The 57033-nt window shown below is 42.0% G+C and overlaps 2 protein-coding genes across 2 annotated transcripts; both read left to right on the top strand.

Annotated features, from left to right (window-relative positions):
* The first annotated feature begins 2641 nt into the window (after window positions 1-2641).
* On the top strand, window positions 2642-3867 carry arl4d (ADP-ribosylation factor-like 4D). The gene has a single exon (XM_079577719.1). It carries the CDS (start codon window positions 2695-2697, stop codon window positions 3301-3303), a length of 609 nt encoding a protein of 202 aa, XP_079433845.1. The 5' UTR covers window positions 2642-2694; the 3' UTR covers window positions 3304-3867.
* Window positions 3868-29617: 25750 nt separating this feature from the next.
* dusp3a (dual specificity phosphatase 3a) lies at window positions 29618-41670 on the top strand. Its single transcript, XM_079577698.1, has 3 exons — window positions 29618-29829; window positions 36406-36638; window positions 40508-41670. The coding sequence occupies exons 1-3, from the start codon at window positions 29642-29644 to the stop codon at window positions 40735-40737; spliced, it is 651 nt and encodes a 216-aa protein (XP_079433824.1). The 5' UTR covers window positions 29618-29641; the 3' UTR covers window positions 40738-41670.
* The last annotated feature ends 15363 nt before the right edge of the window (window positions 41671-57033 follow it).

Below are 57033 nucleotides of genomic sequence, written 5' to 3'. Positions count from 1 at the left end.
GCAAACATCTTGGAAATTATAATTTTTTTCTTCTTTAGTCAATGAATTAGTCTGAATTATTACAAGAGATTTTAGTCCATGTATGTGTACCCCATGTGTATTATATAGGGGTTCGTCCCTAGATTTGAGGGCTCTCCGTTGTAATTCTCAACAATTTCTTCTTCCTTTTATTCAACCAACTTTGCACCAATTCTGTAGGCGCCGAGCAGGTTTCCAAACACCCATCCTTTGATCTCACCACGTACAACAGCGCAGTCCTGTTTGTGCGCCTTTGCTTTGAAGCGTTGCAGTCGCGCGCTCCGCCAGCAGGGGGCGCTTCAAAGGGTCCCAGCTGATCCTTACGTCACTTCGCCTTCAGATGCTTTTCCTCAGCGGCGGCGGCTCCTCGTTACACTCAGCAAAGACCCATCCGCCCGTGCTGATGCTCCTGCCCGTGTAGATCGGAAAAGCAGGAGACCGAGGAATACCGTGAATCTGACGAAAAACAAAATCAAGCAATGGACGCGCTCATGTCGTGCGGATAATCTTTTTACGAGGCGCACACGAAGGTGAGACTTTTGGAAACCCAAGAGCTTTTCAATTGTGTTTACTTTGCTTCTTTACGGACGATTTGTGCAACTAAATGTTGTTTTGCGCTCAAGAAAAGCTGACTCGATTAAATTTGGTTGCTTTTGTGGTAGTTTACGCGTGGTGGCTAAACAAATAATCCAATCGGGAGGAAGCATTTGTGAGAACTCAGTATTCCCCCACAACAACAAGAAGAAGCATCTCATTGGAACCATTGCATTAGTTGAAACTCATAGAAAACAACAGGATTTTATTTTCTGGAGATAAACAATGTCCGCGTAATGCACCCAAAGGGACAGCTGTGCACCCCCTTAGTTAGATGGGTATCACGATGTCAACAACAGCGGGATTATAATACTGCAGTAGAGTGTTGTTGAAGTACTCGCCACTGCACTGCACAGGCTGTCAGGTTTAGAGGATAAGAGGATTACCCCCGGATCAAATACGAATAGATAACCCGAGCAGGACACCCAATTAACAGCAGTAAACCTCCATAATGTTCATATCTGAAGTTAGTCTAATGCAAATTATGTGAAAGACTGTGTATAAATATAAAGGGTATTTTGGTTCACGCAAGTTTAGCAGCTTATTATATCCCCATTAATGTGCAACTGAAAAGTAAGCCCATTTGTACTGTGCAATGTCTGGATATTTTACACACACAAATAGGGTGAGGTGATGAGTTTTACCATTTTGTCTTTAAAGGGTGTAGTGAAATTGTTTATAAACTTTATGGCTGCACATCATGAGAAGAAAATGCGATATCTAGTTCGGTCTGTCACGACAATTACTATATCGACACATCGTTCAATACATAATCCGTTTCTGGGCTCAACATTTATCGTCTGCACATGTATTACAATTAATTTTTTCTTTGTAACACTTGAAGCGAATTGGGTTACATTATATTTCATTTTCACGCTTGATATGATTCATGCACAACAAAGGTTTACTGTCATTTTTATGCTTTAGAGTCGACAGTATCGAATCAATTAGGGCTGAACGATATGGACAGTATTTCATATCTCGATATTTATGCCAGAAGTCTCGATATCGATGCGACTATATAACTACGGGTTCGGTGAAAACCAAGCATTTTTCAGAAATATAAAAACATCACAACACAAAAGAGAGCAGTTTTATTCATCAAAATCTATACTGTGTAGATCAGGGGTGGGCAATTCATTTTCATAAGGGGCCACATGGGAAGCCTGAATTGAATCGGAGGGCCGCACCAACAATAACTCAAACTTATCCTGCTCAACTTTGTGTGTTTTGTATAGCTGACATACTTATAAATGTATGTCCTACAAGTCGTGGGCCGGACTGAATCATTTTGCGGGCCGGAAATGGCCCGCGGGCCGTATTTTGCCCAGGTCTGGTTTAGCTCTTGCTTTTTCGATATTAATATCTTGAATGATCATATCTTGATATCGATATAAAACTGATATATCTTTCAGCCCTAGAGTGAATAATATCGTTTATCGTGATATTTTCCTGCATATATCTATATCTGGTCATTCTGATTATTGCGATAACAAACCATTTTAACTGTGTCTTCCATATACTTTTCCCATATTTCCACACTGTAATAAAAACATTGGGGCTACACATTTTTGTTTTGTTTTTTTGCTTTGTGTAGGATTTGAATATTGTGGCTTTCTTGCACCATGGATATTATGCAGCCTAATAGTGCGATAAAAAAATATTCTGGTGATATATACTGTGCAGCCCTTAGAGAAACAGTGTTTATTAATATGTCAAATAAAATCAAAGTAACATGGTTGTGTATAATAAACCACCTAAACAAATCGCCTACTAAACCCTAAATTGCTAGCTGAGACAATGCTGTGAATCCCCTTATATTCAAACGCTTTCCGTTATCTAAAAGTAAACATCAATTCTCTGGGAGGTGTTTGGATAATCACAGCTCTTGTCAGTATTTTCCTAAAGCTATCTATCATTTCTTAATACCGTCTTTGTGCTCTTCCTGTCACACCAAATTGCCGATGTGTGAAGCTATTGTTTGGTAATTATATGCTAACTTGTGCTATGTGTGTTGTTTATTAAGGGCTCCAGACCATCTGATCCACATCTGACAGGGTCAAGCCAGGATTGAGGTGAAAAATGGGGAATCAGCTCACCGACATCGCTCCGGGAACGCCGTCGTTTTTGCCAAATTTCCAATCGCTCCATATAGTTGTTCTAGGATTAGACTCGGCGGGGAAAACGTCACTGCTTTATAGACTCAAGCTTAAGGAGTTTGTAAAGACTATCCCGACTAAAGGCTTTAACACGGAGAAGATCAAAGTCGCCGTCGGGACATCTCGGGCCATCAACTTCCAAGTTTGGGACGTGGGCGGTCAGGAGAAGCTGCGCCCCTTGTGGAAGTCCTACACGAGGCGCACTGACGGGATAGTGTTTGTGGTGGACTCTACGGAACTGGAGCGAATGGAAGAGGCCAAAGTGGAGTTGCACAAAATCACCCGCACGTCCGAAAACCAAGGCGTCCCAGTGCTTATCCTGGCCAACAAGCAAGACCAGGACTCGGCGCTGTCCGTGACCGAGGTGGAGAAAATGTTGGCCATTCACGAACTCACCATGTACACTTTGCACCACATCCAGGGCTGCAGCGCCGTGGACGGGCAAGGGCTCCAGAGTGGACTCGAAAAACTGTACGAAATGATCCTGAAGAAAAAGAAAATGGTGAAGCACAACAAAACCAGGAAGAGATGAGCAACAAAGCGGCTTATTTGCACGGTTTGCGTTGTACCTTGGGACATTCATCCACTGCTTCCAATCTTAATGGTCTGTGTAATGAGAGAACAATTTGTGCCAACTAAACCGCGCTCAACCTTCAGGGCAGAGAAAATGGATTTGGCCATAAGAGCTGAGGCGGTATCGAACACTAATACAAAACCTTGGCATTGCTCTTAAAGTAATAGCTACCGACTGAAGGGAACTCTTTCAAAGCAATTAGTCGTCACTAAGTGCTGGACGATTTTTTTTCACTGACATTTTACAAGTTGATGTTTAAAGGATATTTATGCTACAATGTCTTTATATTCACATCACCTTTTCTATAACAATTGCCATAAGAAATCACCATTTATAATATACAAACAGTATATATCCAAGCTTGGAACTGGAAACAAATGTTACACGGACATGACCTAAAACCTTATATTTCAATGCTAAGGCTGCTCAACATGGGGAACAATTATATGTCAAAACAATACTTAAATCAGGCTAAAGTAGATTTAAAGAAGAACTAAGTAATTTTTTTGCCATAATAAATCCTTTCCGTTGTCCCTCTGGGAGTAATACAAGTGTTGATGGGATGATTTGGGGGTCTTTCATCTCCCCCTGGTGTCTGGCCTGGCCTGGCGACTTCCCTGCCTCCGGGTCGGAGGTGCAATACACACTAATGGAATCACACAGAAGAAGCAGGCTAACGGGCAAAGCTAACAGTGGGCTAGCGCCACTTTAGCTGTATTTATTTAGTTTGACTAAAATTAAACATGAGCACATTTTAAAGTTAGCGCATATATTGCTGTTTTAAGACTGAGTTGACACGAATATGTAAATCTCAGGCCTCAGGTGGAAGACCTTAGTGATATCGCGATACATTGTAGTTTCTTGTGATATGGCTATTGCAGCACCTAATATTGCAATATTGATCATTTGGCAGCCTTATTCTATACCTATCAATGTTTTTTCACAACAAATCATCTGCCTCCTGTGTATCTTGATATGGTGGTCTTTTTTCTAAACCTGATATCCATTTATCTGGGCTTTGGACTTGCTCAAAGAGTGCACAATTGTCGATCCCTTGTGTCTGGACTCCTGTATTCCTTTGCGGGGTTTCCCAAGCGAATGATTTGCCTCTAGTGTGCATAGTAAGTCGGCATGTGTAGGTGCTGACTTATGCCAAATACCCTTCCTGACGATGCATCTCTGTCCATTCATCCAGGCTTTGGACTAGCACAAAGTTTAAAGTGGCTTTCGGCCCCCGGGACTGGACTTTTCTTCACACGCTTGCACTATGTTTAACCCACTAATGGTTTGTACGGTGATATGGATGTGACAAAAGGTTTTCTCCAGAGTTTGCGTTGGGTTTGAAGATACTTTATTGTAAAGGGATATATCAATCATCAATGAAGCACCGACAAATAGTAGTTTTGAAATGATTCCTAAATACTATACTGTTACTGCCACAAAGCTTTAGTACGACAAATGTGTTTATGATGACTGTACATTTTTGTAACACTTGAAACCTATAATAAAAACAAAGCACTGTATTTAAAATCAATGTATTTGGAGTTTTCAGTTGTGAAAGTTGGCAATATATCCTCTGCAGCCAGAACTAGCCAAACACTGACTCATAACTGGGGCTTTTTGTTGTTGTAGATCTTATATTGTAATCCCACATTTTAGATGTTCTACTTGAGCGCACACCGACACAATTGTACAAATCTATGATGCTAATTATATAGACCTCCATGTTGTTGTAGATAGATCCAAGGCTGCATGATGATTTGGCAGGTTATCACGCCAGATGCTCATTCCAGCCACATTACTAACACATTACTAACACTACAATGAGTGTGGACAATAAAGCGTCTTATCCAGGGGCACAACTACGACGGGCTTGATCCGGCGACCTTTGGATTTAGGTGAATTTACCTAATAAGCCTGAACGTAATTAACTGTTTGTATCTTTGCCTCCCTCGGCCCTACCCGCACACAAAAACACTCCATTTGTTTTGATTGCCACCTCCCGCTCGGCCAGCTGCCAACAGCCTCATTACATCAATTAGTGGTGAAAAGGTTAAGAGGTGACGCAGGTTTATCTGAATTGAACCCAAAGACCTTTTTTAAAAACCCTGCAGGGTAGCTGTCATTTATTTCAGATAATTGTGCAGAATTGATTGTGAGAAGGAAAGAGTAAAGAAGTTAATGTGCAAGGACAATTTGAAGAAAGACAAACTCGTCGCCTCGGATGTGACTCGTAACTTTGCTGGGAGCGGGACATCGCCGGCTCGTCTCATTGGAGATGTAGTTGCTTTTGCGTATTGAGTGATGTGGCCAAAAAATAAGGATTCATATACATTAGGTCTGGGGCAGGGAAGTTTGTGTCGTGTCGAGGGCCGAAACCCACAATTGTAGCCAAAAGGTAAAGCCGACTCTTCTATAAATATTACTTTTGTGCATCATATTTATCCTAATGTGATGTTTTTCCGAGAAATATGACATTTTTTACAATTATTTCCACATTTTAGAGTACTTTATCTCATATTTAGTCTCTGATTACCTCTTAAACCCCACCTGAAGTGAGCACATTTTCTCCAGTTTGTCATTACCCAAATCTAAAGCTTCTGGAAAAAGTGGCAAAAATTTGACAAATGCAACAAACCGTGATAAAAAAAAAGGTGATGAAAACATGGCAAAAAAAACTGCTGGAAAAGTGGCAAAAAATATGACAAAAATGCAATAAAAAGCCACAGAAATAGCAATGAGAAAAGTGACAAAAGGCGACGACAACATGGAAACAATGTAAGGAAAAAGATCACTTTATATCACTTTTGTAGGTCTTAGCTTTCAAATGAGGCGTTACAAGAAGCTTTTAGCTTGTGCTCGGTTCAGGTGTGGGTTAAAGGAACAGACCACCGTTTTTCCATACTGAGATATGTTCTTACCTGAGCTTAGACGAGTTGATGCGTACCTGTCTGGTCTTTGTGCGTGAACTCAGTTACGCAAAACGACCAAAGATGTTGTTAGCATTTGGCCTCTCCCAGTATATTCCAATTGCTCGAAACGTGGGTGAAGTTAGAAGCTCTTCTATGGGCGCGCACTAAGACCAGACAGGTATGTTTCAACTTGTCTAAGCTAAGATAAGAACATATCACAGTATGGAAGAACTGTGTGCCCTCAGTCACGCAAAACAACCAAAGATGTTGTTAGCATTTGGCCTCTCCCAGTATATTCCTATGGCTCCAAACGGGGGTGAAGTTAGAAGTAACCAAGCTCTTCCGCGGGCACGCACAAAGACCAGACAGGTATGTATAAACTCCTCTAAGCTCAGGTAAGAACATACCTCAGTATAGAAAAACGGTGGCCTGTTCCTTTAAGGTTAAATAATATTTATTTATCTTATTTCAAAATCCTCATGGGGACCAAAGGTTTTATGCTGGAGGGCCGGATTTGGCCCCCAGGCCTTACGTTGCCTACCCCCGAATTATGTCCTCTTTAAAAAGCTTTATTTTGATTACCCCCCCTGCAAAATTTGTACCTGCCGTCGTTGCCGTGTTTGCTTATATTTTGCTCTCATGACGTAGCATGATTTAGCCTGGAATGTTCCACAGTGTGGCTTTAAAATGGGGATAAGAGAGCCACCTAAATGGCTCATTAATATCTCCCCAAAGCAAAACATGTTATAAGCCATGCATTTCAACAGCAACATTGCATAAGCCTCATGAATTCCCATCTATACATGCTCTCTATTGCAGTTTTTAATCCATCAGCTTAGGCACCAACGCCAGAGCTGCCACTCATAAATCATATTACGCAACAAACATCACGCTCCGATCATCTCTTCACACATATTTGACCTTATTTGTGCGAGATCCGGGCGTTGCTTAAGATGTCCTCCGCTTTGGCCAAGTTCGCCGCCGCAATCACAATGGCGCCACTTGACTCCTGTACGACCTACCTGTCCACGGTATTCATGAAGCACAGAGGGCTCATTAAAAAGTTGCGAGTTTCAAGGGTGTCTTTTGCAATATCATCTTGACACAGCAGCTGGGCTCTGAATAAATTTGCATGGTGATGTGCTGATTGCAAGAGACAACACGCACGGCAGGCCTGCGGTGCCAACAGCCGACCAGTAAATTAAGTATATTCTTTTGGTCTCTGTGAAAAAACACTTCTTTGACACTTTTTTGGGGGTCTTTTTTTTTTTACCGCCATTGTCCTTCCAAACATAACACTGGCGGAAATTGGCTTGTAACTCCTTGTGACTGAATTGTTAGATCTAAATAATTGTTTATAAATATCACATTTTATATCTGATTGAGAAATGTATATTTTTTCAATTGCTGAGCCACCAGTTATCTTTTCTTTTGATGCGAAGTTTTCAAATGATCTGGACTGAGTTGTAAAAGTTTTCCTCAACATTCTGCTTGGATGATGGTTGAAACATCATCAGCTCAAAAAAATAAATAAAACAAATATACATACAAATATAGCAAATGATCTCGCATTCTCCCTAAACCACTCTTTCACAATTTGAGCCATTTTCAGATATCGTCTTTTTGGTGCATAACACCATATAGATCACAGAAATGCCTTAAAGGAACAGGCCACTTTTTTACTTTTTACTTTTTTACTTTTTTACATACTATGAGATATGTTCTCACCTGAGCTTAGCTGAACATGTTGTTAGCATTTAGCCTCTCCTACTCTCCTCTATAGACCCAAATGGGGGTGAAGTTTGAAGCAATCAAGCCTATTTAAATATGGATACGTGAACGTTCACACGATTACACGGTATTATTACGCCTTACAATATAGTGCCCCTTTTTATTTGCTTAGAAAATCGACCTGTTTAATTTTGTGTGACTATACTTGGATCGTGTAAACGCTCAAGCAACTGTATTTGAATAGGGAAAATGTTTGGGTCCATAGAGGAGAGGAGGAAAGGCTAAATGCTAACAACATGTTCGGTGTTTTTGCGTGACCGAGTGCACGCGAAAGACCAGACAGTTACACATCAACTCCTTTAAGCTCAGGTAAGAACATATCACAGGATGGATAAAATGTGACCTATTCCTGTAAGCTTTAACAAATTTGTTAGCCCCAGATTTTAAGTCAACGTTCCATCCCACTACAAAGGAATAGGCGTCCATACTGACATATTGTGAGGTATGTTTTGCCCTTTTCATGGCATTGTATATCATTTCTGTGGTTTCTTCATCATCCCACATGAAGCATTTAGCTCAGAGGGCACTTTAGACCACATATTATGGGCAAAGTTTTCTGATGCAGGGGCCTCACATTGGGTTTTCTGACTTTCCTTGAAGGCCAGACCAGTAGCGAATTAGTTCTCCTGTTACTGGGCAGTGCACATCAGGCTTAGTCATGTTTCGAGGGCCGCTTTACAGGGCTCGGTGGGCCGCATCTGGCATGTTGATGTATCCAATGAGAGGCTCTTACCCATTTGCTAATTAAGAGGGAGCATTCTTTGGGGGTATATGCTCAGACCATTTCCTTCCCACTTCTCGAACCACTTAATGTGTTCACAGTCCACAAACAATGGTGCACTTCCAGAGTATTGCAGTACTATTTCAATCCCAGTCCAGCGTGAACTCAACTGCCCACCTGAGGGCTTGTAAACAATAACATTTCCCCCGCTTTCTCCTTTACCGCACCACCCGAACTTAATCGCTTTCACCGTCCTCCTATTGCCCCTCGGAGGAACAGGAACAGGGCCGGGACAGATCCAAGTGCTTCAAATTGCCGGCGAAGATGGTGTAATTTAGCGTCTCCATGGAAACGCAAAGGCAGCAGTGACTAACGGCGACGGGACGGGGCGGTTCTAGGGTCAGAGCAGAGGGCAGGGGGCTTTTGTCCCCTGCAGCTGAGACCACCGAGGGGGGGGGCAGGGAGATTAGGAAGGAAGCACGGGTCAATACTGTTCAATACAGGAGAGTACTGTCTGTTTCATTGCATTTCCTCCTTTTTTTTGCCGACACTTCATTTCCTCATTTGGAGATTCTTCCAAAATCTTAAAAATGAACTTAGTAAGAATATATTTGAATAAAAAAAAAACACACGCTTAAGTAAATTGCGCGAGTTAATGACCGAAAAGGATTTGACTCTTGACCGTCCCAAAGCCCCACACTGTGTTGTGTTTGTGCGAGGGGACATAGATTAGTCGCTCTGGCTTTTATTCCCCAAAAGGTCATAAAGCTGTCACTGGGTCTTCGTTTAGAGCCGGGGCCGCAGAATTAGATGGATGTGAGGCGGATTGAAAAGCTTTCGTTTGCCACGCTGTGTCCGCTCACACACCCGCGGGGGTTATCAACAGAGCGACCGACAACGCCATGACTCTGACACGTGAGCAGGGCGTTTTATACACCGGGTCGGAGCTGAATCGCTCTATTGTTCGGAAAATGGCCGCGCATCGTAGACCTTATTCATTCCTCTTATTACATTTTAAACTATAATCTTTTTTACGTAAATGCATTTTCCAGGCCTGAAGGAATGATTCATTGCTCAGGGGATCCATGAGGGAAAGATTGGATGCTGTGGTTTTAAATGTGCCAGACGCTGCACTTGTAAAAGCTGCACGGGCGGACAGCGACATGATAGAAAAACCATGACTTACACTACATTTGGCACCGTTTTAGCAGACATCTTAGAGTGAAATAAATGTGTGAGCGAGCTCTCAAAATCCCAATAGAATGACATATTGTGTGATGTATGATTTGGCCCTAGCAACCAAATGATGATGTATTTAGAAAAACACACAGCTGGGACAAATAAGGAGGATTGTGTTTGTTTACCATGGCTCTTGAATGAATGGACATAATTAATGTGGCTCAACTGCAATGCTAGTTTCTCTGTCTGCATTGAACTCAGCATAGCATAACAGAAATCCCGTAACAGAAAGGCCTAACCAACTATAAACCATTCCCAATCAACGTTTCGATTAAACCGTGAACTGTTTCTCACATAGCGGATATACCTAAAGGCATTTGAAACCTACAAATTTCTTCTTCTGAAATAGTGAAGAGGCACTGAGACCGCCCCACACCTGCAGCACAGTGGAGGCGTCACAAGAAGAGCTACAGGAAGGAATTAAAGGGACAAATGAGGATGTATCCGGGCAAGACTCGCAGACTCAGGCCTGCGAACTCCACTACTACTAATGTCCGTTCACTGGAGAATAAGACGTATTATATTTGTCTGTATACGCTCTTCCTAGAAGATGATGAAAGGCTATTGAGGAGTGGAGCAAGCGGAGGGAGCTACGGAGGAAGGAGGAGGAGCTGACCAGTGAGGGACACCACGCTCTGAAACAGGGACAAACCCAGGAGGCGGTGCTCCGTTTCAGAGGAGCACGAGCCTGGCCTTAGCCATCTGTAAACTACATAGACGTTTGGGCCTGAGTGGCTGTGTTGCATCGGTTGAAGGTGACGTCAAGCATTTGCTGGTTGTAGTTTGGCAATAGTAATAGAAAGTAATGGAAGCTCTTCAATCTGTTCTGGCTCAGCTCCCAAATATCCAGAAATTGAAATTGAAGCCTTGGAATACGCAAGGAATGCCCCCAAGAGTTATGTATGATAGCTTGCTTCACTCACTCGGGTGCATTACATACGTCACGATCAAACGCTATCGAAAATCAGATCCAATCATTTCAAAGGAGTTCACCCCTCCCACCTGATAACAGAGCTCAACTGTGAAGCTCCAGACCCTCTGTACAAAGCGAAATGAGTACAAGGGTATGGTAAAACCAGGCTAGAGGAGCTAGTCATGTACAACTATTGAATTGGCAGATCTATTTGCCAAATGTGACACATGTAATCCACTTCATCGCCGTCCAGTGCTGCAAGCAAAGTGTGAGGAGTTTGGAGTTGGAATCTTTCGCCTGTTCTGAATAATTAGGTTCAAAGGATTTCCTGGCCCATATAGGCTTCGGCACAGGGTGAAAGCGGGTGAAGAGCGGGGAGAGACATTCAGCAAACCCACTGAGCCAGGACTGGAACCAGAAACCCAGACGCCAAGGAAGAACTGCGCTCAGGCATACAGTACGTGCAGCAACCACTCAACAAAACAAGACACCACCTCAATATACCTGACTTTTTTTGACATCCTGCTCGGTTTAAAAGTTGCAAAAAAGAACCACACCAATGATTCTCATGTAATTTGGCCACTTCACATAATAACTGAGTCATAAAAGCCCCACATGTTTTCGTATTGGTCAGAGACAGGACGTGAAGCAGATGTTGAACTGTTTCTCCACTGATTACAGACCGGGATTACCCGCAGACCCAGCTGGCACGTGCAACCTCAAGAGTCGCCACTAACTCCTCGGCTCAGCTTAGAAACAAGAAGACACAAGTTGAGCAGAGCTTCGTTTTCTGAGTCAACACTATTGCTCGTTTATGGGAGGGCGCTAACTAAAACCGCTGAGCATTTGTAATGGATGGTTCGATGTCCTCTTGCTGTTCTGTTCTAGTTCACTCTCTGCACACGTGAAGTCATACTGTATCAAGTGTCTTCTTGGCCTTTGTTGACACAGCATCCTGCCTGCAACTTCAAGGCCATACTCCACGTTGAGTGTTTGCGAGTCCCCTTCGCCCTCCCTCTGTCTCTCGTTTTTCTCTCTCTGTCTCTGCTGGAGGGAGGGCCAGCTGTGGCGGATGGCTGGTGCTGGGATGTTTCACTTTGCACCTCGGAGAGAGAGCCGCCTCGTGCATGTGGGAGTGAGGAGCGAGGCCGCACGTGAGCGCCGGAGCTCGTGGGCTGCAGCAGGACTGACCGTTAATAGAGGCTCGAGGGAGACTAGATAGGACTTTACAAACACAGTGATTAAAACACACATTGCCCCCCCATCTCACAAACTCTGTACAATCTCACATGTTTCCACTCACAACCCATTCATCAAATTTATCCTTGGCTATTGGAATATCACTTATTCTGATACTCATTTCACTCTTATTTCAATGGATTGTCTTGAAAACCTTGGAAACCTCTGCTTGAGCGACAGGCCTTTTTGTAGTATAGTGAATGTTTTCTCATTATGTGTGATCATATAAAGTGGACCAATTTTGTGCAGAGGAGCCCATGCGGATCAGATCGGGTATTTGGGGCTTCGTCTCTCACAAATGAGGGGCGCACAGAGGAGGTTTTGTTCCCCCTGCCATGTCTCGGTCTCTCACAAGCCATCACAGATTTGAAGATTTTTTTAATTGTCGCTTTCCCAATCAAGAGAGTGTTACTGTTTCGGGGGGGAAACTAGGCCGGCTGAGGGCACTCGACTGTCGACATCCTCAGGCAAAATCGAGGTTTCAAGGCTATATAGGCAGCTAGAAATGTTAGCAATCCTTTCCTGACCTGTGTGACTTATTACTGTTATCCCTGTCTTGCAATAGTAACCCTATTTCTTTTTTTTTTTTTGCTAGGTTCCTGCTGGCTTTAATCCTGTTAGTCTTCACCCATGTAGGGTTAAAAACAGGATTGCGGCCAGGAATCACTCCACAACGAAGCTAATCACAAATAGCCTTAACTCTGGTCTAGACAGGAGATATGTAGCACCCCGCCACGCTGCCCTTATGTGTGGCTGCATACCATTAAGAAATTATCAGTGAGAAGGTCAAGCTGTCAGCCATTGTGGGCTCAATTTGTGGCTCAATACGTATAAAGTAAGTGCACACACATCGAAACAAGAAAAGTGTCTGGTTAGAGTCCAAGTTTGGGTGAAGGGTTTTTACCATTATGAGAAATGGTCATAGATATTGAAGGCACTGTACCTGTTATTCTTTAGTATATTGTAAAGTCAGACATTTGTGGGACATCTGTGTAAACTATAAAGCATTTGCATCAATTTCAGGAACTTGCAGGCTGGTTTTCTCACATTTCTGTAAAAGTGAGCCTGAAAAGGGACCCTGCAAGTTGTGAAACGTGCCTGCAAACTCATCCCTGGGAAGATTTGGGATGCTACGAACATGTTAGGAAAAAGTTTGGAATGCGTTTGGACCAAAAAAATCAGTTTGATGGCCTTTGACCTCTTATCCCTCGCGTGAACCGAGGACATTTTCCCCAATTTTGCTTTACGCATTATCTGAAAGTGTCTGAGGAAAAAAACCACATCAAAATAACAACAAAAATGTGGCAAAAACATAATTTAAAAAGAAAAAAAAAGTGACAAAAACATGGCAAAAACACATGACCGAAACACAACAAAGAGCGACAAAAAACATGCAGGAAAAGCAACAAAAAAGTGACAAAAATGTGGCAAAAACACGACAAAAAAAGCAACAAACATCTACAAAATCATGACAAAACATGACAAAAAAGCGACATGTGTGATGTAAAAAAAACATTTCAAAAATGTGACAAAAACGTGGTGAAAATGTGACAAAAAAAACACTTTTGTAGGTCTTTGCTTCTAAATGAGGCATTACACTGTTGCTCTCGGCACGGTGGTGCAGTGGTTAGTGCTCGTGCTTCACAGCTAGAAAGTCCAGGGTTCGATTCCCACCTGGACGGGGCCTTTCTATGTGGAAAGTTTGCATGCTCTCCCCGTGTCTGTGTAGGTTTCCTCTGGGTACTCCGGTTTCCCCTACCACTAAAAACATGTACAATAGGCCAGGATGAATGATGTGAGTGAATGAATGAATGTATGGTGGTGATGCTCACTAAAAGTAATTGCACACTGTGGTTGTGTTCTCAGGCAAGACACTTCACCACAATACCTCCTTGTGAGTGGTAGATGTAAAGCGTTTTGAGCGCCTAATGAAGGTAAAAAAAGACCATTCACAGCTTATAAACACATTCATACTTGTTGTGAGGCGTAACACTTTTTCTCTCATTACTGAAAAAGTGCAGTGGCTTAATCAGCTCATATTCCTCCAAAAGATAAGGTTAAGGTTAAGGCTCATTGGTTTCATGCTTATTGTTTTGAATTATCAGAAGCCACATTTCAACATGTTGCAACCCTTGCCTGCAATCAACTCACAAATGTTGCAACACCGAGACATCCTTGGAGTGTTTTGGTCCCACTCGATTAAGCCGGCAGTTTAATTTATTCATTATTTTTTTTAACGGCACTTGGAACTGTCTGGAGAAACACAACGGGGGAGGGCGCACCATTTCGTACCACTTTCACGATCACACAAGCGTGAAGAGTCGGGCAAGTAAACGGCCGTGTAGATGCATTTGGGGAGATATAGCCCCCCCCAAAAAGATGAAAACCCAGTGAACTGTGCCAATGCAAAAAAACAACAAAAAAAAACTGCTTCCTTCTCCTCTCTATTTCATTAGCAGATTATTAAACCTGAATGTGAAACTGTGGAAAGAGGCCGTGGGTGTCTAATGAATGAGTAAATACGCTGTCATCTCGTCAAGGGCAAACTGCTGGAAAGAATGACAGAGTTTGAACAAATCCACCGACTGAGCGGCATAATAAGGCTATGTGTGATGATTATGTGGCCAAGATGAGCATGACTGAGCAAGAAACAGACTCCAAGAAACATCATGACAATCCTGCATTCATTATTTACTGTTTTTTATGTGAACCTTATGTAAAGGCACACACGTAGCATTTTGAGTTATACTGCTGTACTTCTCAAATATAAAATAAAGGCTGGGTAGTCTACACTCTCTTATTCTTTGCTTTTATTCCCTGGTGATGCCATGTTTGGTTGTAAGCACAAAATCACGGTATAGATCTATGAATTTACTATTTTAAGGACCACCATTCCTTCTAACTTCTTAAATGTTTGGTTTAGAAAGAAACGCCATTACCACAAGTGAAATCATCATGGCGATGTGAAAAAAGGCAGCAACATCCTTCTCTCTTGGTACAGCTGCATTTTTTTGCCTTTTTCTGCGACGTGCATTTGTGGTTTCTGTGTTCCACATTGGTTTACTGCACACTTTTGTATGTCTTTGCCGTGTTTTTGTGGTGTTCAGTGTTTTATTTACAGCAAAGAGTCCATAATGGTCCTGAAGAAAGCAGCTTTGCAAAAGTAAACAGCTAGCCCACTTGAGACCTACAAATTTCTTCTTCTGAGACGCTGAAGAGGCACCAAGAGCCCCCACAGCTGCAGTACAGTAGAGGCGTCACAACGAGGAGGTATCCGGGCGAGACTCACAGCTAAGCTTCTGTTGTTCTGGCTGATGGATGTTCACTGGAGAATAAAACAGATTAACTGCTAAACTCTTCCCAGAAGATGGTGAAAGACTGCTGTGGTGCGGAGGGAGTGGAGGAAGCTGCGCAGGAGGAAGAGGAGCTGACCAGTGCAGGACACCATGCTCTGAAACAGGGACAAACACAGGAGGCAGTGCTTCAGAGGATCAGAGGAGACTGAAGGCAGGTTTCCTCCAGATGCTATGGTTTCAACTACTTCCCAAAAGACACAGCTGCTCAGGTCAAACTCCTGAACACTATTTCGTTGTACGCTTGTACAATGACAAATAAAGCACTTACTTAGTGTTAGAGAATCAACAATGCTGTTCCAGAGGATAGATGGAGAATAGGCAGCAGTCTGGATGTCTTATACAGGAGAAGTTTATTACCCGGTATATTTATCATACTGGGTCAAGCTGTACAGTCGTACTATCTCTGTCATAGCCTTGACTGTGGTGCTCAGGCGCCCACTCTCAGATACTGTTTTGCTTGAGTGTCAGTATGACGCTCGAGACGCTTCTCTAACACTTAGCATTCACTTATCAACAGTACAAAATCAACACTTTTTTCTTTATCATGGCAAGGTTTATACATTTAATACAGCGTCTGCCCTTGAACTACAGCTGAACCTTGTGACAGAACAGCAGCACAGTAAGCTACAGTGTTGTCCTCTGCATGCATCGCTTCCAGCTCCAGAGTGTGTCAAGGGAGCAGTTGTGAAAAGGTGAAGCTTGGAAAGGACGGAGGAAGCGAGCGTATCGTGTTCCCGGAGCGTGGCCTGGTGTTTTTTTGAGCTCGAGGCAGAGAGGATGACAGACGATGACACCGGCGCATATGCTTCAAATGGCGCAATGCAGAAAGGGAGAGTGTTTTGCCCAAGGGCGCAGCAACTTTATGTTCAGCTGGGAGCATGAAACATGAAATCCTCAGGGGTATTGTCTGACGTTTGAAGCTATACTGTGGAGTACATTTGACAACCGGGTCAGAGCTTCTTCATCTTGTAAAAACAGGAATGAACTTTGTAACTTTTAACCCTATTGATGAGAAAGAGCTGTGGGACAAAATGCCAAAACACAAATTAGAGCGAGCTAGTTTGTGTGTGAAATAAAAGGATTTACTTTGTCTGTAAACACCACCACAGTCTCATGGGAACTGACCCCGGCCCAGAAGACTTTAAGAGGCTTACAGGTGACATAACCTGATCCTAGTCTAAAGTCTGCACACTTCCTCTTTCCCACGCTGGAAATCAGAGCAACGTCTTCAATTCGGGTCAACGTTTAGGGTGGATGTGTATTGCCCGAGGACACAACAACACGAGACGACCCGCTATGGATACAGACGGCATCTCGTCATAGAAGGGGGCGTGGCTTCGCTCTTTAGAGAAACACATTTTTTCACTCTTTTTAGACATTTTCTGGTGGAATATGAACTTATTTACCACACGTAAACAAAGTCAAGTCTAAATCGGGTCCATATGGATATTTATTCACAGCAGATTGTTCAGTAGAAGTGAAAAAATGGCAGTTGTGGCTAGCGCTAGCTTACCGTTAGCATTAGCCCGATGCTAACATAAAGCATGAAGTTAGCATTCTCTGTTATTTATGTTTTTATGGGCCGTCTGTATCTATACCATGAGAGAACCACACTGTTGCAGATGGTTACAGTTTGAGAATAAACTCGACCGATTTTAGGTCGCTTTTTTTGGTAGTTTTTGTTTCTTTTTCATAGTTTTTTGTTGCTTTTTTGTTGTACTTTCATCATGTTTTTATCACTTTTTTGTCGCTCTTTAGTCACCTTTATGTTGTGTTATTGTTGCTTTTCTGGCATGTTTTTGTTGCTCCTTGGTTGCTTTATTGTTGCTACTTTTTTGCCGCTCTTTTGTGACTTTTGTTGCTTTTTTGTCACATTTTTTCAAATTTTTTGTCACATTTTTGTTGCGTTTCCATCCTCGTTTTCGTTGCTTTTTTGACGCTTTTTTGAAAGGAGCTGCGACTATCTACTCTTGTCACGATCCGATACGTATCACGATACTCTGGAGCCGATACGATACATATCATGATACAATAAGTAATTATGTCATATGTTTACCTCAAAATGTGTAAAAAGAAAACAGTCATGTGTCCAAAGTTTATAAACCCAATGCCATTTGACAGTTACGTTAAGTGCAGGATAAAAATGTTTTTCTGAATAGCTGCAACTTGTTTGCTATTCCCTGTCAAAAATCTGTGTCTTGTAAGTCGGATTTCAAATTAGTGAAAGAACAAAAACCCTTCAATATAGCTCATCCATAGATCTTGTGCTTCCAAGACATGAGCTGAATTATATACTCTATGTAAATGCAGTTTGTGTGGAGGGATTTCCATCTGTCATAAATGATTGAATACATGAATTATTAGGTGGGTTTTGGCAGCTGACAATAACTCAACAACATGTGTCAGAGCCTGCAAACATTAGCAAACACGGCACATTATAGTGGCATGCCTTATTGCGTATGCACGGTTTTTAATTACATCACAGAATGGGGTCATTAACACAACATCAACCATTTCTGAACATACAGTATACAGTAGATTATTGGGAACTTTCTCTCAATTCATTATGCTGTGTTTATGTGAAGCCATAGCCTCAACAACAACCAGCCTAATGAGCCGTGGAGAGCAGAGATGGTGGTCCGTCCATTAAGTGCAAATGGAAACTGCTGCAATTATATCTGCCGTCAAATGTTCTGATAATCAATTGTTTATAATCATTGCTCATGTCGACGGAATTGGTTACATCGAATGACTTGATTTGCTGTAATTTCATGCAATTGGATTCCAGCTGTTGAGGCTGAGAGTCCCATGGCTCCGTGCAGTTCCCCCCAGGCAGACTCAGAGCCTGCGCTGCTTTCTACTCTCAGATACAAACATGTGCTACATCCCAGAAGTAGGTTGCTCCGTCTAATCTGCCCGGTAACAGTTCTGTGCAGCGCGCATATGCACGTTACAAGTGTGCATGCGTGGAGTTGAGCTGACTAAAAAGCATGCATGAGTGTGCTGGCAGGGGCAGCCAAGAGTGAGTGAGCGGGAGTGGGCTGAGGAGAGCAGTGGTAAAAGCCTCAACACAGAGCTAAAGATAGCACGGAGCGGCTCGCAGGCACTGGAGCTGAGCCTTCACTGTCAAGGTTAGAGCACGAGAGGGACGGCAGTATGAGCCGGTTATGGGGCCCCAAAGGCTGAAGTTACTCATCAAATTTCGCATTTAACAAGTCTCACACGAGCCGCAGTGTCGGTGAATAATTTAGAACAGGTTTAAAAGTTGTGATAAGAGAGAGCAGAGGTGTAATATATTAGGCTGCAACAACAGAAGTAATCGGGAAAGGTTTTCGAAAAGTAGTCGTAGTGGACTGTTTTAGAAATGAAACAACCCAGTACAATGACTGCTTTTTGCAAGCCTTTTCACCGATGGAAAACTCCTGTACAACAGAGAGATTACACGAATAAGAAGTGGTAGGAGAGGTCTTGTATGAATGTAAAGCTCCACTGTGGTACGTTCCAGGTTATACTGAATGTTATGTCAAACCACCAGAGAACTATAAGCCCTGTTATGTACGTCACAACAAAATGTGTTACACTGCGATGTCAACATTCAAACTTTATGTAATAAACACAGTAAACCTGACCTATTTGACCACTCTGTTTGGTCAAAGCAGGTCATATTTGTAAGCACTTAATCAGGGGCTAGTGGTCGGAGCCAAAACAATGAAGTCGTTGTGATATAGCATGTGTTGTAGAAAATAGTATTGCTGTTATAGAATCACTAATACTGCTAAGAATTCACTCTATAGGCCTATTTGCAAAACTTGAAGTTGTATAACTTCCATGTTTGTGGAGCTAATGACAGATCGTATGACTAATAACAGCTTTGAGAGGATTTCCTAAACTCCAACACATACACATGGGCCATGGCGGTGTTCAGAATATAGGCTACCGACAGTCAAAAGAGATGGACAAGAAGATACTGGCACTTTCATGTTGTTTTACATTTGTATGGACTTTATTGTCTTCGATACAGACCAATCATTATGATAATGGTAAATGTTCTCACATGATGCTTAATTTGATCCCTCGTTTGGGGGAGCGCATTCCCGCAATTCAATTATTTTCAGGGTAAAGGATCCGGGAAATATTTAGGAGGATCCGGCAAAAAATGTATCTGATATAATGGTGTTTAATGAGAGTGTTCCGGCAAATGTTTTGGCCTGTTCCCCCAATCCATCACATCTGACCAAAAGGGTTCCTGAAAATACAAATTTACAAATTAAGCACTGGATATAGCGCTTTTCCACCTACATTAGGCACTGAAAGCACTTCAACATAATGTTTTATACGAGCGATTGAGATGTCGTCACATCCTGGGAGAGTAATTGGCATTTTAATGTTCTAAATAAACAGTAATAGTAGTATGATACTGAGAGGTAAAAACAATGTCCACAAACCGGGCAATACTTCCAGATCAGTCATTTTATAAAACAGTGTTAGAAGCCTGGAGGTATTAGCCGCTGCCTTCATCAAACATTTGGCGAAAATCTTAGAAGTAAAGAACAGCTATCGCTCGTATGTTGCCTACTTTGGATTTCTTATGGCACTTTAAGCCGCCTGTCTCTTTAAACTCATTCAGTTTCACAAATATGCATATTGGGAAATTCCTATCACTGACCTGATCTGATTCTGTCCACACGCTGATTCATTTGCGGTTATATCACTTCACACAACCAGTTTCCTTGTCCTCTTTCATTTTCCCCAGGGGGTCAATATTGAACTACTTACAAACAGTGATTACCTAAGACAACAAAATGCTTATCACTCCACAGAAGAAGAAACAACACTGGCGCTAATCAGGCTTTGACAAGGAGCTCATTGTAACTGCGGGTCAAACACAGCGGATGTAATCAGTGTCGCAGAAAATGGGGGAATCCTCCTGGCAGACAAAAGTGCTAATGCTAATAATGCTAATGAATGGGCTGAGTTGTGTTTTGTTGTGTAAAGAGGGCACAGATGCCGCACGCTGAAAAGAGCATATAATCAGCTGCTTCACATGTTGTCTTTGTCAGCATCGAAATATCGTTTACACCACACGTCTCAAAAACTAAAAACATGTATTTAAAATATGAGACGAAAGGCAAGAAAAATAAGCCGCTGATAATGGCAAATTGTCTTGTTTCTCCTACATGATGTCGTCATGCTGTTGGGATTATAGAAATTTATAGCTGTCACACGCACAGAACAATTTCTCACGGTAATACAGCACACATAATAAACTGTAATGTTGTTGTCCTGGTAGCCCATAGCAACAACAGTAATAAGGAAATGAAATATGGTACACCTTATCTTGTCCCAGTTATCTCATGATTTTGTATTATTTTGATTGGTTGTATCAATATTTTGATACAACCATCAGCCGGCTTTTACTCTATTAAAAGAATAAGAAAAAGTGTCATAACTATTTTCTTTGTTGCTAGCAAAAACATTAAACGGATATTTCAGATTTTTTTTTAAATATATATATGGCCTCATTTCCCAGCTATCCAGAGTGTTGTTGATTTCTGGAGATTTTTTTATTCATGCAGTCCTTATATTTGAAGAGTTTAGTGTCGCTAGGCTAGTCCTAGGCTAGTGCATGTCTCTGGTAACTAGTAGCCTGCATTAAAAACAGTCTGACCCAAGCACAGTGCACCTGAGGCAAATCACTTATAACATCAAACTACCGATATAAATGTCTGTGTTGACTGAATTTTTAAAAGAAAATATAACCATTTTGCATTTAAAATAACTTATATTTGAGCAGCATCAGCTTCCTACGCATGGAGCGGCGGAGTGATCTGCTAAGTTACCGGATCTACAGTAGTTTACCTGTTTACCTTCGGTATTATTACACGTGGAATTCACGAAGGAGCTTTCTACATTCAGATATAACTACGTTTGGAGAGGTTTTTAATGCAGGCTACTAGTTACCATAGACATGCACTAGCCTAACACTAGCCTAGCACTACAAATATAAGGATTGCATGAATAAAAAATAAAACAAATCACCAGAAATCAACAACACTCTGGAAAACAGGGAAATGAGACCCTATGTCAAAAATCCTGAAATATCCCTTTTAGTTGCACATTCATGAATATGACTAGCCAGTACTAGGCTAATCACAAAATCTCAGAAAAGAAATATCAACAAAAATAAATACCATAAAATAATTAGAAATGTAGAAAAGCTTGATTAGTGTCCCTGTGATATGCATTTAAAGACCTTGATTATACAAATTGTAATGATTAGCCTATTTCTTTTTTTTTTTGCCACATTATCATCAGATTTTTTCTTCTCAACATTATGCGATTTGAGCCTTATATTAGCAGACCTCTTGAATAATACATCCATATGCTCTTGATTTAAAATATTAATAATTCACAATAGTCGAGGGGGGAAAGGAGTCATGTGATCCCGCATAAGAGTCCACTGCATCTCAACCTTGCGCTTCTTTGCTGCAATTTCTTAGATTTCTGTGAAGGAATTTGAAGTGCATTTACTCTTGGACACATTTGAAAGGCACATTTCATAAACCTGCCCTTTGGATCACTTCACGTCTGTTCGGGGGCAGTGCAGCGAATGTAAGAAGAATTTATATGGCGTAGATGTGAAAGCAGGTTTGAATGGCTCTTTATAGTGTCTGAGCGGGAGCCATCAAACCGTGCATATTGTGCAAAGTTGAATAGCAGCTACTCTTCCTACCAAGCCTTTTACTGGAGATGTCTGAGAGGCAGATCTACAGGCTGTTTTCAGCAGCGGCCCTGAAATGCATGAAGGTTGTAGAGTCAGAAATGATGGTCTCACACGCTATGCTAATGTAGGCCAATATCATTTATCACTATTACTGACCAGTAAACATCTCAAGGAGGCCTGGGAAATTAACATTCTGGTGTAAATCTGTTTATTTTGGCTTAATTATTTCATGTTATTCCAGCATATAACTTTTTAGGGTTTTCACTGGGGCTGTGCCAAAATCAAGACATTAAATGTAATTATTTTTTGCTAATGTCATGGTGGCACGTAAACAAGCAGCAACTCCCTCTGCCTTGGTACAGCAGGGTTTATTACTTTTTTTTAATCGAATTTGTGGTTTCTGTGTTCCACTGTTTTGCTGGATGCTTTTGTATCTTTGCCATGTTTTTGTGAGGTTCAGCGTATTTTTTTTTACTGCAAGGAATCCATAATGGTCCTGTAAGAAAGCAGTAAACAAACAGCTAGCTTGTGGGCTAAAGACATTTGAGACTTTCTTCTTCTGAAATACTGAAGAGGTAGCAAGAGCCCCCCACCCCTGCAGGACAGTGGAGGTGTCACAACAGGAGCTACAGGAAACAAGGAGGAACAAATGAGGAGAAGATGGTGAAAGACTATTGTGGAGTGGACGGAGCTGCGGGAGGAGGAGGAGGAGGTGGAGGAGCTGACCAGTGCAGGACACCACGCTCTGAAACAGGGACAAACCCAGGAGGTGGCCCACACTGACTCGATAAGTCAATAGAATATACTGTATGGTCTAAATCATATTCAGCTGCAGTTTTGCCTGAAATTGACCACATTTTTTGGCCCAAAAAAGTTTGATGAAATGTTTGCAAATCTTAAACGGACTAGACAAGTTGTCATTTTTACTCACTCCTGCCACCTCAGGTCTAACGTGTAACTGCAGCTTCTATATTAAGCTTGTGCATGACGGCAATTTGGACCCGCATTAACACCTTTTTGAGTGACAGTGCAGGATTTTAGGGGCAGTTGTGGTGAATCGGTCTGGGCTCATTCTCACATTAGGACATTGTGCTGCTGGAGCATGAAATTAAATTAAGAAATTAAAAGTGTGCTGATTTTGTCTGGGTTTGTGGCATTAAATGTAGTATTTGGGTATTAAAAAATGGCATTAAAAAGCATTGAATGTAATAGATTTTTTTTTTATCCCCATAGAGAAATTTGTCCTCAGCAATTGATTGACGCCCGAGAACAGAATCATGATGTTTTGGGTTGAGAGGGAAATTGGAGCACCACAAAATGACTGTCATAAGTGAGATGTTTCTTTCTCATCCATTCTGACTTTTCTCTTCCTTTTTATGATGTGGAGTCCTTGTTTTTGCAAAGATTCTTTTTTGGGGGGGATTTAGGGAATGGAACAAGAATGGGCCGCATCACAAAGACAAGAGAAAAGCAGACACCAATAAAACGGCACTTCCTCTCCAATGGATGTAGCTACACTGTGCGGGTCATGGCCTCTTCTCTCCCGCTTTCCTGTGAATAAAGCCGGAGCTGGACGCAGCTCCGAGTGAAAATGGTGCGGTCAGCGAGTCCCCTCTGACACCGCACGAACACAGGCCGGACAGGCGCGCTCAACTGCCACAACCCATCACCGTCTCACATCGTCTCCCTGTGCACTGTGATTAGAGGTTTTCCCCCGGTCCCAAGCTCCAGTGTGGGCAGCAGAGGTGTGGGACAGCGCCCTTTCACAAAGTGTTTTAGTCAAATTCAAATGTTTTATATACAGGACTGGTTTGATAAGCCCTTCCAAAACATTCTACACTCTTATTTGCTAGTAGCTAAAAATGATGGTTTGTATTATTATTTTTTTGCCTTGCTGCCAATGGAGAAAGAGATGTCACCCCTTGCAGCAATGTGACGTGAATTAACCGTTTTTAGCTAACCCGCGGTCCAGATGGTAATATCCATCAAACTGCACAATAGTTAACTCTGCCCTATCTCTCCCATTGTGGTACATTTGAAGACAAATATCCCTCCTTTGACTTGCTACAAAGGCTGCAGGATGAAGCGGGGCAGTATGAGCAGCGCGGTGAATAGCTGGGGCTGATTGAGATGGACTGAGTTGAGAAAAGATCCCACAGCTAAATGGCCTTTTGGTGTGTTTATGCATCACAAAGAGGAGCATGGCTACAGGCAGCTACAGCACATGCAGAGGCCATCTGGAGAATTCAATCTTAAGTGGTCCTCTTCTGAACCAAACTCACATTTAACCCTCTCCTGACCAAGAGGGGGTTTATTTTTTTGACTTATTCACCATTGTATTAATGTACATGTAACTGAACTGAACATTTCACAGCATTAATGTGTGTTAACATTTGTTTAAGTATGAAATTGAGTAGAGTTTTTCTATATAAAGATCATCAAACTACAGTATAGATATATATTGTATATTGTATATTCTTTTTAATTGCACTCAGGCAAATGAGAAAATCACATAAAGTCTAACCTCAAAGGGCTACTTTTTGTGCCGATTCAAAAGCTCGAGACATTTGAGAGCTGAGGAAGGGCATCTGAAAGAAACAAAGGAAAGAAAGGAAGAAAGAAAAGAAAGAAAAGAAGGAAAGGAAGAAAGGAAGAAAGAAAGAAAAGAAAGGAAGTAAAGAAAGAAAAGAAAGGAAGAAAGAAATGAAAAGAAAAAAGAGAGGAAAGAAAGAAAAGAAAAGAAGAAAAGAAAGAAAGAAAAAAGGGGAAAAAAGAGAAGAAAGAAAGAAAGGAAAAGAAAAAAAGAGAAGAAAGAAAGAAAGAAAGAAAAGAAAGGAAGAAAAGAAAGAAAGAAAGAAAGAAAGAAAGAAAAAAGAAAGAAAGAAAAGAAAGAAAGAAAGAAGAGGAATAAATAAATAAATAAATAAAGAAAGAAAGAAAGAAAGAAAGAAAGAAAAGAAAGGAAGAAAAGAAAGAAAGAAAGAAAGAAAGAAAAAAGAAAGAAAGAAAAGAAAGAAAGAAAGAAGAGGAAGGAAGGAAGAAATAAATAAATAAAGAAAGAAAGAAAGAAAGAAAGAAAGAAAGAAATAAAGAAAGAAAGAAAGAAAGGAAGAAAAGAAAGAAAGAAAGAAAGAAAGAAAAAAGAAAGAAAGAAAAGAAAGAATGAAAGAAGAGGAAGGAAGGAAGGAAGAAAGAAAGAAAGAAAGAAAGAAAGAAAGAAAGAAAGAAAGAAAGAAAGAAAGAAAGAAAGAAAGAAAGAAAGAAAGAAAGAAAGAAAGAAAGAAAGAAAGAAAGAAAGAAAGAAAGAAAGAAAGAAGTCTATATTAGCAAATGAACACAGACACAAGGCATTTCAAAGTGTGTCACGTTGCGTAAAATTACAAGAAAACAAATAAAATCAATAAAACATCAACATAAAAATGTGTACTTGTATGTATACTATCACAGGTATATATAGAAGGCATGTGTGGCTTAGCTTAGTGAGTCTTGCCCGGATACCTCCTCATTTGTCCCTTTTTTGTTTCCTGTTTGAAGGAGATTTATGCATCATTTATTTATTTAAAATAGTCCAACAATTGTTCAAGTGAGCAGGTTAACGCGCAATGACTCGAGATGAAAAACATGTTTTGACGCTTGTCCTACTTATTAACGTTTCGAAAACAGACGGGCACTATATGTGGATTAAAGGCACGGCAGAGACACGACCTCGCCATAAAGTCTTTACTGTGAGTATTGACTTCCCATTCCACCAGGGACAAATATTTTCCTCTCTTTCGACAAATAGTGCTGAGCCTGGCCGACCACTCTCCTCCTGTGCCCGTGGGCGAGTGTTTTATAACAGGGATATCCTCACGGAGAGATACTGGCTATAACTGCATGTGATACACCCACACAGTGCTGAGAAATCATGGTAGTATTTCAAACTGAAGCTCCCACAGAACAATAGGCAACACTTTCATGTGGGAAAGAGATGAACAATTAAGGCCATGTTTTGAGCGTATATGTTGATTCTACAAAAATAGCTTTGGTCATAAATGGGGAAAACAATAGCCTCATTTGTCCCGCTGGAGCTGTGGGTTCCGGGGGGGGGGGGGGGGGGGACCACATCCATTATGTCACCCCAAGAAAAAAGGAAATCCCATAAAATGATCTTTAAATCGAACAAAATGGTAACTCTCTCATAGATCAACGCCTTCTTTAATGGGTTCGTCAATCGCTTTGGTGATTGTGGCGTTATATTACACTGTTTTGAAAAGAAAAGAAAGTCCACAGTCAAAAAAACATAGTATTAAAAAGAAGAACTCAAAACAGATGTGTCGAATAAGAGAATAATATTACAAAGTCAAGTAATGCTGAAAAAATAACCAAGTATAGGCTACGTCAAGAGCCTTCATCAGTGACCAATGATCTCTCAGACTCTCTCAAACACTCCCCTAGCATTTTCACATTACCATAACAAAGCATCAAACAAAAACATAAAAGATCCTAAAATTGAATGCACGAGCGTACTCTGCTGAGAAGCCCGGGCTCAGGTGGTCTCGGTCCCATTACCCGGTCATGCTCCATCATTATTTGAAATGAGAAAAAAAGGGAGAAAAATGTCAATAAAAGTGCTGCTAAATCAATGTCCGGCGCTCGGGCTGGTCTAATCCACCGGGGACACGGCCCTAAAAGCACAGATTCACTCTAAATGTATCTGCTTTGCATTTTTATGTTGCGTTATTGTCCCGATGCGCGCGGCAGCAGTCCATTATTTTAAAGGCAATAAAAAAATGTGATTGGATTTATATTGAAATGCAAAATTGCACGGCTGAGGATAAAACATGATAGAAATGACCTTTGTTTATGACGATATGTATGACACTGTTGTGCGTGTGTCAGTGTGGGGGTCAGGCACAAAGCCACTGGACATGTTGACCGCCCTCTTATAATTTGCTAACCTATATACATCCAAATAACATTGCTTCTAGTCAAAAGTAACAAAAAGGATTCCATTTGTTATCGTGCTAATCCTTAAAGTGATAGTCTGGAAGTTTAAATGTTTTACAAATGTTTAAAAATCCACCTGGCCCTTGCATTTTGATGTAAAGTAAGTAATAAAATAAATATATATGATTTTTGTTGTTGTAAAGTTCGTCCTCCTCGGATATCAGCGACTAATCAGATTCTAGTATCCTCCCGCGTTGACCAATGAGACGAGCTTTTCCTGTGAACCGGCCTGTCAGGTCCAATCAGGAGGGAGGGGGAGGAGCTTGATCCTTTACCTTGGACATTTCTGCTCCTGCCCTCCTCATTTTGCAAACTAAGAAGGGCTTTGTGGTTAAAGCGGGGAGGGATTTGATTGTTCACTTTCAAATTTCCACTCTGCAAACTTACAGACTGTCACTTTAATGTATTGTTCCTATACAGTTTATTAAAGCAGTGACTGATGACTGATACTTTTTTGTACTATTGTGACAGCTTGCAGTTGGGAGTATGTGCTTTCCTTTGCTCTTTCATCATCTTTTTCATTCTTTGAAAACCATAGAGACAAGATAATAGATGAAAGAAGAACTATTACTACTTACTACTGCCCTACTTTTACTGCTCCTGCTCGTACTTGTACTTCTCCAGCACCTGTAGCTTTTCATCTCGGCAGCACGTGTGAACGCCCACATTGAGCACGTGTCCATGTGTTGATGGAGATGACACCAGTGACACCGCGCGCTAACACAATGGAGTCAGATCTCTGGTTGCCATGGCATTATGCTGCATCTTCTCGGATCGCTATGGAAACACAAAAACCATGACTGGCACAATCAATCAAGTACAGTATATGTCAATACCGGAGGCGATGGGTCATACAGAAACCCTTTTCACTTTTAATACAGTCTACTTTGAAGGTAAAGAAAGTACGATTTTTAAATAAATATTCCATAAACATTGGTAATAGTATATAGATCATCATCTAGTCAGTTGGCACTAGGGTTGCCAGGTCCTATATGGCAAAACCCATCTTAACAAACTCTCTCCACCCTCCACAATCCCAGCGCCTGTCCTCAATCAATCCGCAGCTCAATTAATGAATTCTGGAGGTTCTTAGCTTTCAAATGAGGAAAAAACTCTTCAAATCTACAGGTAAATTGATGCGCATGAATAATTGGAATGTGTGAAAAGATTCATGAGAATAAGAAATGAGTTCGGGGCCGCTGCTGACAGTTCAAATTCAACTTGAGAACAGGAAAAGTCGGATACGGGGCCTGTTTACAATAATACCATGTGTAAGAGGCGCCATCTGGTGGTCACTGGCGGAGTTGCTACAACTGACGGCCTAAGGATGATTTATTATTAAAACTAACCTCAGTGGACGCTCTGCTGGTGAGGTCACGTGATCCTGCCATGCATAAATCACATGTTTTCACCGAACATCACTGGCACAAAAATGCACGTGAGCAAAATCACTGTGAACCTCATCATAGCTGTAGTGTCAGTCTGTTGAAAAAAGGCATGTGATGGGCTATAAAAGGTGAACAAAATATAGAAAATGAGTAATAGGCTTTAAGCTATAATGGCTTAATAAATAGGCAATCCGACTAAAATGTCCTGTGGTGACCTCTTGTGGTTAGAGGCATTTTCTCTATACGCGTTGATGACGTTATAAAAACAAACAACACATCTCAAAGTCTTGTATTTAATGCTTCAGAAAACAGGTCACCCAAATGATCACGACTGATCATGACATACTATTAGGTCAATGACAGCTGACTCATAGGGATGATGCTGAAAAATGAACACAGTAAATAGGCCTATTTTAAATGACACAATGATCTGCACGCACAGGTACCACGCAGGTCGGCCATTGTTCTAAGTCGGCACCTTTCGTGTCATCTCTGGTTGGTCTCTTTCTTTGACCCAAGTCTGTCTGCTCTTTGATCCACTTGTCTCCAGTGCCGTGTACCGCTGGGTGTGCCTTCCAGAGGGCGAAGAGGGTCAAGCACGCGCGCACATTCACAAGCAAACAGGAAGTCTCCTATTCACGCTGTGGATGTGGAGCTAGTTTTAAGACGGTCAAAGTGCCCAAAATAAAGTGGGCGTTGTGACAGTTGAACACATATGGATGTAACTTGTTGAATCAAAGGGCTAAACATATGTGGATAGGCGGTTTACATCAATATCAGGCCGATTGTATCCTATCTGCTGTTGAAATCAGCACCGGAACTCCACCTGTAACACACGCAGCGCGCTTTACGCAGATGGACACCGTGGAGCTCGCGCCTCAGAGACACCTTGAGACGGGCACGACTCACGTGTGGAGCTAAAAATGCAGCAGATCAAACGGAGAGGAGCGCTGGGCTGACCGGGGAGGCGAGGTGGTGGGAATTCGCGCGGCTGGAGCTCGGAGAAGCAAGTGTGGCACCAACCATGAAGAAACACATGAGCCCCGGCAAACACCCACAGCCGCCGCCTTCTCCTGTCGTGCTCCCGCCGGTGCACAGCGGCGAGATCACCGTCCAGCAACTCAACGAGCTGGTGTCGGACGGCAGCGGCTTCTACAGTCTCCCCACGCAGCATTTCAACGAGGTCTACCCGAGGATCTACATCGGGAACGCGTGAGTCGCCTTTTTTTTCTTTTTTTGTTGTTGTAATCTCTGCGCGTATTATGTCAAATGTCCCGGGAATGCTGACAGGTGAGACAGGTCGGTAATAGCTCCAGACAATGACAACAGTGGCGCATGTCGCACGGCAGCCTGTTGTCCATGGAGCCATCACCGACATGCTGTTGTCACTAAACGCCCGTGCTCACAGCAGGATCAGTGGAGACGGAGAGAGAGGACACTCCAGCCTCCCCACAGGTGTTTTCTTTTGTGACATTGTAAGATCTGAAGTCTTTTTTTCCCCGTTATAGGCCTAATAACTCATGATCAGTGTAGCTCATAATAAACAGGCGCTGACATCCTAAGCCAGCACTACTCAGTCATAATCAATCATTACTGGTGTAGCCATCTTCTCCTGTGTGTTTTATGCATTCTGGTTTCCAAAAGGGAGTTTTTTACAATCACAACTCGGGTTGCCTCAGCTGAATATTGAGGGCTGATGCACACAGATTTGTGGCAACCCTGTGCAAGGGGATGTGTCTGCTTTCTGATTGGATAAGCGTCTGGAGAACCATAACAAAACTATGTAAACATAAACAACTTTTATATCACGTAGGATATGTGAGTGAAGCAACATTGCAGTCACTATATCGGTAAAACGTGTTTATCTTGGACACAGGCAGGTATAGTTTATGAAATATGTATTACAATTCTTGCATACCCCCCTTTAAAAGCATGGTGAATCAACTGTTGTGTGGATGTAGGGGGTGCAAAGTACAAAATAAATTGAAACGCCAAATGCTTTTTCAGTGTTTGACAGCCTATAACATCGTTGAAGAATTCTGATGCGCCTTGTCCTTGATCTCTGAATGTTGCACAGTAGCCGGTGTTGCAGCCTTGGGTTAAAATAATGGCCGCATGGTCCCTCCTAGAGAGCGCACACAGCAGGACCATACATCACGCAGTATATTAACCATAGTAGGGCTACAGGCATAAATCTCCGGTTGTTGGTTGATGGTGAACTATTGGCTCTGTAATGAACATGCTGACTCTTCACGAATTTACAGCCTGGTGTTCCTCCTGTGAGACCGGTTCCCCGTGCACACCCGGCACAGCTGAGTTACAGCCGTACTGCGTAACGTGTCAACCAACAGAACAGAAGAGAATACAAGCATTTATTTAATTCATTCACTTTTTATTACTAAAATGTGATGATGTTAATGAGAATGGATGGAACATGGGAATGTTAAAAGTCATTCAGCCCCGATATCTGAGCATACAGAGTGACTGGATTCATTCACTGATGGCACAGATTAGGGCTGCTCGATTATTGAAAAAATAATAATCACGATTATTCAAACGATTATTTGTTGCCTCTTTATTTTATTTATGTATTTATTAATTAAAAAAAACTATGCTGAATATTTTCTGTTTTCTGAACAATTAAAAGTAAGCCTCGATTAAGGAGAGGTCTCTGTTTCACACCTGCCCCCTGTTGGCCAGCCCTCACACCTGCGCAAGTAAACTGAGCAGCGCGGCCTGATGACATCATCACACAGCGCTGTTTGTTTTTATGCCATGGCACGTGAAATGCGAAGGGAAAATAATCCCATTGCCATGAAATAATGCAATAATCGTTTTTTTTTATTATGCTAATTTTGTAGTCGTTTAATGTAATAATCGAAATTTTAATAGAATTTCGATTAATTGCACAGCCCTTGCACAGATGGTGGTACAGGCCGTTCAAACAAAGCTAAAAACAAGCAGACATAGTAAGAAATTCTTTGGAGTTGAGTGGACGAGGCAAATTGAGAAAAAATCGAGTATGTTGAAAGTGCGTGGACTTCAAAACATTGTGAATGAAACAAAATACTGCTCCAAGTCTAAAATTTAGTAACAGAATAGCCATTATCAATGCACTTACTTATTTTATCAAGTCAAAGACTAACTTTACCTTTTGTATTTTGGCATTTTTCTCCTTTTTTGCTGAAGACTATGAACTTAAGTGTGTCAATGGGTCAATCTTTTGGCTCCGCTGGGGGAGAGGTGCACGGGGGGCCAGGACACTATACAAGCACATTATCGTAGCGCTGTAAGTGTGAGCGTGCCAATCAGCTTGGCTCCAATGCAACGCTGGCACACCCCCCATTCTTCATTGTTACTGTATTAGTCACACAACTTGGCAACGCGAGGCCCGATGTGTGCACTGTGCTGCTTCAGATACAAAAACATGTTCCTTCATGTTGTCCATCTTCTGTGACTTAACCCGTTTGAAGGTGGGACAATAAAGCAATAGAGAGCATGGACTTGACAATTACATTTTTTAATATAATCATAGGGGACGGGAAATTTCAAACACCTAACGCGTGACATCATAGCGTGACTGGCTTCTTTGCATAGATGAACCTGGAACGACAACTATATGTTCCTGGGATGACAGGTATAGTCCAGCAAAGGTAATCCAATTGTACACACTGTAATACATTTAATATTGTGGGCTCCGCTGTAATCCAATTACTGCTGTCCCCAAAGCGGTGGAGGTCCGGCGAAGCTCTAATGAGATATTACAAATGGCTGAGGAACAAGAGGCGCTATCGATTGTGGACTAAAGCCTGTGCTCTGTCCACCGGGACACGCTAAGTCTCTCTGCTGATGTATCTTATTAGTCCAGCTCTGTTCTACTTCAAATGCACTATGGGTCAGCACAATTATACGGCATCAACTGGGTTTCAAATTGATGTCGTTACTGAGTATCTCCAGCACATTGGAAGATGTTATTTAAAATATTAGTCAGTTTAATCAAGCATGGGCAATTTTAGCGAAAATCAAGTCCCGCTCTTGTGGCTTTTCGGCTCCGGTGAGCTGTGGTCTGGCAAAGTCCCTGCCTAATCCTAGTCTAATCTGGTGCCTCTCGCATTTAGGTCGTATTTAGGTTTTTAAACAGTTTGAAATCTGGTTCAGGCGTCACATTTTAGGCCTGTCACGATAACAGAATTTGAAGTTTGATATTTTGAGCCACGATATTATCACTTTTAATACCACAGAAACTCTACACACTTGAGCTTTAAAATGACAGGAAAGCGTTGTTTAAAAATGCTATAAACATGTAATACAATGAAGTACAATCTATTCATGGTGGGGAAAAAAAATCTAAAATAGAATCTGTCATGTATGGAACGTTCATAAAGTAATTATTGTGACAGCCCTATAGTCACATTCCCAGTAAACATAGTACATACATTTGTTGTGGCAAATTACAGATTATACTAAGAATTGTCTCTTTGGAAAGAAAAGGCGATATAGGGGTTACATTTGTTGATCTCATGTCATGCTATAGTCCTGTTATCGGCCAAGTTCAGCTCTTAATTTGCTCAAGCTTTTTCATCTCATGCCCTGTTACAAGACATCCCAGTGTTTTTATGATATACATGCTTTGTGTATTTTCATCCTTTCATTCTTTTCGTCCATTCCCAGTGTTTGCAAACCTCCGTCCTGGGTCGAAATATTAGGCACCCTACTATGAAGTCATTTGCGAGGGGGCTTACGAGGAGCAGTGGAAGGTGTGGCTTTGCGCTTTCAGAACCACTTGCTTCTTTGCTCGGCGTGCGTTTTAATAATAGATGCTGAGGGACTGCGGATCTCGGGACAGTCCAGGTAAACAGAACAATGCCATTGCCTCTGAACTAGTTGAGCTCAACGCATTTCTTTTACTAGAGGCTGCATGGTGTGTACGAAAATCACTATGTAGATGATCACAATTTGCTACATGATATAAATGACCTCTGCAGAAAACTAGAACTCCTCTCTCCATGGGGTCTTTTATAGAAAAACCTACTAATCCTATAGTTTAGACAACATTTTAGTCACCACTCAAAAAAGCTTGAACACACCAATCGAGATCGCACGAATCATAATTTAATTGCTATTACAGAACTCGCTTCAGTCTTACTTTTACAGGAAGTGGCGCCAGCAGCACTTCAACAATCAGATAGAGGCTGAGTGCTGTATGTCAGGGTATTTACTCATCACTTTCGGCCCACAGTAAAAGCTCGCTGCTTAGGCTAAATAGGACTGGGTGTAAAGATTTCGGGGAAAAACATTTTTTGCTACTTTCATGTCAAAATTGGAGATTGCAATTAGGGTTGGGACATTTTGGTCAAATGATCCACTAAATACAAGCTATTTGGGAGGTCTTTTTCCTGACGGTCACTGCGATTGCCGTTAGATTTGTGTTTATAAAATCAAGACTCGCCTGACTGCACTTTTTTCATGGCGCATTAACATTTTAGAGACGACTGTAGTACAAAATAATAAACTCGTACAAAGTATCGCATGCATTTCTGAACAGATTTGCAAAGATTTAAGCCACAAGGTGATGCAGATTTTAAACATAAGATCCCAGTCTGGATATTTTGTTGTTTGCACTAGATGTTGTACTAACGCTACATACAGTAACTGCTGCCTTTTGTGATTTGCAAATTGCAGCTGATCACATTGCAATTTTGGCTTGATTGTAATTAAATGTGCCGCCCTATAGAGCAGGAAATGCATTCCCTAAACATGTTATTCTTTGTGATTTGAACTCGTAAATGAAACGCATTATCCCCCCCCCCCCTGATTTGTGACAGATTTCCCAGTCCTAACGCATAAAGGGAGGAGACAGATGAGAAGGCGAGCTACGTGCAGTGACTGCCCTGAACATGACACACAGACAGATGGAGTGGCTCATCTCTCTCTCCTCCTCCGCTCATAAAAACAGAGGGAGGAAGGCAGGGTTCTTTATTGGAGGCTACAGAGGCGCCTCCAGGGAGCTGTGCAGGTCACCGGCCGCGCCTTCGATATTGACAGAGCCAGATATAGACACACACACACATACAGGACGGAGGATTTCTGTTTCAAAAATACTATGCCTTTTTTTTTAGCCTGTTAGAAAATCCTTACATGTTTCATCAGGAGAAGGAAGTGTTTACTCCAAGCCCTGGAAGCATTACCCCAGACGTGTTTTTGGTTATATGCCTCAGTTGAATAAATTAAATGGTTTTCTCTTATATTTTATTGCGAGCGTAAACCCGGACGCGCTAATTGGTAACACTAAACGCCCCATAAAACATGACTTTTGCCAAACACAAACGAGAGGCGATCGATAGCTGGACCCCGAGGATCTCTGGGTGGACACTGTGTCCAATGGCTCAATGCCAAACAAACCAAACGCTGTCCTCTCTCTGCCGGTTAGCCCTGTTCTTTATGGCTTGCTTCAGAAAGTGTGTATAAAGGACTGTTGGGATTGATTGATTTAATGTATTTTATGTCTATTTTTTATTTGGTGTAGGACTACAACTAAATCCCCCAAGCTTTTAATAATTCAAGAAATTACTTGTGCTTAGTGCATATTTGTAATTTTAAAATGAAAGAAGAACAAAGTAACTTGTTTACCTTAATAAATCCTTTTTGTAGTTCCTCTGGGGGTAATACAAGTGTTGATGGGATGATTGGGGGGTCTTTCATCTCCCCCTGGTGTCTCTGGCCAGAAAACCACTCTTGCAACTTTCCTTGCTCCAACCCGGAAACCCAATACACACTAATGGAATCACGAAGAAGAAGCTAACAGGCTAACGGGCAAAGCTAACTGCGGGCTAGCGCCACTTTAGGAGTATTTACAGCCAAGTTTCACTGAAAAGAAATATCTCCATTGTGTAATTGGATGTACAATATCCCTCTTTCCCTTTGTCTTTTCTGTCAGTGTAGTATTTACTCTCACGGACAATAAATGAGTAAAAAAAAACGCAACATGCTACAACACCTGCAGTGGCGCTTATGTCCTCTAGGGGCATGAGTTACTGAGTTCTGCTTTACTTGTCCCTGTCATGGGGTGAGGACCCATCTCTAAATGGATATTGATCATGATTACGTCCATGCAGGAAGGCCTCACCAAGCCCGGGAATTTACCCTGAGACCCACTTGCTGTGAGGTGTGTGCCAGCCATACTAGGATTGTGTTGGTGAATATTAAATAACAGCCATTCCAAGTCCACTTATGGGCATTACATCTTCATATTGCAAGATTTCTCCTCACCTTTCTGTAAAATAATATCTCTAACTGTATTTCCAGTGTTACAGATTTAATGTGATGTCAGACTAGACAAAATCAGCGCTCCATCACAGAATGCTTTTGTGCCCAGCTGTAACAGAGATGCTTGTATACTGCTTGCACAGCGCTCACTCTAATGCATTGTAATGGACTGTGTATAGCTGCCATAAAGGATACTGGCTATACATAACATCATAATAGTAGACAACTGCTGGCAAAGACCACTGTTAGCATTACTTTTGCTGCACTTTGGAAGAAACTGTTTCTTTTTGTCCCGGTCAGCACAAACACTTTAGAAAATGGGTTACTTTTCCTCACTGCAGTACTAGTACAGAGTGTTCAGAAAGTATTCATATTCCTCTCTATCTCCTATGATGTTATGTCCTATTGTGTATGTCTGATACTGGAAATGTTCTTAAAAAAATCAACACTAAAATGAAAAAAAAACAATTCTCGAACTTTCTCAACCCACTGTAACCGTACATCTGTCTGTTTCGGTACCAGGTTCGTGGCCCAGAACACGATGCGCCTGCAGAAGTTGGGGGTGACCCATGTCCTGAATGTGGCGGAGGGGACGTCGTTTATGCACGTCAACACCAGCCCTGACTTCTACGTCGGGACGGGCATCACGTACCTCGGTTTCCGCGCCAACGACACCGAACAGTTCAACCTCAGTGCCTTGTTCGAGGAGGGGGCGGAGTTCATCGACAAGGCGCTGGCGCACAATAACGGCAAAGGTATTGCTGACCATGGAAAAATATTAAGATAAATGAAAACAGTAATGGCTTTCTTATAGGTGGGTAGAGAAGCTAAAATATTTACTTAAATTACACTATAGTAATGACCCAAATAATAACCTAAGACACAGTCAAAAAGTACTGAGGTAAAAAGTGTGAGCCTGGATTTGAATGCCTTGTCTCGTCTAAATTTGCCTCACTCTTGAGTGCTGCTCCATATTATCGCAGTGTCCTGGATGTCCACACAGTCCCTGCACAAAGCCCCTGTAGTACAAAGTACTGACAAGTACACAGTGACTATGCATGTTTTTAAGATACTGTCTGTACAAAGCAATTTTATAGATGACACAAGGTTTTTCAGGGTGTTATGAAACTTCTTCTCCAAAGGCCCGTTATTTCTTGTCTCACTGCTGTGCACTTGGAAATCTGGATGCCTCTTTTATTGTAGAAAAGTAGTAGTATCTGATTTTAATGAGTGTTGGTGAGTGCGGGACGATGGATGGAAATTACCCTGTGGCTACAAGGCGGCCTGTCGTGTTTACATGCATGAGTCCTATATGTGTTGGTAAGGACAGTGAGTCAGCGATTTTGCGATATACGTAGTGTGGCTTCTTGTCCTGATGATATTGCATCAGAAACTGATTGTGATAATGATAATTTGGCAATATATTGTGGATCCTTCCTGCTTATCTTACCTTTAAGACATTTTCCTTTTTTCAGTAAGCAACAATGTTGTTAAGTTTAAAGGAATAGGTCACTGTTTTTCCATACTGAGATATGTTCATACCTGAGCTTAGACGAGTTGATGCGTACCTGCCAGGCCTTTACGCGTGCGCTCAGTCACGCAAAATGACCAAGATGTTGTTAGCATTTAGCCTCTCCTCCTCTCCTCTATGTGGCCAAACTTGGGTGAATTTAGAAGCGACCAAGCTCTTCCATCCCTATTTAAATACAGTTAATGAGAAGTTACACAAAATTAAAAATGGCGAAAAGGGGTGCTATATTTTAAGGCGTAATAATACCTTAGGAGCACTTTGACGTCTGTGCAGTAAAGTAGAGGAGCAAAGGAGAGGCTAAATGCTAACAACATGTTTCGTCTTTTTGCGTGACTGCGAGCACGCGTGAAGACCAGACAGGTACACATCAACTCGTCTAAGCTTAGGTAAGAACATATCTGAGTATGGAAAAACGGTGACCTATTCCTTTAAAAGTAAATGAATAAATGCATGTATAGCCATATTACAATAGAGAATCTGTTGACCGGACAATTACAGCAATTGTAAAGCACAGGTCTGTATTCATTCGGTCCGTTTAATATTTTGTGAAACAACAACAAAATCTACTGGTGTCTCGATAGCGAAAGCGTTTGTCTCCACAGATGAGCACGGTGTAATTAGTGACTGAACCTATCTCTTACAGCATGGATTTACCGTCAGCCCTGAGACCGGAGGCTCCTAACACTCTGTCAGCTTTGGCAAGTGCCTCACGCCCGAGTCTTAAATTAGGAGGGAAGAGGACGGCAGGATTCATCTGTCCAAACGAGCGGACACATGTGGAGAGGAGTTGTTGTTTTTTGGTTAGGGGGATGTCCTAAGAGTTTATAGAGGTCTAAACTACGGGGTTGGTAGGTTGTGCATCCATTAAGATTTTTATTCTGCTATATTCTCAGACTCCTTAAGTGACATGTTAAGCCCATAGTCTTGTCTCGATAAGCAACTACAGCTGAGGAGCATTGATCTGTGGAAGGTGCCTGATTAGATATTGGAGCGACGGCTCATTGACAGGACATTAGCCGCCGTGTGTTACAAAGGTAGGGGGCAGAGATGGATGTCGAGAGGGGCAGGAGGGGACACAGAGGAGTGTCCCGTTACGGCTTTTGTGCAGACGCCGCAGATCTGGACAGGCCATATCAGTCGTGTTGGCAGGACAAGGGCAGCAGCAAACAAACATGTTGATGCATAACATATTGGGAAGTTGTTATTGAGTTTGAGCTACATATTTTAGTTAAACCCATGATGTCAAAACTATTGTACTGCCCGTGTCTTGTTTGCAAATAGAAAAGACGTGGTGTTACACATAGGTCTCGCTCAGTTCATGTTGTATCTCCCATCGACTCACACAGGCAGGACACAGTGTGCTGGATACAGAGCCACACAAGATGATTGACTTTCTCCCAGCTGCTGCAGAGGTCAGAGGAGCATTTGCATTTCTTCCGCCTCCTGCTGGCAGAGGAAAGATGCTGCCTCGACAAAACCCTATTGTTTCTCTTTAATTCGTGACCTTCTTTTTATACATTGTTTTATTCGTTCACGCCAGTCCTGAGTCGTGGCGCTGGTTTTTCAAGCCACATTTGGGGAAGTGAAGTGTCCCTAGAAGTGGGATTTCTGAATGGTTGATTGAAAAGGGGAAAGGAAAAGGTGACAAGCTTCTGTCAATCTGCCAATACTGCCTTAGAGAAATGATATACCTTATGTCATACAGGATGCTCTGTTACCAAGCTCTATAGACCCTCGACAAATGGCTATTGTCAAAATTAACACTAGCAAGTCACCTGTTATTGATGACTTTTCCATTGTGAAACTTCATTGGTTTCACAAAGACAAATGAAGTTTTTTACTGAATCAGCTGTTCCATACACAGCTCTAGCACACTGCCCTCACAGAAAGAAGGACCTTGACTTGACTCATGGGCCTTTGGAGTTTACTTGATCTCTGTTCCCGGGTAGGTTTCATCCTGATGCTCAGATTTCCGCTAACACTAAAACAATAATAGCAATAGGATTCCCTCTGGGGTCAGGACTCCCAGGTAAAATACATTATGTATCACACTGGAGGTCCTACAGGTTTTAAATGGGTTCTACAATTACAGTTGAACCAGGGATGCTAATAGCTGCATACCATTGACAGCTTAGAACCTCCAATAACCCTCAGTAACAGTGCTTTAACTACGTTAGGGCTCCACTGAGAGAGAGCCCTTTTAGGTTTAGGACAAATTTTTTTTCACCACACAACAAACTAACAAGCCTAAGTATGGGGCTCATTCTGCTTTGTAACTGGATAATCGGCTCAACATCAAAACAAAAATGTTTTGCATAAACAAACTATTGCATTTTAAATGTTTTGTCTATGCAAATAAATTAACGTGATAATTGTTAATAGTAAAATCCTTCATATACTACACTGCGGTGGTGCAGCGGCTAGCGCTCTCGCTTCACAGCTTGAGGGTCCCAGGTTCAATTCCCACTAGGACAGGGCCTTTCTCTGTGGAGTTTGCATGTTTCCCCCGTTTCTCCTACCACTCTAAACATGTACAATATCCAATCCTCCGGCGAGGTGTTTGTGACCATTAGTCAGGCTTCACATCTGGAGACGGGTCACCAAATGCTGGCTCACGCTGACTGCTCACTGCTCCTCCATTTTGCCCCAGCGGCATTGAGGATGGGTCAAATGCAGAGAACAAATTTCACTACAGGAATCAATACAGCATAACTTAAATTAAAGGGACTAGATGGAGTTTAAAAATGTAAAAAAATATATATCTTTTTTCCACACGCTACATGCTCCAGCAATATCCTAATGTGTAGAATGAGCCCAGACCTGTTCACCTCAACTGCCGCTAAAATCCTGCACTGTCACTCAAAGAGTTGTTAATAAGGGCCTGAAGTGTCTTCATGCACAAGCTTAATATAGAAGCTGCAGGTACACGTAAGACCTGAAATTACAACTTCCATCTAGTCCCTTTAATATAAATTATACTTTATATCTTGGGATGAAACATCCTACCCTACCTTTAATGAACGGTCTAAATAAATATAGAAACATAACTGCATAGTGCTATTATGAATCTGTCCATTTGAAATGTGTCTCCAGGTAAGGTGTATGTCCACTGCAGAGAAGGCTACAGCCGCTCCCCGACCATGGTGATCGCGTACCTCATGCTGCGCCACAGGATGGACGCGCGGCAGGCGGTGGCCACCGTGCGCCACAAGAGGGAGATCGGCCCGAACGACGGCTTCCTGCGCCAACTGTGCCAGCTCAACGAGAGGCTGGCCAAGGAGGGGCGGCTCAACGGGGAGGTGGGCAAAATCAAGACCAAATGACCGTGGTCGTGCTGTGTTAGAGACGCTGTAGTACTATGTCCTCCCATCATGCCTTGAGACTGGCCCCACTTTGATCAAACCAGCACTGAATCACTGGGGTATTTTAAAGCAGTTCTCTGTAGATAAAAGTGGATTCAGAAAGTTTTCAGACCTCTTTTATTTGTTTCTATCTTATCATGCTGTAGTCTGACACTTAAGTTATATCGCTTTTTTAAATTATTAGTCAAATCAAATGTAATGTATTGAAAAAAATAATTGGGAAGAAGTATATTGTAGATTAGATTAGACAGTTATCAGCGCCAGACTTCAGCGTAACAACATGGCAACAAAAAGAGGAGTATGAACACTTCTTGAACCCGCTGTATATTCACACGCCACCCACACTACCACGCTGCTGTCTATTATGGGTATCCCTCCTCTTCGTAACAAGAATCTTTTCTAAATCACTGTCATGTTCTCACAAAGCATTCCTTCACTTTCTGACGGTGATAATCTTCATGTTTGTAGCCTGCTTTTTGTGGTAGAAGATTAGAGCACAATCATTCCATAGTGTCCACTGCCAGAAATGTCAGCAGTTCCTGAAACCCCCAAACAGTTTGATTGAAATCATTTAAATTCCTAATCTCATCAGGTTGTTGCAAAAATCTGAAATATTTTAAACATTCCACGTAAACGGTTTCCCCTGATACATGTAGTTTGTCCTCCTGACACGGGGAGGCGCTGTCGTTGGTTATTTCAAAACAAGCTCCTGTCACACAAGAATCACTCATGTCCTTGAAGCAGTTGACGGAGAGGGAATAGTGACATCTGCTTGAAGGATTTGTGATTCCAAAACATCGAAGATTAATCAAAATAAGTTCTTGCTCCCAGTGGTAACGCGATCTGAGAAATTATTCCCACCGCAGTGCACTGTGGAGGTCATAATCCAACACAGAAAGAGCAGTGAATAGCATAGGCTTGAGTCAGCCATAGGTCAGCGAAGTTCTCTCAACACACCTCATAAAACATACGACCTTCCAAGTATCACAAGGCCGAGATAAACGATCCAATCTGGACTCAACTGGGTCTTAAAATGGTCCCATGTCTCTCAGCCTTACTTGATTAAATAAAATAAAGTCCAAAATTGCAAATGACCCTGAAGAAGTCCACTTCCATAGATGATCTTGCTCGATGACCTGGACAAAAACCTCATTTTATTTGGGCTTCGGACTGACACAAGTTGTAATCTGGCATGTAAGTAAGTTATTGTGCCAGCTATGATTCAACCCGTTTCTCTTACCTTAGCTTATGGACCCCATCTGAATCTTCCAGTGCCACAATGAGAATCGAGCAAAAGATTATTCAGATTAACTTCGAAATGATAGACCTTTGTTTTATGAAGTTTCCTAACAGTGAAGCGGGTACAAACCAAATACTGCATGTGTTCTCTCTCTTCTATTCCGAGCCATTCTCACTAAATTGGTGTTTGTGTACCTACGATAAACATGCCCTTATTACTACACGACTTTGGTGTCAGTAATAACTGTTATAAGCTGCTCTCCCATCGTCATAGAGAGGGTCCACTGCCCGACACAGCCATCCGTGTCCGCCATTGTTAATCACGAGTGTGCCATACCCAGTAGTTCTGAGCACACTTTCACGATCTCCATTTTCTACTAAGCATTGCAATATATGTCAATACTCCTCCATTTTAATGTAATCACAGATAGTAGGTGTTACGTAGGTCTCATATATCACTGTATTTAATCAAGTATGTTACTGTAGTGCACCTAGTGGTGAGATGTGGAATTGTCAATGCATTCTTGAAATGTTGAGTAATTTGAAGTGAAAGCATAGGCCTAAACTTCATATCATTATGTAGCCCGCATTGATATATCTGTATACATAGGAGCAGATACATGTATACTGTATATACATATTAGTGTTGACATATATGAATGTATCAGCAATGTGTCTATAATGTGTAGGTATCTAGTCTGTCTGTCTTTATATGGCATTACAGTGTAATCAGCACTTTTCAGTTCTGCATGTACCACAATACTCAAGTGTACATGCAAAGTACCATCATTTATTTATAATATAATACTATATACTGCAATTACTCTGCTTATAACTGTGAGGGTTTGAATGCTTATCTGTGTAACGAGGCATGTCATTGCTATATGTGAGTGAGAAGACATAAGTCACGGAGGGACTTTTGGTTCTTCATAATTGCCATTTAACAGGACATTTCCAACAGCGTTGATTTTCCGATATTGAATTCGTATTTCAATTCTTATTTGCGTCTTTAGTTATAGATTTATTCGCACAGACCCCAGACAAATGCTTGAATGATTAAGGTCACAGTTGCACTGTCACTGATGGCCACACGGTTATCGCAGAAGCACTGAAAAGATGCATTCAAGGAGACAATGTTTGCTTGCTTTTAAGATTTTTATTGTACACAACGTACATTATCAAATTGCAACACAAGTAATAGAAACCTGTGAAATCTTTCCTGTAGTATGAAATTGAATCTGTTGCAAGTAATGTCTAATCTGCCACCTATTATGACTCCTGCCAATGACGTTTTATTGTCAGTATTGTCATGCAGGGTAGTTACTTTTTCTAAGCAACATGCCTCTTTATATCCTCCGATCATCTCATGAATCTAAACCAAACACTTCTCAGAATCTTTGATTTGTGCAGCCTTTCTCGGTGGTTGTAGCTGGTGAGATCAGCTACTCGAGGCGCTGGTCAAGTATAGTGTCACCTCATTACAAACATCAAACCACACATAATGATTCTATTTCAGCTCCAGAGGCACTTGTTGTGACTGCAGGCCGTGTAGCGTAAGGGTCTACGGTCGTATTGTTGCTTCACACTTAACTCTGTGGCTGCGCCAGTCACATGAAGAAAAGTGTTTTTGAAATACCACTAGAATCTGCGTAATACTGCCCCAATACAAATAAAAGCAACAATTTGAAACAAAGTTTGGATATTTTCTTTACATTAGTCCAGAAAGGGTTCACACTTAAAGCAATTAACTGCCTGAACTTAAACACACTGGTTATCGCAACAACGCGACAGGTTGAGACTACACAGCATTTGATCGTCACAGCAGGTCTGGCTAATTTTTTAACCTGCATTTTAGTCAAATTTTGACACAAATATGTTTAGAATGAATAACACCACGGAGCAAGGTGTTTCTGCACATTCATGCATTGACGTGTAACACTGCCACCTGCTGTTCAAATTTGATTTGCACAAAGTTCAAACTGCTTCTTTCTAAAGGGATGTAAAAGAGACTCAATCAGACGTAATGAAGCCTCAGAGTTTAAGGATGTTGCTTGGTTTTGTACTGTGTTTCTATGTGAGTTATATAAAGGCTATGTATTCTTGCAAATGGTCGAATGTGAAATGCCATTGATGTACAATATTATGTACGACGTATATACTGAGTATGTAAATCACTGAGCAATTGAATTGCTGATTTTACCACATATCCTGGGGTAATTTGCTCTGTAAGATATAGTCTCATAATTTGAATGTACTAAACTTTGAATTGTAAACCAATCATTTTGTTTGTCCTGTTACAGGGATCTTTTCTTTAAATCCACCTGTAATCATGGTTCATTTTGTACAGACAATGTCCAAAAGCGTCCTACATGTCCTGGTTTTCTGTATAATTTTCAGATGAGTCACCAGTAAAAGCAGTTAAAGCTGCCAAACTGTAACTACTACAAAACAGTTCAAAAAGCAAATTGGGTGAAAATTACTAATGCAGATGACTTCCTGTTACTACCATAGTACCGGCTCTAATAGTGCACCAAATTTTACAATGACTGTAATGTTGCATCATGGAAACTCCTCTGGATGCAATGACCCGGGGCCAGAGAGGAGCAATTTCCTATTAATGTTAGGCAGAAGTCAGTGATACCACCTTATTCCAAGATTAGGCTGATGGAGTTTTAGCACAACACGCCCACTGCCTGACACCCTTTCCTCACTTTGGTTTGGTGCCATAGTCTTCTTCAGTTTTGTAGTTTATGTATAAGCGTAATGTAAATGACACAGTCTTCACAGCAGCCCACCTGAAGCCTTACAGCAAAGATCGACTTTTAGTTTTTGAGTTCTTCACCTCACAGTGGGACGGGACCGAGGCATTGTTGAAGTGCACTTGATTTTGAATTGTTTTTTAATATTACCTTGAAAGAAGTCTTTTCTTTCTGATGTTTATCAATAAATGGCAGAGGTATTAACATCACCCTGAGTCGACTATTTTTCTTATGAAAGGAAACTTTATTATCATCCGCAGATCGAAAAGGTTGAGTTACACTGATGTATTTGTTTATATAATCTAACTTAGGTCTTTGGTCCCATCTCATATTAAGACCAATGGTAAGAATATCCCACTCAATCTTTTTTCTTTGTATATAAAGTCCAGGGACAGATTTATAAAATGATTCTATCCAATCTGTGTAATAATGTTTTGTGTTCACTGGTAATGTTTTCTAATTCCACTAGATGGAGCCAAATCCACACCTGACTCATGCAGTTCAGGCTGAAATCCAGGGGGAAAGTCCTGTGTCATTTCACTTTCATAGATTCCTTCCCTTTTCCCCACGAAAGCCCCAAATCCTCATCAATTACCACAATATATGCCCTATAGTCTGAAATATTTACTGCCCAGTTGTCAATCATAATGAATGAACAGAGTGGCTTTGGTTTCCGGCCTTGTTTAAACTCTGCAGGATCATGTTAGTGTAACAGAGGGAAGAGGATAATTTCAGTGACACAGGATTTCTTATATTGATGAATATAAGAGGAAGTCCTGTTTGATGTTTGTTTATGAAGGAGATGATTCATCGTGGAGAAACGGGAAACGGGTCCAGCCTTCCAGCGAGTCCAGGCCCCCGGAGCAAGCTGTGAGCATTTATCATTTAATACTCAGTGTAATGGAGGTGGTTTGGGCTGGTCAGCTGGGTAGACGGTGGGGAGAGCAGTGTAAAGGATGCTCAGCCCGATTAACGACAAATATGAAATTGCACTACTATTTCATAAATGTCCATCCTTCCATTTTTCTTCCCTGTTTATCAAGGGTCAGGTCGCATAGGGAACAGCCTACTCCTGGTCGGAACAGATTCCCGAGCCTCAGATTCTCGACGTGGAGGAGCAGCGACTCTACTCTGAACTCCCTCGGCAAAAAGAGCTCCACCCTGCATGTCTTAAAAACCTAACATTAGAACCAGGGGTACGGAGAGCCCTGAGTACTTGAGCACTTGGCAGGAGGTACTTTGAATAACCTCAATTTTATTTTTATTTTTTATTTTCACTTTTCTTTGAAGGTAACATTGTGTGTAATCTCAATATGAGCTTCAAAGAAAATTTGGTTTGTTAGCTACATTTGGAACATAACACTCAAAAATGAGACGGAAATGTGACAAAAAAGTGACAAAATTGTGATGAAAAAGTGACAAAAAATGACGAAAATGTGATGGAAAAGTGACAAAAATGTGACAAAAATGTGATGAAAAAGTGATGGAAAAGTGACAAAAATGTGACAAAAATTTGATGAAAAAGTAAAGAAAAAAGTGATAAAAAAGTGACAAAGAAGTGATGAAAAAGTGATTAAAAAGTGATGAAGATGTGATGGAAAAGTGACAAAAAAGTGATGAAGATGTGATGAAAAAGTGATAAAGAAGTGACAAAAAAGTGATTTAAAAAGTGACGAAAAAGTGACAAAAATTTGATGAAAAAGTAAAGAAAAAAGTGATAAAGTGACAAAGAAGTGATTAAAAAGTGACGAAAAAATGACAAAAAAGTGATGAAGATGTGATGAAAAAGTGACAAAGAAGTGACAAAAAAGTGACGAAAAAGTGACAAAGATTTGATGAAAAAGTAAAGAAAAAAGTGATCAAAAAGTGATAAAAAAGTGACGAAGAAGTGACGAAAAAGTGATGAAAAAGTAACAAAGAAGTGACAAAAATGTGATGAAAAAGTGACGAAAAGTGATGAAAAAGTGATTAAAAAAGTGACAAAGAAGTGACAAAAAAGTGATTAAAAAGTGACAAAAAAATTACAAAAAAGTGATGAAGATGTGATGGAAAAGTGACAAAAAAGTGACAAAAAAGTGATGAAGATGTGATGAAAAAGTAACAAAGAAGTGACAAAAAAGTGACAAAAATTTGATGAAAAAGTAAAGAAAAAAGTGATAAAAAAGTGACAAAGAAGTGATGAAAAAGTGATTAAAAAGTGATGAAGATGTGATGGAAAAATGACAAAAAAGTGATGAAGATGTGATGAAAAAGTGACAAAAATTTGATGAAAAAGTAAAGAAAAAAGTGATAAGAAAGTGACAAAGAAGTGATTAAAAAGTGATGAAGATGTGATGGAAAAGTGACAAAAAAGTGACAAAAAAGTGATGAAGATGTGATGAAAAAGTAACAAAGAAGTGACAAAAATGTGATGAAAAAGTGACAAAGAAGTGACAAGATCATAGAGATAAGAAAAAGTGACAAAAATTTGATGAAAAAGTAAAGAAAAAAGTGATAAAAAAGTGACGGAGAAATGACGAAAAAGTGACGAAAAAATGACAAAAAAGTGCTGAAGATGTCATGAAAAAGTGACGAAAAAGTGACAAAGAAATTATGAAAAAGTGATTAAAAAAGTGACAAAAAAGTGATAAGAAAAAGTGACAAAAATTTGACAAAAATGTGATAGAAAAAGTTAAGAAAAAGACACATAAGGACGAAAAAGTGACAAAAAAGTGATAAAAAAGTGGGGAAAAAGTACCGAAAATGTGACAAATATGTGTGAACTATATACAGTAGGCTAGTTATGCTGCTTTTATCACTGTAGGTCCAACAGTTCCATCCACCAGCTAGTAGCCTACGTCCTATATATTGTACATTTGTTGCACCTACGGCGCTCTGTTACCATGTTGTACATCTGTCTTCGAAAAGAAATCATCACTATAATTGAATTTCTTCCTTTACCTGTGATCATTTTGTTGTTAGTTTACGCTTCAGATCTCTCCAAGATTCTGCACTATTTGATACAAACGTGCCTAAACTCAACCAAACTCCGCTGAATCTCTCTGAATGGGCCTCGTCAAACTTCCTGACAGTAATCCGTCGCAGCGCTTTTTGTCTACTTTCATCTGCGCTCTGATTTGGAACATCTTCATCCAATAGGAAGCACACGATGTCTGCGCTTTAAACCCCGTCATCCTCAACGGCCCTCGTCCCTGATCGCGATGCGGGAACTCAGCGGGTGGAGAAGGAGGAGGAGCACATCTGTGGAGCAGCCTTAATTATTGGGAATCGCTCAGGAACGGGGCAGAGCGCGTCAGATCCTCTTCCAAAACGCTCCTCTCCGCCTGTTTTTACGACACCCACTGTGCGTTGTTACGGGCCCCGGGGGTTTGATTTAGTGCTCTGACTTCAAACAGCTGAGGTTGAGAGTTAACAAGTGGTTCTGTGACGGAAGTTTATGTAGGGGGTTGGTGAAAGTTACTGGCCTGACTCATTCACAATATACATAAAATACAAGTTTCGGAAGCTGCGATTGTGACGGACATGGCGCAAAACGGGCCCCTGTCCTGCGCTTTATCTGGACTTTAGCTTTGGATTGAGGGGGGCTCACGCTTTAATCACGAGACAGGCCTTATTGCATGCCCCTATAATGGTTCCCAAACTTTTCACTCCAAGTACCACTTTCACAAGTACCACACTTACCTCATTCCCCACAAAAACCTTGAGTCAGTGTCCTGCCAGCAGCGTTCACCAGGCTTGCAAGCTGAACTCTCCCCTCCCTCTGCAGCCCAGCATTGGTTTACTTTGCTCTCTCTCATGCATTGTTTTTTTTTTAAATTCTTATTCTCTGCCTGTGCTTGACATGAGGTCGAATTTACAACAAAGCCAAACTGAACTCGACCGGGGAAGCAGATACCCCCCCTTTATGTCTGAAGTAATTAATTGCATCGCCATAGTAACTTGATTTGTAAAAATATTGACTTGGTATGAGCTGCCAGCGTTGGCCCGTGTGTGCAGTAGGAGGTGACAGTGTTGAAACACAGGCATTCTCTCCATCTTTAAAACACATTTGTCAGCCGCAGTTTGGCCCCGGAGCTGCGTAGTGTTACTGCAGCAAAGGACCCGCTGTTCAGCCTCACTGTAATGACACTGTGTTCGCCATGTATTGTACAGTACATGGGGAAGAAGCTTCATTTTGAGGAACTCTGGAGGAGCATTGACAGCTGGAGAAGTGGGAGCAGCGGTGTAGCCAATATGAAATCTACTTTACTCCAGTAGTTGTCGAATCTGTTTCACTCCTACTGTGACAGAGAGTACTTTTACTCGAGTAGGGAGTGGAGCCAAAATTTTTGCCTTCAGCGCGGTTCGGTTTTGGTTCAGACGACATGGTGAGAGCTGCAGTTTTATGTTGTACACTTCTGGGAAACGTGTTTTAAAGATACACAACGTGCACTCAACGTAATCCTGTCCAGATGCACCGCACCACTCAATTAGCCTCACCTGCTCACAGCCGACAGGGAGAGAGGGAGGGAGATGGAGAGGGAGGGAGAGAGGGAGGTGGAGGGAGAGAGAGGGAGAGAGGGAGGTGGAGAGATAGGGAGAGAGAGGGAGGGAGATGGAGAGAGAGGGAGAGAGAGATGGAGAGAGAGGGAGATGGAGAGGGGGGAGTGAGAGGAGGGAGAAAAAGAGAGGGTGACAGAGAGAGAGGGAGCGAGAGAAAGGGAGTGAGAAAGAGAGAGAGGGAAGGAGAGAGGGAGAGAGAGAAGGAGAAAGAGGAGGGAGAAAGAGAGAGGAGACAGAGAGAGCGGGAGGGAGAGGGAGATGGAGAGAGAGAGAGAGAGAGGGGGAAAGGGAGAAAGAGGAGGGAGAAAGAGAGAGGGAGACAGAGAGAGAGAGGGAGCGAGAGAGAGGGAAGGAGAGAGGGAGAGAGAGAAGGAGAAAGAGGAGGGAGAAAGAGAGAGGAGACAGAGAGAGAGAGGGAGATTGAGAGAGAGAGAGAGAGAGAGAGGGAAAGGGAGAAAGAGGAGGGAGAAAGAGAGAGACAGAGAGAGAGGGAGGGAGAGGGAGATGGAGAGAGAGAGAGAGAGAGAGGGAAAGGGAAAGGGAGAAAGAGGAGGGAGACAGAGAGAGAGAGGGAGTGAGAGGAGGGAGAAAAAGGGAGTGAGAGAGAGAGAGGGAGAGAGAGAGGAAGAGGAGGAAGAGAGGGGGTTAGAGAGAGGAAGAGGAAGTTGGTGACAGACAGACAGACAGACAGATACAGTATGTAGGGTGTGAGAGAGAGAGAGAGAGAGAGAGAGAGAGAGAGAGAGAGAGAGAGAGAGAGAGAGAGAGAGAGAGAGAGAGAGAGAGAGAGAGAGAGAGAGAGAGAGAGAGAGAGAGAGAGAGAGAAAGAGAGAGAGAGAGAGAGAGAGAGGGATGGGGGAGTTACTAGTGTGTACTAGGTGGTTCAAGTACAGTACCTCGGTTCAAGGGCTCAGTGTTGTTTCAGGCCTGTAAAGGACTGCATCTAGATTTCAATTTACTCCACCAGTCTTGGTTTCTTGAAGGCTCTTGTCGGTCCACGCTGCTCATCATTAATTGTCATAGTTTTAGAACAAACACATTTTACTTTGTTCAAGGTGAAACATAATCCAGACGCTGAAAGACACAGATTTGATTCCTAAACCGGGGGAGTCTTTCTGCGTCGAGTTTCAGAGCTCTACTCGTACCCGCATAGACTTCCGGGTGCTCGGGTTTCCCCACCACTAAAAACATGTACAATGGTGTCCTCACGTCTAAACATATATATAATCCCTACCCCCCGTCTTTCACCTTCCCTGGTCTCTCACAAAATGTGCAGCTCCTGTCCGTGCGCTGAAGTGGTGATTTCAAGAAAAGCTGCTGTTGATGCGAGCACAAGGCTGGACTGTGTCAGGAGCCGCTCTCTGGGTGGTCTCTGCAGAACACCTTTTACACGACGGGTCCGAACCCCCCCGCCATTCAACGCACCACGGCCCATAATGATCATTTATGGGATTATTCACACATGGTTATTATACACTTTTATTAATCTTGTTAAAAAAAGAGAAAGAAGTCCGGTCTGAAAATAGCCGGCGCAGGAGCCTTTGCCGACTGTTTGGATTGTCACGCTTAATTGAAGAGGCTTGCGATGAATTCTGGGAAAACCTGGCAGTGTTAAAGAATGTGCAGACCATTGTTCAGTCACCAGTCACATTCATCGCACTGGCTTTTCCCTTGTTTTTCTTTTTCCTCTCTAAGCCGTGTGATATTCATGGACAGTCCTGTCGTTAAAGTAACACATGTGATCACAGTTTGTTTAGTATAGGAGTGTTGTGTTTTCGAAAAGGCCTATATTTGAGCCTGAGCTTCTTTGTTTAAGTAAATGGTCTGTGGAGATGCTGGAAATGGCACCAGGACAAACAGGCCTTTGGTGAAGCGAGAGTTAATTACGCCTTTTGTTACGAGGGATGTGTTTAGATGTGCAGAGTTGAAGAGAGATGAAAGTGTGAGAGGTTCTGGACAATCTTCAAAAGACATGATTTGGTTGGATTCTGGTCAGTGTCTTCCTCAAATATTGTCAGTAGGTTTAGCTTTGATGCTCTGATTTAAACAGATTTTGACTAAGCCTCCCTGCATGGAGCAACAGCAGCCACAGAACTGTGAGAATGTTGGATTATCCCAATCCGTGACAATTCAATAATGTTGAATATGGGTGTAGATTTTCAGCCATGCCCAGCAATTTGAATCAGGGCAGCTTCAGCTTTAGAATTAATGAGAGGTAGATAGAGCACCCCTCCAGGAACCACCTTAGAGGGGTTTGAGCACCCCAATGATCCTGGGGGCTCTGTTGTCGGGGCTGCGTACCCCTGGTAGGGTCTCCCATGGCAAACTGGTCCTAGAGGTGACGGGTCAGACAAAGAGCGGTACTGAAGCCCCTTATGAGCGACCAACAGGCCCGTTTAAAGGAATAGGCCACCGTTTTTTACATACTGAGATATGTTCTTACCTTACTGTGCAGATTTCGAACTACTCCTCGCCTTCAGATGGGCTACACCAGGGGTAGGCAACGTCAGGCCCAAGGGCCAAATCTGGCCCTTCAGCACAGAACCTCTGGCCCTCAAAATGATTTTGAGAAACATTATCACACTAATCACTATACTACACACTATACTTTTAACATTATTAGAGTTAAATGGGAGAAAAAAGGGTAGAAATACTGTCAATACACCCAATTAGGTCATATATTATGTACAACACTGGCATTTGAAGGAAGGCACTGGAAAAAGAACAATCGTTTTAAGGGAGAAATGACGAATCTACTTACATTAAGAGATTATATCTAAGGTTTGAGTTGATTTGGTCTGGTCTTAGATGAGATAAAACCTCTAGATTATTTTGTGTCATTTCAAGTGAAAAACAATTGTCTGATTTCAAGTGGGTTTTATTCTTGTTACATTGACGCTAGCATTTGTATCTTGGATTAGTTCAAACTGACAGAAGAACTTTTATTCAAGCAATTTTAAGTAATTTATCTCATTTAAGATGGTCATGTTTCCAGTGTTGTGCTTTACTTTGGGCTAATAATCAGCGACTTCCGCCCTTGGTCTATTTACAATAAAGAAAATCGGCCCTCCGTCAAGAAAACTTGCTTACCCCTGGGCTACACTGTGGAACTCTCTCCCAACTGCTCTGAAACTGCCGACTAACATTAACATCTTTATCAGAGAGCTCAAACAGTGGCTCAAATCGGGCCAAAGTTGTTCAATAATGTGTTTTGTTGTAACCTAAAAGCCCTCTATGGACAGTTGTTGAAAATGAGCACATGCAACCTAAAAGCCCCCACTCTAAACAATGCATCTGGTTCGTCCAATTAAATGCTATGTCCATATTAAATAAATAAATAAATAATCCAACATTGAACCAGTTCCGGGCACAAAGTGTGTTCACCGCACCGCCATAGATTTGCTAACCTCACTGTTAGAAGCTCAAAATATGTGTTTGCTGAATCATTCCCACAGCTGCCTACAGAGGGAGCTCTAGGCAAGATGTCTCATTCACTGTTTTATCTTGTCTTTGGTATTATTTCATATTATAAGACAGAAAGGTTGCCTCCCGTATACATTACTTTAACAACACTAAATAAACCTGACAAAACATTTTCTGAAATATATAATCCGGTAAAGTAATTATGTGAAATGTATTGTATCCTTTTGTCAAAGCCTGATTTGGAGCCTCTAATGCAGAATCACAGAACAGTTTTCGAACGGTGACTCAGTACAGAAGCACTCTTTTATTGGCTGAATGAGGTTTCTCTCTTTTCTCTTGTGTCTAAGTATATCTCCTGTGGCTGCGCGTCGTGCTGTGAGCCGCAGACCAAACCCACACTCTTCCCACAGTTCCTCCGACTCGCCGCCGAAAGCCTCTGTCAATGGGTCGCTTTCTATTCTGAAGATTCTCTAAAAAGCTCCAGCGCAAACAATAGGAATGCTCTGAGCAGGGATTGTGACAGCCAAGAGTAAATCTCCTGTTTTCCTGTGAGTGTGCCACATAAAAGAGCAAGAGAATCCCTCCATAGGAATCCTGTGTGGACTTTGAGCTTATCCTGTTTCCGCTCACTCACACTCACCTCCCAATGACCTCCTGCAACACAAGATGCACTAAATAAAGCAATAAGTTATGAGACGGCTGTAATTCTCTGATGTGTCTACCTTTTGTTTCCTGTCTATCTTCATCCAATCACAGGCCGTATGTTTGTCTCAACCAATCACCTCCCGAGACCAGTGATACAATGCACGGCTTGGTAGTGGCTTTGTAATGAAAGCCGAATCTCTGGTATCCATGTTTTTAAAAGCACTGTTCATGAGGCTAACTTTTGAATTGTTTTCTCTAAGGAAGCCAGTCCTATAACTCAATGTAAGGCTTGCGTTTGAAAAGCAGCCATTTTAGCCATTTCATTTGGCCCAACCAAAACATCCCTATTCTGACACAAAACATGAACTGCCGTATTTTCCGGACTCCAAGTCGATCTGGAGTATAAGTCTAACTAGCCAAAAGATGCATAATAAAGGAGAAAAAAACGTCTATAAGTTGCTCCAGAGTATAGGTCCCACCAGCCTCCCTGGTGCACTGTTGACAAGCCTCTCCCGGCAGCACGTTGTTCGCCCATTTGCAAACGTGTTCCTCTAGCTGTGGTCATCAAGCTTTTTTTGTTTTCTTCATTGCAGTAAGAGTAACCTCCGCTTTTCCCCAGTCTCTCACAACTTTCTCGCTCACTCCAAACTTTCTTTCTGCTCCTCGATTACTGTTTTAAGCTGTATATTTCACTACTTGCTGCTTTTAATGGTCAGAATATGATTTTGTTTTCTTTGATTTGAGTTCAGAGTTGCAGATACTGGCACACAAGCCTAGAGCGCCCCCTCGCGGCCGTCAGTGTGCCAATACCGAACATGTGAAATTATATATTTTGATATATAAGTCCCCTCCTGGAACCGCCACCTAACGTGGTGGAGGGGTTTGAGCGCCCGAATGATCCTGGGAGCTCTGTTGTCAGGGGACTTCGTGCCCCTGGTAGGGTCTCCCATGGCCGGTCAGACAAAGAGCGGTTCAGAAGACCCTCATGAGAGACCAACAGGCCCAGTTAGAACCATGAGGCCGTCCTTCCGTGGACTCACCACCTCCAGGAGGAACCATAAGGGCTGATGCAATGTGATCCCACGACCTGGAAACGGAAAAGTGGAAGAAAGTTGATGGATGGATATATAAGTCGCACCTGATTATAAGTCGCACCTCTAGCCAAACTATGAAAAAATGTGCGACTAATCGTCCGGAAAATACGGTAATAGCTAAAAACTGAGACCAGTTATAAACATCCACACTTGCATTGTACTCTTTGAAATGTATGTAATTAAAATGTTTGCCGCAAATGAAGGAACATCTGTGCAAAGTGGCATTTGAAAAATAAAAGAAAATGTCTCTTCTTACATTCGGTCAACCATTCGCGGTGAAGTCCTAAGAGCCACTCATAAGACTCGATTTAGTCATGGACGTCACATCACTGCTCGTTCCCCTCAAATCATCCTGTCATTTTCTTCTCCACCCACATCCACATCGCAGGAGCAGCAGAACAGTCAGCCTCCTCAGCCCCCCACGTTGACCAGGGTCTACTCCTGTCTAACCCAGGGGAGTAGAGGTCTGATTCGAAATGTTGCAGATATGCCCCAAGTCAAGTGCCAGTCGGAAGAAAGTTACACAATCGGGGGGGCAAGCAAAGGGAAGGAAGGGGAGAATCCAGCGTCCGGACCAGCCCTGTGTATTATGTAACGACAGCGAATATGACCAAACGAGTGTGTGAACATTGGGAAAGCATCTGAACCGTTTTTCGATTTCAACAGTGCGATAAACAAAGCAGAGACAGTGTCAATAACGAGGCCCTTTCAAACGGGTCCAGGGTCAGAGCTGCACCATTGATCAGGACTTGCGGGGCCCCTTTGTAGTCGCCGGCGAGATTTACGCGCTTTCTAATTGCGATGGCAGACATTAAAGTGACGCGAGAGTCTAACAATGTGAGCGGCAGCGTTTGTTTCCTATCACAGCACCAAAGCCCCGCGCTGACTTCTGTGTGTGAGGGGGTTTACGGACCAATGATTCACAGCGCACTGTTTGAAAAAGAGATGCTTGTTTACGGTGAGAAAAGGCCGCTTTGTCTCACATCGACTTGGAAGTTGTCTCAATATTTGAAGCTCATCTAATTGGCATTTTGGCCACTTCTTCTTCTTCTCTTATCATGATCCAAAATAGCAGGAAGAAAACCCCAAAAGTTTAAATTGAGCCTGGGATGACAAGGGTTGTGATGTCGGAGGAAAGGCTATAATTGGGGTCTGGCTTTGAGCGGACAGTGCAGGGAGCATCCAGACTTTAATTGTAAAAGCACAGAGGGGAATAGGCTCAAGCTGTTTTTGGAGATACTTTTGAACTGGATGATACAAAATAGACGATCAATCCCGACAGTGGCTGACTGAGAGAAGTGAGGCTGCAAACCTGCGCCAATCACCCATTGTATTTGCCCCTAATGTCCAAACAGTTTGAATATAGTTGTAACTTTAACTACATAATCATCATTTGCCGTTACAGTCTATAATCCCACTGTATAATTTCGGATTCTTCCTTCCTTTCTTTCTTCCTTCCTTTCCATCCTTGTTTGCAGAGTGCGTGCCAGTGCATTTGACCGCACTTTTGCGCTGGCTGATTTGAGACCAGCCCACACCGGGGACACCATGGACACCTATGTTTATCACCAGGGAGCATCTCTGCCTCAAATGACGGGTTCAGAGTCGCTCTTCCTCCCCTGCTGTGATCTAACTCTATTATGTCTGGCTTCCTGTCGTCGGTGGCGTGTCTGCGCCGGACAGCAGACGGCCACACAATGACCTCAAATGCAGCTTAATCCTTCCTATTCTTTCTTACTTGTTTACTCTTCCTGTAGGGGGCAGTGTTTGAATGGAAGAAGGAAGCGCCCGTCGCCACAATGGGTTATTAATGGTGCCCGGGGCTTTGAAGCGAGCGCGCATTGGCCCATTTGAACCAATTACAAAAGCACTAAATAAAAGTTATGCGCTTGTGGGAATATTGCATAGCACGTCTCGGTTCGTAAAGTTTTTTTGAGGTCAAATCTAAGAACTTGAGTTGAATTGTTCGCCTCGTCTGTGGGTATTTACGCACCTCATTGAAATGTACCAATATAGTTTTGATTGTTTTGTTTTGTTTCTCGACTTTTACGCATAAAAAAAATAAAAATCCTTGACAATATAAGTGACTGCATAAGGGGAAGGACATCAAAACTCTCTCGCTTTCAATAAAATAAAGTCCCTCATGCCTTAAGAAGCTTGTTTGTATGGCGCAGCCCAAAATAAACCACGTCTTATAAGCTGCTACATCCCTGCTTGACACGCAACACGGCGGAAGTGAAAAAAAAAAAAAGATGCGATTTTGCCGTGCGCACTTATGGCACCAGCGCGTCTCAACAGCGTAAATGCGTCTTACTTGTGTTTATCTTTTTGTAGCCTATTTCTCCTCCTTGTTTGTTTATGGGTTTTGAGTTTGTGTGCACATTTTATGAAGGCCTGTATTGATAAACAAATTGCTCATCCATGCGCTCACCCGTGTTCGAGGGGCATTTTACGCACGCCTTTCTCGAAACTGAAAAAAAGAAAAGAAAATCATCTCAGGTTTATTTTTTATTCAATCTTCTCTAACATCACCTGACCTTCCCTCTTCCCTCTCT

The sequence above is a fragment of the Gobius niger genome, assembly GCF_951799975.1.
Source record: "Gobius niger genome assembly, chromosome: 19".
Lineage (NCBI taxonomy): Eukaryota > Metazoa > Chordata > Actinopteri > Gobiiformes > Gobiidae > Gobius > Gobius niger.
The sequence above is the reverse complement of the archived record's forward strand: the minus strand, read 5'-3'. Positions and strand labels throughout refer to the sequence as shown.

Excerpts from the sequence above, each read along its gene's own strand:
- arl4d (XM_079577719.1), top strand. The coding sequence starts at position 2,695 with ATGGGGAATCAGCTCACCGACATCGCTCCGGGAACGCCGTCGTTTTTG.
- dusp3a (XM_079577698.1), top strand. The coding sequence starts at position 29,642 with ATGAAGAAACACATGAGCCCCGGCAAACACCCACAGCCGCCGCCTTCT. Across the intron at positions 29,830-36,405 it reads AGGATCTACATCGGGAACGC|GTTCGTGGCCCAGAACACGA; the intron begins GTGAGTCGCCTT and ends TTTCGGTACCAG. Across the intron at positions 36,639-40,507 it reads GGCGCACAATAACGGCAAAG|GTAAGGTGTATGTCCACTGC; the intron begins GTATTGCTGACC and ends ATGTGTCTCCAG.